We start from the raw sequence: 60,948 nt of genomic DNA on the forward strand, positions 1-60,948 counted from the left end.
CAGAATTGATAATGGTGTGTGAGAAGAGATGTGTGAATACCATACCCTAATTAAAAATTAACCAGATGAGTGTTATACACATATTATACATAGATTCTAAGCATGAGTTTTCTCTGATAAAATGCATATTATAATTATGTTTTGTGTGATCCGACCCTGTATATTTGTGTGCCTCGCATATTAATTGGGCCCCTTGGAATTAGTTCTTGATTGGTTGTAAACCTAATTATTGATTTTTTTTTTCAAAAATAAAGGGGGGATGTTTTTCCTTAGATAGGCCAGAAAATCATTATATAATTCGGCGTTTCCTTAGATAGGCCAGATGGGCCAGAAAATCATTATATAATTCGACATGGTTGAGGTCCTTGCATATGAGAGATTTTTCAATGTGTTTGGAATACGCAGCGGTGCGTCATATGTTATTATACAAGTAGGTATAAGTTTTTTTTTTTTTTTTTTTTTGTCAAAGGTAGATTTTACTCAACTAAATACGAATAGGAATGTTTACATCTTCAGCTAGAATATTAAATAAAAACTCTGGCCCATGGGCATCCCAACAGAAGGAGCCTCTCTTTAAGGTATAAGTTTCTTTTTTCAAGTGTCTCTTTATTTTTATAATAGTGTATGTACCTGTGTTTCGAGCATATTGAAAAATATCTCCTTGCATAGTCATAACTGTTTTTTTATAGAACAACATAAAGCAAAAAACAGCAAAATGCCTAGAATTCTTCCTGAACATTCACAATCTAATAAAGGAAACTCTCATCTTTGGCATTTAGGGTAATACAAATTTTGAAATGGAAATATACTGTGTTGAATGGACGCATAATATACACAGGAATGTTATCATTTTTCCAGAGATTCTCTCAGAGAGGAGGCCCAAGAGCATAAAGGAACTCCACCTGCTCTCTGAGTGCCTGCTGCCAAGCTGCTAGTCGTGCAGAGAGGGCATCCCAATCGCTCAAAGTAGCAAAATAGAGAACTCAAAGAACTTCCCAGATTGGCAATGAGAGGAGGACTTGAATTTTCAATACCTATCCAAAGTACTTTTGTTTTTCTTTCTGTATATCCCACCTGTACATTGAAAAATTATTTTCTTTCCATAACTAGAAGCCAAAGTACTTTTGTTTTTATTTTTCTTTCTACTGCATCAACCAGCACAGCACCGCACGGTCCACACCCTACGATTGTGCCATGTGTGTGAGTTTGCGTCATCACTTTATTTTGTATTATATTATACATGTATTAGCTAGGAGATAAATAGTAAATTTATTTACATCCAAATTGATTGGGGATAGATCTATCATGGAGTGCTTTAACCCACTCCCGTTATGACGGTACTAGTACCTAATAAGATTATGTTATAATCATCAAAGTTTATTGTTTAACATTACATAATAATTGTTTAGTTTGAATTTGTGTCCATCTCCAGCCAAGGATAAAATGAATCTGTTAAAAAGAAACATGGCTAAATTTTGATAAGGGGTGATTACATATAGCAAGCCCCTTGGTAGGCCCAACATGTACATCTCAAGCCAATATGAAAAGGTTTTGGAGAATGAAAAATTTAACTCTAAATTATTATTGGAGAAATTAGGTTCTCATCATTCTATTTGTTACTCTATTGATTAAAATATTATTTCTTTTCAATTTTTGATCAAGGTTCTTAAGTTTTAATAAACGTCATTAATTATTTCAAAAACAAAATATTTTGTATTTCTAAGTATATTCATTTATTGTTAGAAATATTATATAGGTATATTGATATTTATGGGTAAATTTTTAATTATATATTTTCATTTTTAGTTTGTACCCATTTTTAATTTGCAACCCTTTTTTAATTTGTACCAATTTTCTTTTTAGTTTTAATTTGTACCCATATATTAATTTCTTTTTGTGCCCATATTTTTTAATTTATTTGTACCCATTTTTAATTTTGCTAAATGTACCTATGCTAATTATATGGGTACACTATTTTTTTTTGCTATAATTTTGTGAAGAACAATATTACTCTACTTATTGATTTTTAAGTATTTACTATATTTTAAAAATATTATTTGAATTTGTTCAAATTTCATAATTTGTGGGACATTAAATGCATAAATGCATGAGTTAAACCTCTTAAATGATGTTAAATACCACAATCAAAATATTTAAACAAATAAGGTTTCAGTCTAACAATTAGGCTAATTAGGAACCGGAACCAAGTCTCCATTTAGCTCTCCATGACTAGAGATGAGCTTAAGGTTACAATATAATCGTCAAAATTTACTATATAATTGTTTACACTATAATAGTAAGGTTATAGTTAATAACACAGAATAACATTAATATTTTGATGTAATGAAGCCAACGGAAAAATAAACAATTTTATACTTGAAAGAACACAAGTTGTACGGTCCACTAGAAATATGAAAAAACCTCAAAGTTAATAGATAATACTATATCCTTGAAGTCTTGATGTCTAATGAAAGAAAATCTGCAGGTGCACCGTGCACACATACATATATGAAACAAATAAATTCATATCAAGAATGACTTTTTGTTTGGCAAAAATAATCTTAAAAACTTATTTGAACATGACCGATTTCGATTATCCAATCAGCTTGCTGGACATGAACGATTTCAATTATCAAATCAACTCGACGGACAAGAAGGATTTTGATTATCAAATCAGCTTGTGGGACTGGAAGGAGAAGGAGAACGTACATGCATGTGCGTATTCTGTAGAGAATGTGGGGTTGATCTACTGCACAATAACGTGGGATCGATCAGAACTTAAAAACAAAAGTCCACCCGTCATCATTACTGACCAAATTATTAGCCTTACGCTTTAATGAATCATTGACCAAAAATAAAAACTTGATTTTCTTTTTTTTTTTTTTAAACCAGAAGAGACAATATATTCTTGTTTTGGTGAAAGATTACTACGAAAAAATTTGATATTACATTGTAAAATTAAGGAAATTATTATTGGTATTTTAAAATTTTTATTTTACATTCTAAATTTTTTATAATTAGAAAGACAAATACATTTGTGAGGAGTGTAGAATGAAATTTAAAAGTGCTAATAATAGTTCCCACAATTAATTGATATTATAAAAAATAGCTTAATTTATTTATAAGTCCTTATAAGGGTTTTTTTTTTAGGAAAATTAATGAAAAAAGCTTAAAAATTTTGAGTTTTAACGATAAGGACAAAATAAAGGGTAAAATGAATTGTACCAGGTTTGACTTTTTAGTGTTAAAATTTGGTTTTTCGTTAAAGTGAACAGTACCGATGGCTTTTTGTTAAAACTTTTTTTTTTTTTTCCCACCAATGTGGGACTTTTGAACTTTCACATCCTTACACGCCCACTCATGCATGACGAATTTTCAAGTCAACTCGTGAATAACACATATAAGGTGACGTGAAGGGTGTGTGGCCATTTGACTTCAGAGGTTAATCCATAAACCCAATTGACAATGTAAATCCAACTTAAGTATAGGTTCTTGTAATTAAAGTTTCTTCTTTCACCAATGTCAGACTTTTTAACCTTAATACTCTCACAAACTATATTGAAAAAAAGAAAGACAATTGCATAAAGAGATAAATGATATAGAAAAAAAAATTCTTGTTTGAAAATAAAAATATGGGTAAATTACATAGTAGCCCCTCATGTTTGAGGTCTATTGCAACCCCATACAACAACTTTAAAACATTTCACTTTCATACCTCACGTACTATTTTATTTCAATATAATACATCCGTTACATTTTCCATCCATTGATCCGTTAAGTGCTGACGTGGCTGCCACATTTGTCCCACGTGGCAAAATATTTTTTTTAATTTTTTTTTTAGAAAACCTGAATTTTCTCATTTAAAAAAAAAAAAAAAACTTAAACCTATCCCATCTCCCCGCAACCCCCCCAAAACCCAGATCTCTTTTCCCCACCCTACAACCCAGATCCGTTCAGTTTTCCCCCACCCCCACCCACCTACCCAACCCACAGAGGCCTTACGCCTGCCTTCCAGACTCACCTCAGTCAGAACCCGCCACCCTCATTCGGCCCCCCTTCCCGCTCGCGCTTGACGTGCCTCATCCTTCCCTCGCCCCGCGCTCGCGACCCTCCTCACCCAGAACCCGACCCCTACCCCCGTTATCCCTTCACCCACTATTTTCTCCTCTCTGCAACTCAAAGCCTGCTTATCGGTTGACTCTAACAATGAGGTATGTATTTAATTTTGTCCTTTCAAATTTTGAATTTTTTCTGTGCTTGGTTGGTGGTGGTCTGAAAATGGAATTAGGTTTGCTAAGGGTGGGTGGGGTTGCAGATGAGAGAAGGGAGAAAGGGGGTGGGGTGAATAGAAGAAAAGGATCGGGGAACGTGGCGGTGGGGTGGGGGTTTGCTGGGTTTTTTTATGAGAGGAAAGGTGAAGAGAATGGAGGAGAAGGAGGTGGGTTGGGGGGGAAGGGTGAGGTTTCTGGGTTTGTTTGCGGGGGTGGGGAGTTGCGGGATGTGGGTTTCAGTTTAGTTTAGTTTAGTTTAGTTTTTTTTTTTTTTAAGATTCAGGTGGTTTTAAAAAAAAAATTAAAAAATTATTTTTTATGTGGCAGTCACGTTAGCATTTAATAGATTAATGGATGGAAAATCTAACGGATGTATTATATTGAAATAAAATAGTACTTGAGGTATGAAAGTGAAATGTTTTAAAGTTGTTGTATGAGGTTGTAATAGACCTTAAAACCTGAAGGGCTACTGTGTAATTTACCCAACTTAGTATTAAAAGCACTTTTGTGCAGTGTAAAAGCACCTATTTGGTTACATGGCAAACATCACATTGTTTTTATGTAAAAGCGCTACTAAACAAGTGCTACGTACAAAAAACACTAGTGAGTTCAAGCGTTTTATAGAGTTACAGTTCCAAACAAGCTCTTAATGACATCTTATCAAAGTAATATGTTGGCCACCCAATATTAGAAACCCACAAGGGTTTAGAAACAGCAAGGGCTACATAGTGTGCTATCAACCCTCAGTTTTCAACATAACTTCACTTACCCATGTATTTAACACTCTAACCCTAGCTTACACACAATCTACTTACATTGTGAATTTGTGATGAAAGAGCACAATGGATGAGCAAATTGACATATATGACGACTATGAAGAAGAAACGATAAAACTTTTGTGTGTTTAACAATTTTTAGTTACGCTTTCGAGTTTTGAAAAAACAAATATCTATGTTAACCAAAGCCGCAAAAATCTTGAATTTAGTTGTCAAGGAAGATCGCACACTGCCTGGAGGTTCGAGGGAGAGGCAAGATGGGAGATTTAGGCTTATCTTGACAGAAGTGAGAGGGCTTGAGAGAAAGCTGTCCTGCTACATGTAGAGAAGATGGGACTTTAATTTTTAAGTGTCCAAGTAAATCTGTTCATTAAATAAAACGAAGAGGGATATATTGTAAATATGTTATTAATTATGGGTGTCTAAACAAAGCTGAAAAACTGATATACTCATCCAGAAACATAATTCCCCAGACCAGAAAATTACGTATAAAGCCTCCAATCTCATTTGTTAAATTACAGATCACGAAGTCCATTTCCCAAATGAAAAATGTCCCAGCCCAAGGAAGCCGATTTCCTCAACTCTAACGACGAGGACATTTGGATCAAAGTCCCAACGGCTACTCACTACTACGTTTAACATTTAGCACGACGAACACAAATTGGTTGCGCAAAGCTTATTCCCGTCGCACAAACATCAAAGCAACGAAAACTTTGTCGCGCAAAGATCGTGAAGAAAGACTTTGTGCAACGAATAAACACATTGGTCGCAGAGAAGAAGGACCGACGATTCCGCCTTTGTTGCACCAAATTTTTAGGAACAAAGATCTTCGTCGCACAAAATGCTAGGATACGAGTAGCAGTCCTTTGGATACATATATGGGATGACTAATCTTCGTCTCTAAGAACTTTGGGTGACAACATGTTATTCTTGTGCGACGAAAACAGATTAGTCGCAAAAAATTATGCAAGACTAAGGTATTCGTCGCGTAAAAAATAAATAAATTTTTTTAAATTAATTTTTTGTTCTGGTTTTAATTTTGTAATAAAATAATAAAATTAAATTGCAATAAAAAAATATAATGAAGAGAAAAATAATTTATTTAAAATAAAAAGAAAATGTACGTACAAAGAAAAAGTTTAAAAAGTAAGGAGTATAAAACTAAGAAAATAAGGTGGAATAATCTATGGGGTCATGGCTCGCAGGCGGCTGGAAATCTTAGGGCAAGAAGGCCTTGGGGATGAGGATGGGCTCAAAGGTCGAAGGGGCGGAGTTATGGCATGCTCGGGTTGGAGGGGCTTGGACGTCGACTGGGTACGAATATCCAGGAGACGAATGCCAAACTCAATAAGGGCTTTTACGATCAGTGACATTTGGCTCTTATACGAGGTGAGCTTATTCCTAAGGTCGGCCACCTCTTCTGTCAAAGCTGTCACCTCGCCCTTTGACTACAAGGATGAAGATGCTCTAGGTTCCCGCGCGCCGGGCATTCCCTATCCCCTTACAATACGTCCTCGGCCTCCGACCGAGAGTTTGATCCAAGGTGTCTGTAAAGATCTGAAACCCTGCATCCTATGGGAATCCACGGACTTGATCAGAGTGTCGGAAAGAAGTTGGGAGGCAGATTCTTGAAGAATTGACTGCCTTTTCTCCATCATTGTCGCCTATGTAATATAACATGAACTATTAATAATAAAATTGAAATCATAACCATGATACTTGAATGCGTAAGATAGTACTTACAATTGAATAATACTTACATGAAGGGACTCGGCCAACTTATCCCCAGGTCAAACATAAACATCTGCAAGGACATTGATTTCCGAGAATTTTGAACCCCCTTGAATAGAACAAGATAAGAAAAATGTTAGTACGAAAAAAAAAATTAATATTACTGACATATTAAAAATTGAATATGAAAAGATTTATTATTGCCTACCGCCACGCCTTCATTTTATATGAGAAAGGCCTCGAACCCGAATGGTGGAGAAAAGTCTTCTTCTCCCAATTGACCTTGTTGGCTTTCGCCTTCTTCTATTATACACAAAATAAACATATTAGTTGTAATTTAAATGAAATATAAAAAAAATCAATAAATTTTAGTAAGAAACGTATAATACTTTTAGACTTAATATAAAAAACGTACCACATAGCCGGGCACCTGAAAATGACTGCAGCCACACCCAATTTTCTTCCCAGTCCTCAAACTCCTTCGGGTAACCCTCCTCAAGAGCAACTAGCGAATCTTCAAACGTCTTAAAATATTGGTGCAGGTCGCTCTTCCACTGCTTGTACCGTTCAACAAAGAGCTTGTTGACGTACGCCAACATATTGTCGTTGATGTTGTCAAAATTGTAGTTCGTCTGCAATGTAACAAATTAATTAAGTTCATTAATTAATATAAATATATAAACTTTAAAGGAAAAACAATAAAAAGTCAAGCTACTTACCAACAAATAATCGCGCACCTTCATCCTTACCTTGTCCGGCATTGCCTTCCAAGACTTCTATCGTATAGGGCAATAAGTCTTAACGACGTGACCAATGTTGTGGGCTAATGCATTATGCTGCTCCGCCGTTGGTGCAACCCGATGCCAATCGTCATATCTGATCGTGATACGTTTGTTGGTCACCTGGGTGACCTTTGCTGTCTTCAACTGGCGATAGGTTATTGGGTATTTTTCTTTGCTGAAAAAAAAATAAAAAAAGTCAAACAAACACTACAAATTATACCGAAATTTCGGAAAAACCTCCTCTAAAATTATAACATTTCCCAAACCTTGGACATTGTAATGAATAATATATGATATTCAACAACAATCATAACAATTGAATAAGCAAAATTTAGACCAAACACACAATTGCAGTATGTAACAATTTTGATTGAACTTAATATATGAAGAACTAAATTCACAAGGAAATAAAGGGAGTTATTTAACTTTACCTGGTCGTGTCAGGCGTATGGGGGCAATGGTGAGCACGCTTGGCGCTAATAGGCAGCGCCACTGAAGAGGCCGATGACGCCGACGCTTGGAGACTCGGGGACCAACCGGATCAACAGGATTAACCGACCTGGGGTCCATTTCTGCCGGAGCAGTGACATCTGAAGTAGAAGGCGAGGGAATCGAATGGGGTGCAGTCATCATCGCCTTACGACTTCTAATAAGATGCGACATATGCACAATTAGAAGAAAAAAAAATTCAATGCATATATATGTTATGATACGATAGCAGCACGAAACCCTTTTTTTGTTTTTTGTTTTTTTAATCATAAAACTGCAACAACCTTTAGAAATCTTATCTAATGCCTATATATAGGCTTCCAATAAATCAATAGAAACACACTAACTTAGGAAAACTGTTTTCAACCAAATCAGATATGCATGTTATTAGGGAGAGGACTTATCATCCTAACTTAGATGAAAAAACTCACAGGATAACAACACACGGTTTTGAGCTCGTTTGGATGTGCTTTTAAAATAACTGAAAGCGCTTTTAGAGAAAATGTTTTTGGATTCCAAAAGCACTTGAAGTGCTTTCTGCAAGAAGCACCAGTTATGTGCTTCTTTCAGGAAGCACTTTAAGTGCTTTTCTAGGATTTACTTGCATTTTTACCAAAAGCGTTTTCGGTCATTTTAAAAGCACATCCAAACGAGCTCTTTATCAACATATAAACAACTGCTAAGATAAGCAGCACAACTAGGATTCAATGCCGACTTAAAATCATGTAATTCTAATTAATATGCAAGCCCAATACTTAATAACAACCTTAAAATTAACCACCTGTTAGACACATATTTATTACAATTGTTACCCTTATATTTGCATTTATTAGTGCTTGATTCTGATTATTTGGAGTAAATTACTTTAGTTTTGTAATTTATACGGATTATGAGGTTTATTGATAAAAGTGGAATTTAACATGGTCATAATACATCCTATATGTTTTAGTCTTCATAATTACATTGGCTTTGTTGATGCATAAAATCAGCGAGGACTTTGGTACAACAGAAAGTGTCAAGTTTGTGACCTTCGCTAGATTGCTCAGGTCACTAGTGTGGATAAGTATGTAAATGGATAGAGACAGGGAAGCAAACACAAGATGTACGTGGTTCACCTAGATTGGCTACGTCCACGGAGTAGAGGAGTTCTCATTAATTGTGAAGGGTTTACATAAGTATATACGTTCAAGCTCTCCTTTAGTGAGTACTAGTGAATGATTTAGTACAAATGACCTTAGGAAATATTGTGAGAAAATGGTCTCTATTTATCGAAAAGAGTTTCTAGTTTCATTCTAACATTTACACGTGTCGTGTTGTGATTGGCTTCTGATGTTGACACGTGTCGCGATATGATTGGCTTCTGATGTCGACACGTGTCACACTATGATTGGCCTCCTGGTTGGAAGGAAACTCTTCTGGGTCCTTGACTGTATAACGTTGACCGGTGCTCAGTAGTTTCGGGATTGGTCAAGTATGGTACAAACAGTGCTCCCCTAAGTTCCCGAATGAGGGAAGCTCTTCGGTTGGATACTTGTAAGATCCAAGCCATTGAGTAATCACGAAACTTCTAAGTACCGAAGTGTGGTATCATTTTCACTTGCCTTATCTGTCTCATATGTAGATGTGGCATCTTCTCTGGAAGTACTTTTCCTCCATCCAGGGGTGGTATCTTTAACCGATGAAGATGCACAAGGTAATGTATCAATTTCACTTGAAACTTACTTGTAGTTTCGGACTTGATCAAGTGCGATACAAACCCTATAATAGGAGTCCCCCAAGTCGCCGAGCTAGGAGATTTGCCGAAGGAGGTAACAGACAAGGTAAGCAATCAGACTTCCAAGCAAGCAACCTGGATCAGAGATTCGACTTCGGCTTCCGGTTGATTGTTCTCATTCTCCTTGTGTCGTAAACAGCAACAAGGATAAGGAGAAGCAAGTGGAAAAGAGATGATATGAGATACTTTTGCTTTTGAAGAAGTAACTTTCCACATGCTTTTTCTTGAACTGGGCTGGAGGGTTTTCTGATTTCCTCCAGAGTATAAGGCCGACTCAAGAATTTGAGGGTCAAAACAAGTCCATCAAATCTAGAATACGTTCGACCCTAATGATATGAGATACTTTTGTTGTTGACAAAGTAGTGGATGTATCAGCACACGTTCTGTTACGCTTGTCTCCACATGCTTCCTTGTATCCTTTTCACTTGCCTTATCTGTTCTTTAGGCAGATGTGGTATCTTTTATGGAAGCATAAGATGTTGAAGATGTGTACTCGAGAGCAATGTCAGGTAAGTAATCAGGCAAGGGGTTCCAGGCAGTCAGTTCCTGACTGGAAGCTTGATTCCAAGTGCTGACTGATTGCTCTCTTTCTCCTTATCTTGCAGGTAAGAATAAGGCCAAAGGAAAAGATAGGGAAAAAACATGATATGGGATACTCTTGCTTTTAACCCTGATGATATGAGATACTCTTGCTCTGGTGTGGCTTGTTTGCAGAGGTATTATCGGGAGGAAAAGAAGCTGAGTATTTCGAGAGACTCTGCTGAGAGTGCCCTCTCGGATGTGAAGAAAAGTTGAGCATTTTTTTTTATTTGCAGGTCTGCCTAGCTGTGGAGGATGGAGGTCGACATATATAGGAGTCTCCCTAACAACAAGTAGTAGTGTTATTCATTTACCCTTCTTGGTCATAGCAATGTAGTGGGAGCTGCAAGCTTCACGTGTTTTAACTTTGTCAGAGCACTTTGAAAAAGGGGTCTGTGGTATCTGGAAAGCTGATGTTGCGTGTGAAGATTGCAAACAAGCTTTATCCAAGGAAGTCTGGCTCTCGAAGTTCAGAGAGCGATGCCTCTTTGGTTTTCGAACAAGCAATCTTATTGGGGATCTGGCTGTCGAGATTCAGAAAACGGTGCCTCCTCGATTTTTGAGAAAGCAATCTTGTTAGGAGTCTGACGCTTGAGATTCGGAGAGCAGTGTCTCTTCGATTTTTTGAGAAAGTAATCCTATTGGGAGTCTGGCTCTCGAGATTCGGAGGGCGGTGCCTCTTTGATTCTTGAGCACGTAATCCTATTGGGAGTCTGGCTCTCGAGATTCGGAGAGCGGTGCCTTTTCGATTTTTGAGAAAGCAATCTTGTTAGGAGTCTGACTCTTGAGATTCGAAGAGTAATGTCTCTTCGATTTTTGAGAAAGTAACCTTGTTGGGAGTCTGGCTCTCGAGATTTGGAAAGCAGTGCCTCTTCGATTTTTGAGCACGTAATCCTATTGGGAGTCTAGCTCTCGAGATTCGAAGAGCAATGCCTCTTCGATTTTTGAGCAAGCAATCTTGTTGGGAGTGTTTTCTCGAATGTGAGTAAAGGTTGGGCATTTTTGCCAGTCTACCTTGCCACGGAGCACAGAGGTTGACACACATTGGGACTTTCTAGTTATCAAGCAGTGGTGTTGTTCCTTTACCCTTGTGGGTAATAGTGTAGCTGGACCTTCAAAATTTATGTGTCTAAACTTTTTCAGAGATCTTTGGCAAAGTTATCTGTGGTACCCGAGGAGCTAATGTTGCGTGTGGAAAGTGGTGCCTCTTCGGAATCCGGATAGTGGTGCCTCTTTGATTTTTGAACCAACGGCCCTGTTACCTTTTCTTTTATAAGGGCACCAATTGTGTGCAAGAAGTACATTTAGAGAGTTATTGCTTATAGGAATTTTCCCCTTACTTCAGAGATTTATTGCACTTCATTTCTCCTTCATCATTTCTGAGAATGTCTGGCCCATCCGACCGTCATTTTGACTTGAACTTTGGTGAAGAGGCAGCCATGCCTTCTCAAGACAACATATGGCATCTATCATTCTTATCCTCTACTGATCCTCTTATCGTTGGGGACTCTGTGATGAAGAATGATATGACCGCTGCAGTGGTGGCCATGAACCTTCTTATTCCCAAAGATAACAGACTACTTTCCAAACGGTTTGATGAATTGGTTGTTAAGGATTCTCTGGCTCTCAGTGTTCAGTGTGCAGGTTCTGTGTCTAATATGGTTCAACGCCTATTTGCTCGAACTCGCCAAGTTGAATCATTGGCGGCTGAAGTGATAAGTCTCAAACAGGAGATCAGATGGCTCAAGCATGAGAATAAACAGTTGCACAATCTCGCACATGACTATGCTACAAACATGAAAAGGAAGCTTGACCAGCTGCAGGAATCTGATGGTCAGATTTTACTTGATCATCAGAAGTTTGTGGGTTTGTTCTAAAGGCATTTATTGTCTTCATCTTCTAAGGCTGTACCGCGTAATGAAGCTCCAAATGATCAACCTTCGGTGCCTCCTCCTTCTAGGGTTCTACCTAGTACTAAGGCTCCAAATAATCACCCTCCGGTGCCTCCTATTTCTGAGGCTCTGCCTACTGCTGAGACTTTTCCTAAGCAACCTTTATGAAGGCTCCCTCTTGTTTATTTATTTTGATTCATGTATATGTACATATTTGTAACTTATCGGAGATATCAATAAACATGCTTTGCTTCATTTCAATGTATTGTGTTAAATACACCAAGGCATTCTTCACTAAATTCTTTGAATTTTTCCTTTTGTTGAAGCTTGTATGTTGAAGCTTTGTGAGTGAAGCATGTAGGTTGAGGTAGTGCTCTCTTAATTTTCCGAGTGAGGAAAACTTCTCGTTTGGAGACTTGAAAAATCAAAGTCACTGGATGGTCGTGAGACTTCCGAGTATCAAGGTGCAGTAGCATATGGTAGGAGTCCCCCAAGTCTCCGATCGAGGGAGTTGACGAATGAGGCATTTACTTTCTAAGTGGTAGCCCAAAACTCCTTCTTCATATATATTTGTTAGGAAAGTTGTTAGGCCCAAAGAAGATGAGGCCTAGGCAATTTTTTTTTTCGAATTTTCGAATTTTCGAATTTTCGAATTTTTGAATTTTTGAATTTTCGAATTTCCAAAGAATATATATATATATATATATTTTAAAGCTTTGTAGGTGAAGCTTTGGTGTTGAAGCTTTGTATGTGAAGTTTTGTTGGGTACCATGAATTGATTATGCTTCATACTATCTTGATCAAGATAGTGTGAAGCTTTTGAGAATTTGTAGTTGTCCTCCATTGATGAAGCTTTTGTTGGTGAAGCTTTTGTGGTGAAGCTTTTGTGGTGGGTGAAACTTTTGTGGTGGGTGAAGCTTTTGTGGGTGAAGCTTTTGTTGGTGAAGCTTTTGTGGTGGGTGAAGCTTTTGTGGGTGAAACTTTTGTTGGTGAAGCTTTTATGAGTGAAGCTTTTATGAGTGAAGCTTTTGTAGGTGAAGCTTTTGTGTTGAAGCTTTGGAGTTGAAACTTTGTAAGTGAAGCTTTGAAGTTGAAGCTTTGGAGTTGAATCTTTTGTTGGGTACCATGAATTGATTTTGCTTCACACTATCTTGATCAAGATAGTGTGAAGCTTTTGAGAATTTGTAGTTGTCCTCCATTGATGAAGCTTTGTTGAATTTCCCAAGTGTTTTTATTTTTTTATTTATTTTTTATTTGTTTTTTTGGGAACTAGAAATTTGAAAATGTGGGAGAGACAACATATACAAATTTTGCTTCCACACTGTTGAGCAAGAGATTGTGATGCAAGCCACATCTTGTAGTAGTCGAAGGTTTGGATGAATCATATCAATTGAATTTGCTTCGAACAGTCTTGATCAAGAGTGTGTGAAGCTTTCTATGAGTTGTAGTTGCCCTTCATTGATGAAGCTTTTGTTGGCACCATAAATTGGTTTTGCTTCACACTATCTTGATCAAGAGTAAGTGAAGCTTTTAAGAATTGTGGTTGAACTCCTTTGATGAAGCTCTTGTTGGCACCATAAATTGGTTTTGCTTCACACTGTCTTGATCAAGAGTGTGAAGTTTTTGAGAATTGTGGTTGAACTCCTTTGATGAAGCTCTTGTTGGCACCATAAATTTGTTTTGTTTCACACTGTTTTGATCAAGAATGTGTGAAGCTTTCTACGAGTTGTAGTGTTTGCATTGTTACAGAGAAGAAATGTCTAAAGCAGATGCAAGAGGGCTGAATAGCTTGATCTTCGTATGCCATGCACTGAAGTTGTTGTTTGCTTGCAATAAGACTTTGTTAGTGACTATAACTCTTGTTGGGCATAAGTGCTCCCCCAGTTAAGTTGTCAAGCTTGAGGGTTTTTTATTATTTGTGAATGCTAGGAATTCACATGTACAAGTTGTACCACTCGTCTTCTGGTAGGTGGAATGAATGGTAAGTTACTTTCATCACTTGGTTGGTGGTACGAATGTGAGTTCATTCATCACATTTCATCACCTAGTTGGTGGCAAGAAGAGAAGTTCATTCTTCACCTGGTTAGTGGCATGAGTGGCAAGTTGCCAAATGATATTAGAGTACGAGTTGTACATTTCATCACCTGGTTGGTGGCATGAAAGAGAGTATGGGTTGTACATTTCATCAACTGGTTGGTGGCACAAAGATGAGTTCCTTCTTCACCTGGTTAGTGGCATGAGTGACAAGTTGCCAAATGATATTAGAGTACGGGTTGTACATTTCATCACCTGGTTGGTGGCATGAAGGAGAGTACGAGTTGTACATTTCATCACCTGGTTGGTGGCATGAGTGGCAAGTTGCCAAATGATATTAGAGTACGGGTAGTACATTTCATCACCTGGTTGGTGGCATGAAGGAGAGTACGGGTTGTACATTTCATCAACTGGTTGGTGGCATGAAGATGAGTTTCTTCTTCACCTGGTTAGTGGCATGAGTGACAAGTTACCAAATGATATTAGAGTACGGGTTGTACATTTCATCACCTGGTTGGTGACATGAAGGAGAGTACGGGTTGTACATTTTATCATCTGGTTAGTGGCATGAGTGGCAAGTTGCCAAATGATAATAGAGTACGGGTTGTACATTTCATCACCTGGTTGGTGGCATGAAGGAGAGTACGGGTTGTACATTTCATCACCTGGTTGGTGGCATGAATATGAGTTTCTTCTTCACCTGGTTAGTGGCATGAGTGGCAAGTTGCCAAATGATATTAGAGTACGGGTTGTACATTTCATCACCTGGTTGGTGGCATGAAGGAGAGTACGGGTTGTACATTTCATCACTTGGTTTGTGGCATAAAGATGAGTTCCTTCTTCACCTGGTTGGTGGCATGAATGGCAAGTTTCCGAATGATATTAAAGTACGGGTTGTACATTTCATCACCTGGTTGGTGGCATGAATGAGAGTACGGGTTGTATATTTCATCACCTGGTTGGTGGCACGAAGATGAGTTCCTTCTTCACCTGGTTGGTGGCATGAGTGGCAAGTTGCCAAATGATATTAGAGTACATGTTGTACATTTCATCACCTAGTTGGTGGCATGAAGATGAGTTCATTCTTCACATTTTATCACCTGGTTTGTGAGAATAAGGGCAAGGTGTCGAGGCACATTGTAGCAAGTGTCGAAGACATAAAGTATGTTGAACCCTTTCGAAGCACAATTGGCTTATGTATGGATGTGTTGGAATGTATGATGTTTATGTATGAATGTGTTGGAATGTATGATGTTTATGTATGAATGTGTTGGAATGTATGATGTTTATGTTGATTGATATGAGTGATGCTTATGAATGTTTTGCTTTGCATGAAGGGATCCATGCTTTTGATATGTGAACCATGTTGGTTGTAACACTTAGTATCACATACTTTGTGTCAAAGTACGAATGTTGAAGTTCTAAGTTGGAGTATAAGGGTAGGTCAGCGTAGACCAAGTGTTCCAGTGCTAAGAACGCAAAAGACTCAGAAGAAGTTGTTTGAATTCCCTCTTCTTTAAATATTTGCCGAATGTCTTGTGCGACAAAAGATCTCAAGCGGTTAAGAGTCCATACATTTGTAATGTGTATGCCTTCTTATAATAACATTTCCTTCAGTACCTAGCCCTCCACTTTGAAAGAGTGAGGCTTGGCCCCATAGTCATAATAGTCGACGGTACGTTCACCCCTGGTTGTCTTGATACGAACTTTTATCCCTCTTGTTGTAATGGGCTTGCTGAGAGTAAAAATCATTCATCTTACCAAGAGATAGATACGTTTGGTGACTTAGCGAGTAGCTAAATGAGACAGGAAATGATGCAATGGGTGTCTGAATGACTAATATTTGCTCACTTTGTAGAACTTGACTTCCACTTCCCATTTGTTGATAGGGGTTAACCATATGGCGGTTCCCTTGGTATGTCATTGCTTCGGCGGAGGCGTGGTTGTAAGCCTGTGCCATCACCTCAGAGTAAGTCTTCCAAGTGTTGGCATTGATCATCTACTTAAAGAAACAATCACGAAGGCCTGCCGTGAAGGCCTTAAGGGCAGTTTTGTCATCTACCTCAGTGCAACGAGAATACTCATAGCTGAAGCGACCGACATATTCTCGTAGTGACTCATCCGGCTTCTGGTGAATAGTGTACAAGTCATCTGCAGAATGCAAGTGATCGGTCTAGAAGATGTGTTGAGAAATAAATAGTTTCCTCAATTCCTCAAATGAGTCTACTGTCTCAGGTGGAATACGAAAATACCAGTTTAGAGCTCCGCTAGAGAGGGTGGAGGGGAAGAGAAGACATCGCTCTTCGTCAGTGTGCATCCAATATGCCATGGTGGACTCAAAGAGGTTAAGGCGTTCAATTAGGTTCTCCCTTCCAATATAGAGTTGTAAATCAAGCTTTTCTTTTGTCTTTGCTTGAAAGGGGTGTCGATGATCCTTTTTGTGAGAGGGCCAGGCCTGGGTTGGTTCCAGTCAGGTATCTCGGCCTGATGTTCGGCTTCAACTTGTTTACTTCCTCAAGGAGCTGTAGGACAAGGGGGTCATGAGTGGAGTTATGTACCACTAGAATTTTCTTTCGTAAGTCTCCATCGCCTCTTGGAAATAGGAAAGTTTGAACATGGGCGTGTGGATTTTTCTTGGACTCGTCGTACTGACTTCTAGGGCGAGTCTGTCGGAATACCTCAGAGTCCTCCGTACCTTCATGTTCCTCTGGGACTTGTCGTTCCTTCCCTAGATTAGCAGCTGGCCTGGGTCGTGGGAGGGGATCGAGTCTTTCAGAAACCCTTGGGTCATTGATCTTTGAGCATATGTGGAGGAGGGGATTCTCTCGACATTACTTTAGGAAGTCTCGGCAGTCACGATAAACGGCTTTCGATTCTTCCAACCCTTCTGCAATGAGGTGTCTTCCTCCACTTCTTCTACTTCGGGTCGAAGCATCTGGGTTGAGAGAAGTCTCATGCTGATTAATGTTTTGATGATTAGCTAGCTCCTCATCAGGGATACCCATGTCGAAGGGAGATGACCCTCCGTGTTGGGGGGCACCCAAATGATGGTTGATGTCCACAGGGGCAACGAGCTCGCGTGTTTGAGTACGACTAGTTTCGTGGAGCGTCTCAAAGAGCTTCTCATACTTCTCCTGGAGGACCTCATTCTTCATTGCTATCTTGTTGTTCTAAGCTTTTAACTCATCGACTTTAGCTTGAAGAGCAACCCTCTTTCCTTCCTTCTTTCGTTGCTTCGCACTAGGTGCAAGAGAGGTGTCATTTTATGTGTTGTGGCTTCCTTCGCTCCCCATGTTGGAAATGGATGCTTAGTCAAAAGAGAGTGTACGAATGGTGGAAACCACCTTGGCAAAGCTGAAGAAAGTGAGAATAAGTGTCGTTCCCACAGATGGCGTCAAATGTTGATGCACAAAATCAGCGAGGACTTTGGTACAACATAAAGTGTTAAGTTTGTGACCTTCGCTAGATTGCTCCGGTCACTAGTGTGGATAAGTATGTAAATGGATAGGGACAGGGAAGCAAACACAAGATGTACGTGGTTCAACCAAATTGGCTACGTCTACGGAGTAGAGAAGTTCTCATTAATTGTGAAGGGTTTACACAAGTACATAGGTTCAAGCTCTCCTTTAGTAAGTACTAGTGAATGATTTAGTACAAATGTCCTTAGGAAATATTGTGAGAGAATGATCTCTATTTATAGAAGAGAGTTTCTAGTTTCATTCTGACATTGACACGTGTCGTGTTATGATTGGTTTCTGATGTTGACACGTGTCGTGCTATGATTGGCTTCTGATGTTGACACGTGTTGCGCTGTGATTGGCCTCCTGGTTGGAGGGAAACTCTTCTGGGTCCTTGACGGTATAACGTTGACCGGTGCTCAGTAGTTTCGGGATTGGTCAAGTATGATACAAACAGGCTTCATCCATTTAATTAAATGTTATTTGATTCTTAGGTTGAAGACTAATAGGCAGGGGAGATATTTTGGAGAAAAAAAATCTCAATTTGATTTGAATTCCTATTTTTTAGGAAACTTAGAATAGGGAGGCAGTGATAAAAAGGAGGATAAGCAGTGGAACAAAGGGACTCCGACTCCTTGGTTTTCTGGCGTGAAACAAAGAAGAGCACCAGCAATTCGGTTCTTTTCAAGTTTTATTTTATGCATATTTTCCATAGGACTATGATGAATTCTTCGTTCATGGGGTTCTAAACTCTTAGCTAAGGCTAAGAGGAAGCCCTAGTTATGATTACTCTAGTTATTTGATTGTTCAATTTTTGAATTTCAGATTGATGATTAGTTTTCATTTACTAGTGGAATTGCAATTTTGATATTGGGTTCTTTGTGCTTGAACATAGCCTAGGATTTTGATATTGAAATTATTTGCATATGAATTTATTTCTGACCATGAATTGGATTCTATCAATACTTTGTGAATGAGAATCATGAACTTATATTTTGATCCGACCGTAGACGAATATTGGTTTGTGTGGCTTCCTAGAAAATTAGCTATTTGTTTGACGTGACCAAGTTGATTAGTGGTTAATTTGTTTCTCACTGTGATTAATTGGATTTCAACATGTTTGTGTATACTGGACCATGGATATAGAGACTATAGAAATAGTTGAGTTTAAGCCTGACCACGGTAAAATTCACAACTATTTGGGAAATTGTTGGCATGTGTACCTGACCACGGACATATGTACGGAAGTTGTTTTCATTAATTTGATAATTCATGAGTTGACAATTGGATACTAGGGTATGACAATTAGTGGTGGAATCAAAGCCTTAGTGTTTTCTTACATTTGTTCTCAATCATATTTCTGTTTAATCATTGTTAATTTTAATTAATCTTCTTACTTAAACTGTGTATCTCCAAAATTTTAGTTGCATGGCATACATGCAAGTTCCTTTTGCAGAAAGTTGAAGAGATAGATAAAGCTTTGTGCACGTTACTGATTCTTTCAAATTCATGTGATAGATTGACAAAGATGTACACCGCACAGATGAAGCTTAAAAGTTATATATACTCTTCGCAGGACATTAAAGTTGTTAAAATATGCATTCTTCGGCTTCAGAGAAAAATTCAAGCTCATTATTTATGCAAATATGCATTGACCTTTTCAGAGTTATGTTCAAGTCATGCTCTTCCTTGTAATTGAAAGCTTCATCAAAGTTAAGCATACTCTTTAAAAGGTCAACCTAGTAAAAAAAAAAGGCAGAAATTGATCAGTATTGTTTAAAACTATATTCAACCAGATACCCTACCAAATGCAACAATCTTGAACCTTCATAATCTATTAAATTTTAGAACACTTAAGTTATTCTTGGAATAAATAAACTCCATTTTTAGAAATTTGCACACAAAAGTGAAAAATGCTTTTGGATTTCTACATTATATCCAACTAAACAATCATATTATACATCACCTACTCCAATATATAGCTATCAAGAGAATTCAAAAGCAGAACCTCATCAGCCGTAAATACCAACAACTTAAAATCTACAATCTATAAGCAGATCCATAAAATTCAAAACCAATCGAAAAGTTTCAGCAAGTAATCAAATCACAACAGTCCATATAATGAATCGAAAAGCTTATGCAATCCCAACCCAAAAAAACCTAAATTCCCATATCAGAAACCCACATAATTCCTAAATCAATTGAAAAGCTTATGCAAAAACCCTAAATTCCTAAATCATAAACCCTAATTCATAAATTACCTAGGGATTTGCAGGATGATGGTGGTGTTCTCAACGGCGATGATGGTGTGGTGGTGGCCAGAACTCGCGATTGGAAGGACCGGATGAGAGTCAGGAGACGATGCCATGGGGGTGATGGTGGCTAGCTGATGTGATGTCGACATAGTCAAGGTCGATCACTCACCATGAGCCTCAAGGAGTCGAGTCCAGTAGGGGTGGGAAGGAGAACAAGAAAGTAGGGTGAGTCGATGGACGGAGATGGCGCCTTATCAAGGCCTGAAACGAGAGATGAGAGGAGATTCGGGGAGTGAGTGCGAGGTTTGAGTAGGGGTGGGCAAACGGGTACAGAACCGTGGGTCGGGGTGGGTCCAAAAATTATAAATACAAAACGGGACAAGGTGGGGCGGGTACAGGTAAATAATGGGGCGAAACGGTTCTAGAAATTAAAAAAAAGGGGCCCCCGGCCTGGACCGTTAATTTCCTACGTTGATTTCCTACCGTTGATTTCACTCTCTCTCTCTTATTCTTGTCCAGGACTCCCAAGACTCCATTCCATTCTCAGACCCAATTCACTCAACTCTCCCCTCTCTAGATATCTCTTCCCTCGATCTCTCCTCCTTGAATCTCCTTTCCTCTCTCGCCGCCACCATCAACATTAGACCTCTTTCTCTCTTCCTGATTCGCTTTTGTCTTTCTCGCTCTATTTGCTACCAGCATCATCAAGCCTCGATCTTTAGCGACGCTTTGTTTGACACTGATCTCTGGCGACGCTTTGTGGTGTGCCGACGACAAGGTTTTCTATGAGTTCGTGATGGAGTAGCCAATCCCGCCGTACCTGTTCGCCTTCGCCGTCGACAAAGGGTTTGGGTGGTTATTTCTGCTGGTGGCTCTGACAATGTTGAGGTATACAAGCGCCACATCAAATATCATACACGACTGGGACGAGGTCTTCAACTATTGGGAGCCTCTCCATTTCCTTCTCTACAAATCCGGTTTCCAAACTTGGGAATACATGTTCCCTTTTCAATTCTCTTTCTTTTTCCTTTATGAAAAATTGAAACTTTGTTCCTTTTTTAGGTGTTTGTTTATGGGTTTTGATTGTTTGTTATTTTCTGGGTTGTTTTTATTTTGCTTGTTATGACATTATTTGACTTTTTGGTTATTTGAAGTTTATTTGATATTAAAGATGTTAATATAATGTTATGTTTGGTTATAATTTGTAGAGAACTATTACGCTCTGGATTTAATTTATTGGGGAAGTTGGTCGTCGTCGAAAAGTTTAGTGCTTGTTAACGTACAAGATTTTGTAGAGCATTGCAGCTCATGAACTAATTGCAGCCTTCAGATGAACCAATGTGATTTACTTCGTTACGGTAATTTTCAAAAAAACAAAAACATAAAGGACCTGTGTACCCTGCCCGAATCGGCCCGTTTGAAACGGGCCGGGTTAGGTCCGGTTCTAGTGATCAAATTTGCAATACCCGACCTGGCTCGTTCCGTTTCCTTTTTAAGCGAGTCTGATACGGTCCCTCCAAATTTGGGTCCGGCCCGGCGCGGCCCGTGCCCACCTCTAGGTCTAAAAGAGTCGGAGAGATAGACTCTGCTATATGTTTTAATGCAGAGATTTGATCAACGAACTAGGTTAAATCTCATATTTTTGAACGGTGGAAACGGTTCGGGTCGGGGACCCGTTTCCTCAGCAATTAGGACTCGCCCTGCCCCACCACAATTAACGTGAAACTGCTCCGCCCCACCCCGTTTCAGATTTATAAAAATTGGACCCGCCCCGTACCTGCCCCTACCCGCGGGTCCATGCACTGTTTGCCCACCCCTATATTACATATGAGTAGGTTTGTTACTTTTTATTGTAATTTCGTTTTCGTAGAATATCTTATGTATATTAAGTATGAGTCCCACTTAACTCTATGTATTATTGAACCGCTACTTTCTGTTGCCACATGACAAACAAATAGAAAAAAGAGAAAAGGTGCAAAACCTACACAGTTTCTCACGTTACTCTTGTTTTGCATATCGATTACGATAACACAAACTAAAAAGAAAAAGGTTAACAAAAAAAAAAAAAAAAACTAAAAAGAAAAAGAGCCTAACGAAAGGGAGAGAGCTTCTGAAGCAAGAAAGAGATGTCCTTGACAGAAACTTCCAAAGTTTCCATACGCTTTGGAGTTTCCCTTGGCCATTAAGCCCTTTGCTGAGAAAATAGTTCGTGAATCTTTGTAGCTTATTTTCATGTAAAAAGACAAAAATATCCAAAAAATTATTCGTAGACGTTTAAACTTTCCTTTGCCACTTAGTATTACGGTCTAGTGATATTTCTCTTCACTTGTAATTGAAAAGTATTAAGTTCGATTTTCGTCAAAACTCAATTTGAACCACATTCCCCAATAACTATAAGCATCTAAACTTGGCGCTCATCACTTTTTTTTTCTTTTTTTTTTAAGGAAAACTAACGAAAAGGTCTTGAAATCTTTGAGTTTTAAAGATAAGGACAATATAAAGGGTAAAGTGAATAGTACTATGATTGACTTTGTAATGTAAAAATATGGTTTTTCATTAAAGTGAACAGTACCGGGAGTTTTTCGTTAAACTTCTTTTTATTTTATTCACTAGAAAGGAATATAGGATGATTTCTTTTAGGAAATAACTTTTTTTTTCCTTTCTCACACTTAATAGATATACAATAGACATGCATTCTTTGTTTTAAAGAGATAGACACGTAGTCTTTGTTTCTTCTAAAGGATTTAGTGAAGTGTTTTAAGATCCTAAAAAGCCATTTGTTGCGAAAATTAGATAACCAAAATTAACCTTATTAAGTTTTGAAGTTTAGTGCTCGCAAGTATACGAATAAAATGACAGTATAACATTTAAGCACGAATATCGTCCCACAAAGATCGAATTGATTATAAAGTCTTACTAATTAAATTGAAACAAATTATAATTGAGAAGTTTTAACAAAAACGATTGGAGATTTTGAATTAAACTGAATCAAGCTTGAAATAAAATGCATGTAAATAATAAAATGAAAACATAAGAAAAGAATACCTAGGGCATCCGAATTCATCGTAACCAATTCTACTTAATTCCCTTAATATGTTATGCTCAAGTAGTTCCCCAATATTGATAATCAATTTTCTCTAAATTATTCAATGGTCATGGCATCGCTCTGGTTGCATCAAAAGTATCATTACATGTTAACCCTCTATGACATCTAGATGAATTTAAACAAGTAAGAATACATTAAGCTCTATGGAAATTGTTCGAAAATCATACAAACCCTAATTGCATGGCATTTGCAAATAGGTGTTTATGGTATCAATTACAAGAAGCTAAACCCAAGTTAAGTATGACATCTACTCAAACTTGCATCAAATCAACTCAACTAAAACCTAGATGGTGATTAAACATCTAAATAAAAATCAAGGGCATTACGAATAGCAAAAGATACTCAATAAGGAAGAAAAACTTGATAATAACAATGCCATAAGACAACCAAGCATTCATGATCAAGCTGCATCGTAGCTCTAGCAAAGAAAAACTCAAAAGTAGCTCTTCCTCAAATCCTTCCTTGCCGCAGCCCACTTTGTAAAAATATGATGTTATTTGTTTGGTGGATTGGTGGCTTCCTAACTAAAAACAAAGGAGAATGAATCTCCTTTTAAAACCTCATGGCAAGAATTGCAAAAGTAGGTAGAAAAAAAAAAAAACAAATAAATGACCACTAATCCTAGCTCTAATGGACTTTTAAGTCCTTATTGAAGAAAATGAGAAATAAACAGAAATAATAAAAACTTGTAATTATGTCTTCTCCTCAAAGCCATTGAATACCATTCCATGTCCATTTGATTTCCAAAACCATTGTAATCTCATCTTCTTATTGTAATGCATATGTATGGGTACAATTAATTAGCCTCGTGCTCCACTAGAATTACTCTAGACACCTGAAATTTCCATTTTTTACTTCTTGTATGCATAACTTCGGTATTAAATGCCTAAAGATAAAAACAATATAAATTAGTTCCTTCAACTAGGGATGGGCAAATACCCATCGGTTATGGGTAATTGTGGTTATCTGCCTATTTAAATTTCACTGTTACGGTTATGGGTAACCGTTTAGATAAATAAACGGTTATGGGCCATAACCGTTTACCCGTGAAATTTAAATGGGCGGTTATGGGTATTAACCGCGATTATAAATGGGTAACCATTTACCCATTTATTTTATATATGTAAAATTAACACAAACCATGTTCCCTATCGGACAAAACTTAGATCAATGCTATTGACTATAGTGCATGATTTCTATAGCTAATATAATATAGTTTTCCTTAACCACTTTAAATTTCATGGTCCATTATATATATTATGTTGATATTTTACATTCTGAGTTAAATAACCCAAGAATACTGTCTTTTAACAGTTTTCGTAACCTAAGAATACTTATCAAATTTTATATTACCTTTATTGCTAATAGTTAAAAATATTGTCTGTAAACTATTATTTCAATTATTATAATGGTATAAGGACTTAAAAAAATATAATGCGGAAATGTATGATGAATATACCTATAACGGTGTTTAATTGTTAGAAAAAGAAAATTATGACAAATTTTTCTTTTTTAATTTTCAAGTTGTTAAAAAAACAAGTAGACGGGTGAAAAATGAGTAAATGGTAAAAAAGAAAGGATAAACGGGTTTAAAAATGATAAATGGGTAAACTGGTACTAAACGGTTACGGTTAAATGGGTACACGGTTATGGATATGGTTAACCGTTTATAAACAGTTATAGGTATGAGTATAACTGTTTAGACAATTACCCGGCCTCGATATCCGTTGCCCATCACCATAGTCTAAAATATCGATAATATCGACGAAATATCGAGGATATTTCGGTTTTCTCGAATCACGAATATTTCGGAACATATCCATGTACATATCGTACAAATATCGACAATATTGACGATAATATCAGAAAATATCGATGTCGATAATTTCGCTCACACTTTAGCAATATTTTATCAAAATATCGGTGTAATGTCGCTAAAATATCGAAAATATCGATGTAAAGGAAGGAAAAAAAAAGGAAAAAAAAAGAAAAAAAAGGGAAAAAAGGGAGGGAAAAAAAACACAAAGGGGATTCAAACCCCTCCCATTTTACTCCTCTAACACCGTAACCACCATATATCACTTATGTTTTAGTGATAATATGCTCAAATATTTATATTTATATAAGTGACATGTTAACAATTACATGCAAAACTATTTTAGAGATTTATCATTTGATGAATACTCTTCACAATAAACTTACTCTACACATAGAGATGATGAAGATAGTGAAAATTTTGAACCTCATAGGAACTTTATGTGGTACTAAATCACTAAAGTATCTTAGCATGCAATGTATAAAGTGTAAAATATTGTAGTAAATCATTATATATAAATAATTATGGTGTGTTTAATCTTTTTTTCATTAATTATTACATATTTTCTACACTTACAGTGTTTGCGCTGTATAATCAACTTAAATCAGTTAAATCCATCATGTAATGTATTTCCTTCTAATTATTTTTTGATGAACTAATAGATAATTGACTAAATAAACATTCTCCAAAGTTTCAATAAAAATTTCTAAGTTTTTCTTACAATTTTCATAATTTTTATTTAATTTTTATCGATATTGATAATATCCCGATATTTTCATCGAAATTTTCATATTTTTAAACTAATAATATTTCCAATGTCATCGATATTTTATATTTTATACGATGCCCATCACTAATTGCGACAGAGTGTCACGACTCACAACACACACAGAGTGACAGACAGAGCCTCGTCAACGACTCTTCGATCCGATCTCTCTCTCTCTCTCAATCTGACTAAACCCTGGCCATTGAATCTCCGATTGATCTCGTGTGCTGGTGAAAATGGCGGGAGGAGTGAACAGGAAGATATCAGCTGCGTCGGCGAGAGCTCACACCCGAAGAGCCAAGCAAAACAGCTCCTTCCAGCTTCCGGCGGGTGGGTTTTCCTTATTTTCCCCTTTTTATTTCATTTTTTTGTAGTTTTATTTAAGGGTTCCCATTATTGATTACGATTGTTCGTTGTAGCTTGTTCTGTTGTAAGTTAGTACCAATTTCTGTTTGCTTGATGAGAAAATGTTGGACCGGAATATAAAAATTCAGTTTGTTCGGAATTTTTCATAATTTTGGTTTTAATAAAGTTTGAAACTTTAGTTAAGTAAGCATTATCTGTGATTAGGTTAGCTGAGTTTTCGAGTACATTACTAGACTAATCAGAGGGTTCTGTGTTTTTTAATATGAAAATTTTGAAATTTATTAATTGTTGCATCATGTAGTGAATCTAATGACACCGTTGAGAGTTTAATATGTGTCTTCAGCTTGGGCTGTTATATGTTGGGTTAGAACTAGGATAGGTCATGATTCGATTCAATTCATTGTACCGAAAAGAAGTAATTAGTGGAAAAGTGGTGGTGTTGACTTGCATAATAACCATTTAACAAATGGATATCTTGTATGCTTCAAAATACAATTGTGTTAGCATTTTGATCATTGAGATTTTATCCAACCCGCCTAATAATGGTTTGGGTGGGTTGGTTTGCCCATTTTCTTATTTTCTTGTGTGGCAATGGGCTACAACAATGCCAATCCGAGCTTATTGGGTTGGCCAACAATTTGGAGTCCAACCCAACCAACCCTCCCGATGCCCAACCTTACAATGAGGTTGAAATAACCGCTGCTAGATATCAGATATTTGTAATAAGCAGAAAGCTGACAAGTCTTTGAAGGCATTGTGCTGATTGCATGTTCATTTTTTAATCCATGTTTAATTTCGCCATTATATATCATACTCTCAAATATGATGACCTATATGGTTTATGGAATATCAAAATACAAACTTGCTGCTTGATTCGAAAGTTACTTCGATGATCAGGGACTGGGACTCTTTATTTTGTTTCGATAGGGCATGTCTGTGACTCACAAAGAATTTCTAAGCATTCAGTACAACTGTAGAACCTTTTCTGTGATAGTTTTTACATTTTCTTTCATTTGTTGTAAACTGTCAATAAGGATTGCTCTAAATGCATCTGATGCAGAATATATATGTCTTTGGTATTAGAATTTATGCACAAAGTATGAACTTGAATAAGTTGGTGCTTTCTTTCTTTTTGCTGAAAGATTTTTTTTAGAAAGTTTCTGGAGCTATTTCTTCCAATCTTTGTATTGTGATTCAATGAACCCTAAAAAATTTCAGGGATTTTTAAGACAACACTAGTAGCGTTGGTTATTGGACTTTCGGCATGGGCATATCAGGCAATCCAACCTCCTCCATCAAAGATATGTGGCTCTCCTGATGGGCCTCCTGTTACAGGACCAAGAATAAAACTTAGGGATGGAAGGCATTTAGCCTACCAAGAGCATGGAGTCCCAAAAGATAATGCGCAGCATAAAATAGTTTATCTCCATGGTATTGATAGTTGCAGGCATGATGCTGTCATTCCCAACTTCCTGTCTCCGGTATCTATCTTATGGTTTGTTTAGCATGTCTAGTGTTTCCTGTAATATCGTTTTAACCTATGGTGAATTCACCCAGGAAACCGTGAAAGACTTGGGGATCTACGTTGTGTCTTTTGACAGACCTGGTTATGGAGAAAGTGATCCTAATCCAAAGCGAACGGTGAAGAGTATGGCTACAGATATAGAGGAGCTGGCTGATCAATTGGGTTTAGGACACAGATTTTATGTAATTGGTTTCTCCATGGGTGGACAGGTGATTTGGAGCTGCCTCAAATATATCCCTCACAGGTATAGTACTTTACGGGAATGGAAGTGAACATGTTTTGTATGTATGTTTGTGTGTTAGAAAGGAGAAATCTTTTAACTTATGCTAGGTGTGAATGGTAACAGGATCGCAGGAGCAGCACTGGTAGCTCCAGCGGTAAACTACTGGTGGACTGGTATTCCTTCAAATCTATCTAGTCAAGCTTACTCCCAACAGCTTCAGTCAGACCAGTGGGCAGTTCGTGTGTCTCACTACACTCCTTGGCTTACATACTTCTGGAACACTCAAAAATGGTTTCCTGGTTCAAGTGTTCTGGCTCGCAGTATAGATTGTCTTTCTGACCAAGACAAAGAAATCCTGCCCAAGCTTCAGAAAAGAGAACCATATGCGGTATGTACTCCATATTTTGGAATCCTTAGAATTAGATTTTATTTTTTTAAATTTAATGACACCAATTCGTAGTGTAGTTAACTAAATTGATATGCTACATATGCTGAATAGGCTTCAAAATTTCAAAATTAGTTTGATTCGTAAGGTGTCTGTGGTAGGTAGAGATCCCTGCTGGTGTTTTTAAAATTTATCTGTTTAGTTCTTGAAAATTAGTCTACTTTTTCAACAAAAGATTAGGCTAGTTTGATTATTAAAACCATTATTGTAATTTGTGTGGTCACGTTTTGAAGATTATTTTCTGTATATTCTTTTTTTTTTCTTTCCATCTTGATTTTATGCTGAGTTAAGTAAAGTTGAATCGCTCAAGCTGCGGATGTAGTTAATAGTTAATACCCTTGATCTATTTTGAAGTAAACCTACATACATCCCTGTTTTCAGCCGTTAGTTCAATAGCATGTTTTTAATTGGTAATTCCTCACCCATTATTGAATTTGAGACCTCTCGCATGCGGGCAGAGGTATTACTTGGTTAATTATGCTGGTGATACTGATTGAGTGCTGCTTATACTAAAGAATAAAGCTTTCGTGATCCCACAAATGAACTGTAAAGCCTATACTGGAGCAATTGAGATTTCTGCAAGCCTGCCTGTTATTCTTAAGAGTTGTTTAGTCCTAGCATTTCAGTGGAACTGTACAAACATGACTTTAGGTGTTTGTTACCTAGGGAAATCTAGATTTAACTTTTTCTTTCCCATCAGGGAGTAGCGATGAGAGAACTTTAAAGCTTTGCATTACGGTTACCTAGAGTTGAATCGTTTCAATAGAGCTGTGTGAACGTATGACTTGTAGGGCATCAATCTAGCACCTAGTGATTTATGATAACTTTTTCTTTTCTTTTCATCGTGGAACAATGAGAGAACTTTGAAGCTTTGTTTTCCCGTTCCCTAGAATTGAATCTCTACATTATCTGTATAGTTTTTCTTTTCACTTATGGTAGAATTGGATTTCTACCAATATGTGCATAATGACATTCTTTTTTTTCTTTTCTTTTTTTTCCAATTTGGATTCCTCAGGGACAGGTACGACAGCAAGGAGAATTTGAGTCCATTTACCGTGACATGAATGTTGGATTTGGGACCTGGGAATTCAGTCCTCTGGAACTGGAAAATCCATTCCCTAACAATGAAGCTTCTGTCCACGTGTGGCATGGAGATGAAGATCGCATGGTACCCGTTTTACTGCAACGCTACATTGCTGAACAGCTTCCATGGATCCACTATCATGAGATACCAGGTGCTGGACATTTGTTGCCACTTGCTGATGGGATGTGCGAGACCATTGTCAAGGCACTTTTAACCGACGGATAGTAAACATTTCCTCTTACGTAATGAGCTACCTCGGGGTGAACTTTTCTGTGCATTTCTCCAATACGGAGTTACTGAATTTCAGTTGGTCAGTTTGGTATGTATGATAGATCTTGTACCGGCCAACTCTGTTTATAGATTGTTGCATCATAATGCAGTTGCTTCTTAGGGATTGAATTTTGAAAGTTGGATTTGAGAAATAATTGTGTGAAACTAGGATTGTTGCTTTTCATTATGCACGTTTACCGTGATTAAAGTTCATTTACCACAGAATTTTTTTTTTCCTTTTGCTAATCTTTTCAATGAAGGACATGAAAGGAGTGCTTCTTTAGGGGAGTTGAGTAACTCAGAAGAGTGTAGAAACTACTCTTTTTATCGTCGAATCCGGAAGGAAGAAGTGGTTGTAGCTTTGAAGAAGATGAAGCAAAAAAAAGCAATAGGCCCAGACGATATACCAATCGAAGTGTGGAAACTTTTGGGAGAGACAGGTATAACATGGCTCACTGACCTTTTCAATAGGATTTTGAAAACGAAGAAGATGCTAAATGAGTGGCGAACGAGCACTTTGGTGCCTATCTACAAGAATAAGGGCGACGTACAAAATTGCATGAACTATAGGGGTATTAAGCTAATGAGTCATACAATGAAGCTCTGGGAGAGAATCATTGAGCATAGATTGAGGCAAGAGACACGAGTTTCGGACAACCAATTCGGGTTCATGCCAGGGCGCTCAACCATGGAGGCAATCTATCTCTTACGAAGATTGATGGAAAGATATAGAGATGGGAAAAAGGATTTACACATGGTCTTTATAGATTTGGAAAAAGCGTATGATAGGGTCCCAAGAGACATTCTTTGGAGGATTTTAAAGAAGAAAGGAGTACGAGTAGCATATATCCAAGCTATAAAGGATATGTATGAAGGAGCAAAGACTGCCGTAAGAACTCATGAAGGACAAACCGAAAGCTTTCCTATAACTGTAGGATTACATCAAGGCTCATCCTTAAGTCCTTACCTTTTTGCGTTGGTAATGGATGAGTTAACAGGACATATTCAAGATGATATTCCTTGGTGTATGCTTTTCGCAGACGATATAGTGTTGATAGATGAAACTCAGGAAGGGGTAAATGCAAAGCTTAACCTTTGGAGAGAAGTGTTGGAATCTAAAGGTCTTCGCCTAAGCCGATCAAAGACAGAATATATGGAGTGCAAGTTCAGTGCAAATGGAGGCCAAAATGAGTTAGGGGTGAGGATCGGAGATCAAGAAATACCAAAGAGCGACCGTTTTCGTTACCTAGGATCTATCTTGCAAAAGAACGGAGAATTAGATGGAGATCTCAACCATAGAATACAAGCTGGATGGATGAAGTGGAAGAGTGCATCCGGCGTGTTGTGTGACCGCCGTATGCCACTGAAGCTCAAGGGAAAATTTTATAGGACGGCAATAAGGCCGGCGATGCTGTATGGCACAGAATGTTGGGCGGTGAAACATCAACACGTACACAAAATGGGTGTAGCGGAGATGAGGATGCTTCGTTGGATGTGTGGGCACACGAGAAAGGATAAGATTAGGAATGAGGATATCCGGGGTAAAGTAGGAGTAGCCGAAATTGAAGGAAAGATGAGAGAAAATCGGTTACGGTGGTTTGGACATGTGCAAAGAAGGCCTACTGACGCTCCGATTAGAAGATGCGACTATGGGACAGAGGTTCAGGGCCGAAGGGGTAGAGGAAGACCTAAGAAAACTTTGGAAGAGACTCTAAGAAAAGACTTAGAGTACTTGGATCTAATGAAGGACATGACACAGGATCGAGCACAATGGCGTTCTAAGATTCATATAGCCGATCCCACTCAGTGACTTGGATTTTCCAAGTCTCCAACCGAGAAGTTTTCCTCACTCGGGAAATTAAGGGAACACTACCCCAACCTACATGCTCCACTCAGAAAGCTTCAACATACAAGCTTCAACAAAAGAAAATTCAAAGAACTTAGCGAAGAAGGCTTTGGTGTATTTAACACAATACGTTGAAATGAAGGAAAACTTATTTATTGATATCCCCGATAAGCTACAAATATGTACATATACATGAGTCAAATAAACACACAAGAGGGAGCCTTCACAAAGGTTGCTTAGGAGAAGTCTCAGCAGTCGGTAGAGCCCCAGAAAGAGAAGGCACCGGAGGGGGATCATTTGGAGCCTCAGTACTGGACAGAACCCTAGAAGGAGGAGGCATCAGAGGTTGATCATTTGGAGCTTCATTACGTGGTACAGCCCCAGAAGACGAAGGCAATAAATGTCTTTGGAACAAACCCACAAATCTCTGATGATCAAGTAAAACCTGACCATCAGTTTCCTTCATCTGGTCAAGCTTCCTCTTCATGTTTGTAGCATAGTCATGTGCGAGCCGGTGCAACTGTTTATTCTCATGCTTGAGCCCCCTAATCTCCTGTTTGAGAGTCATCACTTCAGCCGCCAATGATTCAACTTGGCGGGTTCGAGCAAATAGGCGTTGGGCCATATTAGACACAGAACTTGCACACTGAACACTGAGAGCCAGCGAATCCTTAACAGCTAACTCATCAGACCGTTTGGAAAGTAGTCTGTTATCTTTGGGAGTGAGAAGGTTCCTGGCCACCACCGCAGCGGTCATATCATTCTTCATCACGGAATCCCCAACGGTAAGAGGACCAGTAGGGGAGACGAAGGATGGGCGCCATATGTTGTCTGGAGAAGGCGGGGCTGCCTCTTCAACAAGGTTCAAGTCAAAACGACGGTCGGAGGGGCCAGACATTTTCAAAGGTGTTGAAGAGAGAAGAGGTCGGACAAATCAAGATCTTAGAAGTGCAAGAATGAAGCTTCTACCGGTGGAGATTCAAGTGTGCTTTGGAACTTAATGCCAGCCCCTATAAAAATCTGCACTCGACGGAGCTTCAGAAATCGAAGAGGCGTTTGCTTTCTCAAAAGCTGGGCTGCTTAGAGATCACGAGGGTTGATCTCAGAAATCGAAGAGGCGTTTGCTTTCTCAAAAGTTGGGCTGCTCAAAGACCACGAAGGCCGATCTCAGAAATCGAAGAGGCGCTCGCTTTCTCAAAAGCTGGGCTCCCTAGAGACCACGAGGGCCGATCTCAGAAATCGAAGAGGCACCTACTTTTCCAGCCTTGTCAGCACCTGTCACACGCACACTCAGCTTTGCGGAAATTATGGGCATTCTGTCAAAGACTTCTGGGGAAGTAGAAAACACATGAATCTTACTGTTCAATCACCCACTTCCCACACGCAACAATAGCTCATGGGTACCACAGATAACTTTGCCAAAGTTCTCTGCCAAAGTTGAGCACGTGAAGCTTGCAGCTCCCACTACATCGCTCTGACCAAGAAGGGTAAAAGAATAGCAAAGAAACAGCACTAACAAAGTTTAGACCCATAAATTTTGAAGGTCTAGCTACCATATTATTACCCACAAGGGTAAAGGAACAGTACCACTGCTGGATAATTGGAAAGTCCCTGTGTGTCAACCTCTGTGCTTCGTGGCAAGGTAGACTAGCAAACATGCCCAACCTTTACTCACATTCGAGAAAACACTCCCAATAAGATTGCTTGCTCCAAAATCGAAGAGGCACCGTCCTCCGAATCTCAAGAGCCAGACTCCCAACATGACTACTTTCTTAAAAATCGAAGAGAGGGTAAAGGAACAGTACCATTGCTGGATAATTGGAAAGTCCCTGTGTGTCAACCTCTGTGATTCGTGGCAAGGTAGACTAGCAAACATGCCCAACCTTTACTCACATTCGAGAAAACATTCCCAACAAGATTGCTTGCTCCAAAATCGAAGAGGCACCGCCCTCCGAATCTCGAGAGCCAGACTCCCAACATGGTTACTTTCTCAAAAATCGAAGAGACACTGCTCCCCGAATCTCGAGAGCCAGACCCCCAGCATGATTGCTTTCTCAAAAATCGATGAGGCATCGGTCTCCGAATCAATCGAATAGGCGCTCGCTTTCTCAAAAGATGGGCTGCTCAGAGACCACGAGGGCCGATCTCAGAATTCGAAGAGGCACCTACTTTTCTAGCCTTGTCAGCACCTGTCACACGCACACTCAGCTTTGCAGAAATTATGGGCATTCTGTCGAAGACTTCTGGTGAAGTAGAAAGCACATGAATCTTACTGTTCAATCACCCACTTCCCACACGCAACAATAGCTCATGGGTACCACAGATAACTTTGCCAAAGTTCTCTGCCAAAGTTGAGCACGTGAAGCTTGCAGCTCCCACTACATCGCTCTGACCAAGAAGGGTAAAATAATAGCAAAGAAACAGCACTAACAAAGTTTAGACACATAAATTTTGAAGGTCTAACTACCATATTATTACCCACAAGGGTAAAGGAACAGTACCACTGCTGGATAATTGGAAAGTCCCTGTGTGTCAACCTCTGTGCTTCGTGGCAAGGTAGACTAGCAAACATGCCCAACCTTTACTCACATTCGAGAAAACACTCCCAACAAGATTGCTTGCTCCAAAATCGAAGAGGCACCGTCCTTCGAATCTCGAGAGCCAGACTCCCAACATGACTACTTTCTCAAAATCGAAGAGAGGGTAAAGGAACAGTACCATTGCTGGATAATTGGAAAGTCCCTGTGTGTCAACCTTTGTGCTTCGTGGCAAGGTAGACTAGCAAACATGCCCAACCTTTACTCACATTCGAGACAACACTCCCAACAAGATTGCTTGCTCCAAAATCGAAGAGGCACCGCCTTCCGAATCTCGAGAGCCAGACTCCCAACATGATTACTTCCTCAAAAATCGAAGAGACACTGCTCTCCGAATCTCGAGAGTCAGACCCCCAGCATGATTGCTTTCTCAAAAATCGAAGAGGCATCGTTCTCCGAATCTCGAGAGCCAGATACCACAGACCACTTTTTCAAAGTGCTCTGACAGAGTTAAAACATGTGAAACTGGCAGTTCCCACTACCGTGCTATGACCAAGCAGGGTAAAGGAATAGCATTACTACTTGTTGTTAGGGAGACTCCTATATATGTCGACCTCCATCCCCAACGGACAGGCAGACCTGCAAAAATGCTCAACCCTTCATCATATCTGAGAGGGCACTCCGAACGAAGCCTTTCGAAATATTCAGCTTTCTTTCCCCCCGATAATACCTCTGCAAACAAGCTATACTAGAGCAAGAATATCTCATATCATCAGGGTTAAAAGCAAGAGTATCTCATATCATGCTTTTTCCCTGTCTTTTCTTTTGGCCTTGTTTTTACCTGCAAGACAAGGAGAAAGAGAGCAATCAGTCAGCACTTGGAATCAAGCTTCCAGCCAGGAACTGACTGCCTGGAACCCCTTACCTGATTACTTACCTGGCATTGCTCTCGAGTACTCATCTTCAACATCTTATGTTTCCAGGGAAGATTCCGCATCTGCTTGAGGAACAGATAGGGCAAGTGCGAAGGATACAAGGAAGCATGTGGAGACAAGCGTAACAGCACACGTGCCGATACATCCATTACTCTGTCAAAAGCAAAAGTATCCCATATCAGCAGGGTGGAACGTACTCTAGATTTGATGGACTTGTTTTGACCCTCAAATTCTTCAGTCGGCCTTATACTCTGGAGGAAACCAGAAAACCCTCCAGCTCAGTTCAAGAATAAGCCTGTGGAAAGTTACTTCTTCAAAAGCAAAAGTATCTCATATCATCTCTTCTCATTTTTCTTCTCTTTATCCTTCATGCTGCTGCAAGATGGGGAGAAGGTGAACAATCAGTCGGAGCTCTGATTGCTTACCTTGTCTGTCACCTCTTTCAGCAGACCTCCTAGCTCGGCGACTTGGGGGACTCCTACTACATGGTTTGTATCGCGCTTGACCAAGCCTGAAACTACAAGTAAGCTTCAAGTGAAATTGATACATTACCTTGTGCATCTCCACCAGTTAAAGATACCACCCCTGGATGGAGGAAGAGTACTTCCAGAGAAGATGCCACATCTACCTATGAGACAGATAAGGCAAGTCAAGACGACACCACACTCCGATACTTAGAAGTTTCGTGATTACGAGATCTTTCACCCACAATATTTCCTAATGTCATTTGTACTAAATCATTCACTTGTACTCACTAAAGGAGAGCTTGAACCTATGTACTTGTGTAAACCCTTCACAATTAATGAGAACTCTTCTATTCCGTGGACGTAGCTAATCTGGGTGAACCACGTACATCTTGTGTTTGCTTTCCTATCTCTATCCATTTATATACTTATCCACACTAATGACCGGAGCAATCTAGCGAAGATCACAAAAAGCGACCGTTTTCGCTACCTAGGATCTATCTTGCAAGAGAACGGAGAATTAGATAGAGATCTCAACCATAGAATACGAGCTGGATGGAAAGAGTGCATCCGGCGTGTTGTGTGACCGTCGTAGGCCACTGAAGCTCAAGGGAAAATTTTATAGGACGGCAATAAGGCCAGTGATGTTGTATGGCACAGAATGTTGGGTGGTGAAGCATCAACACGTACACAAAATGGGTGTAGCGGAGATGAGGATGCTTCGTGGGATGTGTGGGCACACGAGAAAGGATAAGATTGGGAATGAAGATATCCGAGGTAACGTAGGAGTAGCCGAAATTGTAGGAAAGATGAGATAAAATCGGCTCCGGTGATTTGGACATGTGCAAAGAAGGCCGACTGACGCTCCGGTTCGAAGATGTGACTACGGGACAGAGGTTCAGGGCCGAAGGGGTAGAGGAAGACCTAGGAAAACTTTGGAAGAGACTCTAAGAAAAGACTTAGAGTACTTGGATCTAACGGAGGACATGACACAAAACCGAGCGCAATGGCGTTCTAGGATTCATATAGCCGACCCCACTTAGTGGGAAAAGGCTTTGTTGTTGTTGTTGTTGTTGTTGTTGTTGATGCAAATGATAGCAGGGAGGTGGAAATCGAACTAGGACTTGAAGTGAAGAGGCGAAAACTCTTAGCTAATTGAACTACAAACTTCTTGCACCAAAAATTTCATTTAAGTACTGTATCGATACAAGAAACAATAAGATTGAAGTACCGTATTGATACAAGATACAATAACTAACAACGCTCCTCCACAGTTATAGGGCAAATCAACTTAGAACACAACTCAACTAAAGCAAATGCCCCTTCAATCCCACTTTCTAACTCATACTTTTTGGATCAAATCTTCTTCTCATCGTTCCGATCTGCTTAGGACTCAATCCAAATGCCTTCTCCAAGAGCTCGTCGTTTATCCTCGACCCGAAAATGGCAGAGGGGATCCTTTGACTTCCTGGGTTTTGGCTATTGAAGCTACCAAAAATTGTAGCAGGCTTCTTGCCAACATTCATTTGGAAGTGCACTAGACCCCTAGGGAACACCATGACCTCCCCTTGCTCAATAACCCTAGCAAAAACCCTATTGGTTGAATCAACGAACCCTGAATAAACACTCCCCTTCACTACGTGGGATATCTCTGTGGCTCTAGGGTGGAAATGTGGTGGATTGATTCCACCAACTTTGAGGTCAGCTCGTACGAATGACATCCCGAGCGTGTTGATCCCCGGGAAGACTGTTGGGTTCGCTGCGATGGCTGCGATACCCATGTCGCTGAAGTTTCCGGCCACCTTCATCCCAGAGAAGATGAAGTCATCGGTGGTGGCCTCGGACGAGTTCTTGCATGGGAGGATGGTGTGAAGAGGTGTTCTTATGGCACCAAATTTCGGGTTCGGTATGCAGTAGTCTTGAATCGGGTCAGGATCGGAAGCCATAACATCACATAGGAGGGCAAAAATAACAAGCAAAATTGTGATATTGGAAGACATTTTCTTGGCTATTCAACCGGATTAGAACAATATATGTACCCACATATATGTCTGTGTATATATATAGGGGTGTACATGTGAATTATGAGCTCCCTTAATGATGAGATTATATTTAATTAACAACCTTATGGATGTGGGATACAAATTACAACACAATAATCTAATTTGGTCCCCTACTGATGCCTCTCTTTTTCAGACTGGTCCCTACATTTATAATTCCAAAGTAAAGAGTTATATTGCAAGGATCATATATACATAGTATGAGAAATAAAATGTGGAGGACAACATTATGATGGATGATTACTTCTTCTTCGATGCTCTGCGCGTGACACGAGACCTGCCGGCGCCTGCATTTTGTGTATTTCATGATTTGCATGTGGCCAAGAAAAATGAATGGATTTGATAAAGCTATGTATGAATCATAAGGCAAGTTTCTTTGCTTGTGAGTGAAGGGAAGCTGACTACTATTTGCATCATGTGCCAGAACAGTAAGTAACTGCTTAGAAGGGTAGCTATTCCACCATCTGCAACAAACAATATACGGTTACTTTGTTACAAACCTCGCTACAGTATAAGATAAAAATGTTACAGTTATACACACACATATATATTATTGTAATACAACGAGATACACACACACACATGTAAAAATGTTATAGTTACACACACACACATATATATTATAGTTATACAACGATATATTTAAAGGAAAACTAATGAAAATGGCTTGAAAACTTTAAGTTTTAATGACAATGACAAAATAAATGGTAAAGTGAATAGTATCAGAATTGACTTTTTAGTGTAAAAATGTGGTTTTTCGTTAAATAGAACAGTACCAGGAGCTTTTCGTTAAATTACCCTATATTTAAACTAAGGGAGTTAAGAAATAAAATAATTACGAACTCGTTATTCTCGAAATTCAAATCTAAAATCTATCAGTTACAATGAAAAGAAATTCTTCATTTGATCCATTTGTTTTCTTTATTTCTTTGTTCTTCAAATCATTGCATGGATGAATAATAATTATTTAAACTAAAGAAAATCTAGATTAAATACCAATTTTAATAAAGATTTTAAGAAAAAAATATCAACTTTAAAGAAAACTACCAATACCTTCTCATTCTGTTTGGATTAAGCCACAAATTGTGAGCAAATACATTTATAAGCATAGGGACATTTATCTTTTTATCCCCACTGCACACGACCACATGCAACCGGTGAAAGTGCCTGAAATAGTTGCCGGTCACCGTCATATGTGACATTTTTTCATTTTCACGAATGTTTTGCTGTGTGAGTATTGTTTTTTATATATATGCACAATAACTTTATTAGAGAACATATCAGAAAATTCATTAGTTAACATGGATTTTTGAAGGTCAGTGTTGGACAGTGACATTGAGACCGAAAAAATTGATCATCAGGTCGTTAGAAAATTTGATCAACTAGTCGCAGGAAAAGTTGGCCGGTTGAAAAACGTTGTAGAATTCAGTCACAATCATGTAATATATTGAATTATAGTAGTATTTGTAGAATTGTTTTCGTTGACTTTTTTATTGGTACCTAATCTAAAAACATAATATTTTAGCTATTTTTTTTTTTTTTTGGAATTGGGATTTAAACTAAAAGATCCATTTAAATCAACCTTATAGTATATTCTATATAAATGATAGGTTATTTTTCCCGTTAAGAAGCATTTCATTAATAAAACGTGGGGTTCAATTTGACAGAAAAAGGGCAAAAGAAAAAGAAACTGGGGTTCAAACCCTATTTACAAAGGCCAATTGCCAACAAAGACCCAAGAAACAAATAAGCCTCAATTGATTCATTTGAGGTGGCTCTGGTCCATCCCATACTCGTGCCGTGCTTCAAAGAGTGTCGTTTAGTCCCACTTTTTTCATTTAACCACATCAAGCTTGCCACTCTGAGCTCTCACAAACTTATCATAAGCCTTTTTCTCAGATTTCATAGCAAGGCTAAGAACATCATCAAAAGTCTTAATATTTTTCATGGAGTGTCATCTGCCTCCAACCTTCTGGTATAGTTGCCAAAGACCTAATAACCGGCAGGTTTTACTCTTCACTAAGTTTGTTATCAATCTTCTTCATATCTTTTTTTATTATTTTCTATATCTCAATAGGTTGGATTAGAGTGTGTAAGGTATTCATCTGATATAACTCAAATCCCATGATTTTACATGTCAAGCTCCCATACGAGATACAGTAAAACCTTATATGGTCATAATGTTGGGATCAAACTAATTATAACTTTGAGGAGATTGTTACTTAATACTTTAATAGAGATGTAGCTCTTCTTTTTTTTTTTTTTGACTTAGTAATCCTTAATGAAAATTGTATAGATACAAAGAACTACTAGTGGAACACGTCAATTTTTAAGATGTTACATTAAAAAAAAGAAAGACATCTAATTTTTAAAATCTAGTGCATGTATGTATGTAGTGCACTCTCTAATTTTTCTCTATAAACAAGCTTATGAAGCTAGAAATATTAAGTACCAGCAGGCTCAAAGGTATGTATTGTATATATTAACTCTAAAATATCAAAAATTGTCTCAATCAATTATAGAGAAATATTTTAGATCATCTTAAACTTATGTTTGTGACATTGTATATTATATGCTTATTGACAATTATCAGTTATCACTATATGGAGGTGAGTTTTCTTAATACGGGATCTAGAAAAATTATAACTTAGTACAAGGTGGAGTTTATTCCTACATATAGTTGGCTCAAGTTGGAATCAGAATTTTTTGTGACTTTATTCCTATATAAAGTATCTCTATAGAGTAGTTAATTTGTCTAGCCATCATGTATTTCACATAGTGTGTAAAGAATGAACTTCCAGGGAGAGACCTTGGATGGGTTTATAAGTAAGTTGTGCAACTTCCCAGATTGTCAATTGGTTTTATAATAGAACCTCAATTTTTTTTCATGGTATCAAAACAGGTTGTCACGCGTGGGAAGCCTAATGGCCACACGTGTTCCCCATCACCCTGTTTGTTGTCTACGTGCTAGGCTTGAAAATTCGTCACACGAAAAATGACATGTTAAGGAAGAATCCCACATTAATGAAAAGAGGAATCTTACATGAACTTATAAATAAATTAGGTTACTCTCCGCATTCCAAATTCATATTATCCAACATGATGATTCGCGCTCAAAGATCTTTCATCCAAGCGTATGCATCAACCTGAGCGGAATCTGTAACATCCATAATGTTTTCTGATTGAACCAATGTCGCCCCTCCTTGTCCAAGCGATGCGGAATCTTCTTATGCCACTCAACGTAATTTATTTAATCAATTACGAATCCCGTTTTCTCTACACACACTTTAAGAAAACAATATATATATCCATCACACATTCACTGGTCCGACTACTAGTAGGTTATGAACCTTTCGAAATCACTCTAATTTTAATACGTTTGAGTTGAAATATACTTTGTGACTTTCTCTTTACAAGTCACTCGTGAATAGGTCATATCACTCCAAAAACACACAGAATTCATCCCGATCATTAACTTGAAGAATGAGAAACAACGCTGACCAATTAAGAAGATCTGGATAAGGTTCTAGACTAGCACTTCCACTCAGAAATTGGTGGGAATTTTGAAACATTGGAGTTGCTGAGGTTTCTCTCCAGGACTGGCAGGTAACAATTCTTTATCTTTTACCGTTTACTAAATATTCGTAACATTCTTTTTCCGATAGCTGTGTGACTGATGGTGTCTAGCCATTGTTTTCGAAGAAATGAACTTCGTTAAAGTCAAAATATGAATATGAAGAAATATGTATGCCTAGATACTTCATTCTATGGATCTAAATTCATAGAAGAAGCGCTGTAAAGATCAATCCGTGAGGTTTTTAAACATCTATGTACATGTCATGGGCTTATCTACAATGCTAGCTTGTTATCAGCAGCTACGATTATTCATATGCCCTTGGATTGCTGCCTGTACCCCCTTCGTTATACTTTTCTAATCTATTTTTCTTGATACCAATTTTAGATTCCACTGAGTGGACCTGATTCCATTCTTGGGCGAGCAGTCGTAGTGCACGCTGATCCTGATGATCTTGGTAAAGGTTTCTAGCCTTGTCAGCACCTGTCACACGCACACTCAGCTTTGCAGAAATTATGGGCATTCTGTCGAAGACTTCTGGTGAAGTAGAAAGCACATGAATCTTACTGTTCAATCACCCACTTCCCACACGCAACAATAACTCATGGGTACCACAAATCACTTTGCCAAAGTTCTCTGCCAAAGTTGAGCACGTGAAGCTTGCAGCTCCCACTACATCGCTCTGACCAAGAAAGGTAAAAGAATAGCAAAGAAACAGCACTAACAAAGTTTAGACACATAAATTTTGAAGGTCTAGCTACCATATTATTACCCACAAGGGTAAAGGAACAGTACCACTGCTGGATAATTGGAAAGTCCCTGTGTGTCAACCTCTGTGCTTCGTGGCAAGGTAGACTAGCAAACATGCCCAACCTTTACTCACATTCGAGAAAACAGTCCCAACAAGATTGCTTGCTCCAAAATCGAAGAGGCACCGTCCTCCGAATCTCGAGAGCCAGACTCCCAACATGACTACTTTCTCAAAATCGAAGAGAGGGTAAAGGAACAGTACCATTGCTGGATAATTGGAAAGTCCCTGTGTGTCAACCTTTGTGCTTCGTGGCAAGGTAGACTAGCAAACATGTCCAACCTTTACTCACATTCGAGACAACACTCCCAACAAGATTGCTTGCTCCAAAATCGAAGAGGCACCGCCTTCCGAATCTCGAGAGCCAGACTCCCAACATGATTACTTCCTCAAAAATCGAAGAGACACTGCTCTCCGAATCTCGAGAGTCAGACCCCCAGCATGATTGCTTTCTCAAAAATCGAAGAGGCATCGTTCTCCGAATCTCGAGAGCCAGATACCACAGACCACTTTTTCAAAGTGCTCTGACAGAGTTAAAACATGTGAAACTGGCAGCTCCCACTACCGTGCTATGACCAAGCAGGGTAAAGGAATAGCATTACTACTTGTTGTTAGGGAGACTCCTATATATGTCGACCTCCATCCCCAACGGACAGGCAGACCTGCAAAAATGCTCAACCCTTCATCATATCTGAGAGGGCACTCCGAACGAAGCCTTTCGAAATATTCAGCTTTCTTTCCCCCCGATAATACCTCTGCAAACAAGCTATACTAGAGCAAGAATATCTCATATCATCAGGGTTAAAAGCAAGAGTATCCCATATCATGCTTTTTCCCTGTTTTTTCTTTTGGCCTTGTTTTTACCTGCAAGACAAGGAGAAAGAGAGCAATCAGTCAGCACTTGGAATCAAGCTTCCAGCCAGGAACTGACTGCCTGGAACCCCTTACCTGATTACTTACCTGGCATTGCTCTCGAGTACTCATCTTCATCATCTTATGTTTCCAGGGAAGATTCCGCATCTGCTTGAGGAACAGATAGGGCAAGTGCGAAGGATACAAGGAAGCATGTGGAGACAAGCGTAACAGCACACGTGCCGATATATCCATTACTCTGTCAAAAGCAAAAGTATCCCATATCAGCAGGGTGGAACGTACTCTAGATTTGATGGACTTGTTTTGACCCTCAAATTCTTCAGTCGGCCTTATACTCTGGAGGAAACCAGAAAACCCTCCAGCTCAGTTCAAGAATAAGCCTGTGGAAAGTTACTTCTTCAAAAGCAAAAGTATCTCATATCATCTCTTCTTATTTTTCTTCTCTTTATCCTTCATGCTGCTGCAAGATGGGGAGAAGGTGAACAATCAGTCGGAGCTCTGATTGCTTACCTTGTCTGTCACCTCTTTCAGCAGACCCCCTAGCTCGGCGACTTGGGGGACTCCTACTACATGGTTTGTATCGCGCTTGACCAAGCCTGAAACTACAAGTAAGCTTCAAGTGAAATTGATACATTACCTTGTGCATCTCCACCAGTTAAAGATACCACCCCTGGATGGAGGAAGAGTACTTCCAGAGAAGATGCCACATCTACCTATGAGACAGATAAGGCAAGTCAAGACGACACCACACTCCGATACTTAGAAGTTTCGTGATTACGAGATCATTCTCCCACAATATTTCCTAATGTCATTTGTACTAAATCATTCACTCGTACTCACTAAAGGAGAGCTTGAACCTATGTACTTGTGTAAACCCTTCACAATTAATGAGAACTCTTCTATTCCGTGGACGTAGCCAATCTGGGTGAACCACGTACATCTTGTGTTTGCTTTCCTATCTCTATCCATTTATATACTTATCCACACTAATGACCGGAGCAATCTAGCGAAGATCACAAAAAGCGACCGTTTTCGTTACCTAGGATCTATCTTGCAAGAGAACGGAGAATTAGATGGAGATCTCAACCATAGAATACGAGCTGGATGGAAAGAGTGCATCCGGCGTGTTGTGTGACCGTCGTAGGCCACTGAAGCTCAAGGAAAAATTTTATAGGACGGCAATAAGGCCAGCGATGTTGTATGGCAGAGAATGTTGGGTGGTGAAGCATCAACACGTACACAAAATGGGTGTAGCGGAGATGAGGATGCTTCGTGGGATGTGTGGGCACACGAGAAAGGATAAGATTGGGAATGAGGATATCCGAGGTAAAGTAGGAGTAGCCGAAATTGTAGGAAAGATGAGAGAAAATCGGCTCTGGTGATTTGGACATGTGCAAAGAAGGCCGACTGACGCTCCAGTTCGAAGATGTGACTACGGGACAGAGGTTCAGGGCCGAAGGGGTAGAGGAAGACCTAGGAAAACTTTGGAAGAGACTCTAAGAAAAGACTTAGAGTACTTGGATCTAACGGAGGGCATGACACAAAACCGAGCGCAATGGCGTTCTAGGATTCATATAGCCGACCCCACTTAGTGGGAAAAGGCTTTGTTGTTGTTGTTGTTGTTGTTGTTGCATTGAATTAACTTTAACAAACACGCCTATGCTCAATTTCAATTTCATATTTTTCTTGACGACGTACGCTGTCACATAATTTCAGTTCTATAATTTGAAAGGACACAAACTCTAGTTTGAAAAAACACTCGGCTTATCTAATAAATGTAATCTAGATCTTTCGATAATTATCCATATTTGGGATTATATAGAATTACCTTTAACTATATTGAGAAAGAAAAGTTGGATCCCTGTTTACTTACAACAACAAAGTTTTATTCCACTAAGTGAGGTCGGCTATATAAATCCTAGAATGCTACTGCGCTTGGTTTTATGTCAAGTTTTTCGTTAGCTCCAAATACTCCATGTCTTTTCTTTAGAGTATCTTTCCAAGTCTTCTTTTGTCTTCATCTATCATTTTACTTAAGCTGGATATCTGTGTCGTAATTAATCGCATCTTAACAGAAGTATCTATATATATCTTCTTTGCAATATTTTGGATGGATTGTTCCCAAAGGTTTCTCTTTTGCAGGTTTGCAGGCTTCCAAAATTACTACAATAATTACATGAATTGTGGGTAGTAGCTGGGACGAGTAGCGTCCCAATACCTACAAAAGGATTGGACCACTCCGACTGCTGCACTGTTTCAACAAGAACAAGTATGCAAGATATAGTGAGATGCCAACCCTAAATCAGCGGTACGTACTGAACCAGAAAACATAATAAACAAACCACACATAATACTATAAGCAACATTAAATACTGAAAAAATGACTTTAAATTTGAGTGATGAAGAGAAAGAAAATTTCTAGATAAACCATATCTTTATTATATTTAAATATTTTAAATGAGCATACAAGGTTGGTTTGAGTGGGAGTGTTATTAGCATTCGTCAGATTGAATTTTAAAGATGCGAATCTCCAAGGTTATCCACATATATTTACAGGAATTTTTGTCATGCGTATTTGGAATAGGAAAAACTACAAATTGAAGAAGAGAGAAGAAACAACCAATGAGAACTAGGCTCTAATTGATCTAATTCTTAGATTTCAAGTATTGGATTTACAATACCGTGTATGCCACAAATGAGCCTGAATGATGAGAATATAAATTTCAAATCCAGTGTGTCAAATCATACACCTGAACATGTAAGATCAAATCTCTCACATTTGTCAAATTCATTATTAGATTTGATTGAATGCCCTAACTCAAACAAATAGAAAGATTTGCATCTCTCACATTTGTAAAATTCATTACTAGATTTGATTGAATGACCTAACTGAAACAAATAGAAATATTTGCTTGATTACCACTTACAATATTCATAACCAAAATGATTATGCAGCAAAAGTAAGACTGTCAAAATGTAGAAAAACCAGCAATTCATATATAAAAGGTGGTGTTATTCATACATTTCTTTGAGAAATGCTAAGAGGATTATATAAAAGGTGGTGCTATATATTTATATATTTTTATGAGAAATGTTATTGGAACTTTCTCAAAAGTGTGATTTTCATAAATTCTCTGTCACTTTACAGTTTAACATCAATTCTCTTGTTAATATTATAAAACATTGTGCCAAAAATATGAAGTGGCAAAGAGTTCCATTTTTGAAAGATTCCTCTTAGTATTTCGCATCTCTTTTTAACTTCTACACACTTCTCTCAAATTTCGATAGACGACAAATGAATTTAAAAAATCAAATACAAAAATTATAGTGAGTGAAAAATAAAAAAGGGCATGGATAGCATTGAAGAAAGTTCAAATTCCACCATATTACCAACCAACAAGATAGAAAGTAATCCAACCTCTCATAAGCTCTTTGCAAAGTTTCTTTTTCACTTGTACCATCACATCCTCACATTCAACCACATGTTTGACGAATTTTCAAGTCAAACACGTGAACAACACGAAGTGGGCGACGTGGAACATGTGTAGTCATTGAGTTTCACATGTAGTTCAACTTGCTCTGATACTATGAAGAAAGTTAAGATTTTACTGTAAAATCAATTACCAATAGTAGCCCAACCTCTTAAAAGTCCTTATAAAATTTTTCATTTTACCAATATAAGACTCTTGTACCTTTACATCCTCACACACCTTCTCATGTATAATGAATTTTCAAGTCAAAGAGAGACAGATACTATATAAAACCTTTTTATGTATGGGATGATGTGAGACATTAATTCTATTATTTTTTGGCAGAAACATTACACGTGTTGCAACATCAACAAAGACCTCTTCTCCATCAGCCACCTAGCTAACAGGTGTCAAGGTTTCTAAGCATTAATGGGTATAATTTAGGACTGGGGGCATGTTTTTTTATAGAAAAAAAAAAGCAGTGGAGACTAGAGATTGATTAGATTGACTTGTACGCCAAAAAAGTGGCCCCACACCACGCCGGAAAGATAGAGGTGTGGTCATGGAATTGCTCGATCGACTCTCTCCTCCTCAAAGTCCCTCCTGTATACGACTGCACAGCCACCCTTAGGGCGCGCGCTCTCTCTGTCTCTCTAACTAATAGCCAAAAATGAATATAAAAAATATAACCCATAAACTTGGTGCTGTTTTAGATGCTGATAGTATATATAATATACCAAAAGTTTGAAGTAGATCTGTCCAAGAGTAAATTAAACAGTGTCCTGGAGTATTGGGTTTCTGGCATTTTTGAGTTCTTAGCCTTCGTCTTCAGCTTCCTACTCAATATTTACATTCACTCAAGGTACTTTTCTTTTCATGGGTTTTAGGGTTTCAGCTTAAATAGTTTTCTTATGCAATAGTCTGCATGTTTTGTTGGCTAAAACGGTTAAGAGTCTCTCTTATGTACTCAAGTTTGAACTTTCTTTCCAGTAGTTTATATGAGTTAAACTAAATATGTTTCTTTTTTATATTTCTTGTTGTTTTGTGTGTTTGTATGCGTTTGTTGATTTTATGTGTTTGTTCTGGGTCTGTTTTTTGAAGATGAATTTGTTATCTTATTGGTTGGTTAAGTAGGGGTTGGTTAGTGATTGTAATTTTCATGCAAACTGTGTAGTTTATTGTTAATGTGAGATTGTTCAGTGTGCTCGAACCAATGTCACATACGCCATATTTCATTATACATATGATGTACTGCCTTTCAGGCATGTTGAAGAATCTCTCGTTGTTTTTTTTTTTTTTTTTTTGGACAAACGATAGATTTTTATTAGATTAAATGTTGGATTAGCCATTTATGAGGTTCGAAATGATGCCGTCATGTAGAGCTCAACACCTTTCCACCACTGAAGTAAAAGAACCCTTGCATCTCTCATTGTTAATAAGTAGATAATTAGTGCAACTTCGTTCTGGCTTTTTTATGTTCTGTTTGATGACTTTTTTGGTGTTCAATAATTGAAAGAGAAAATTGACCACTCTAAAATGAAGTGCAATAGTACTAAAACAAGAAAGATTCTCTTTGCTTTAGCTATCTACCCCGCATACATTCTATTCATGTTTCCTATTTAGGAAATGCATAATTTGATACGGACCAACCTATCTTGCATGCGTCATGTGAATATATACCTCCAATTGTTCACTAATCCCATGCTTTAATAGAACAGCACTAATTAATCCTTGGTTAATTTTGGTTGGTGTTGCCAAGCATATTTGTCCTTAAAATATAATCATAGCTAGGGGCCACAGAGATTCGTTGTGATTTTTTAAAAAGGAAAACTAATGAAAATGGCTTGAAAACTTTGAGTTTTAATGATAAAGACAAAATAAAGGGTCAAGTGAATAATACCAGGATTGACTTTTTAGTGTAAAAATATGGTTTTTCGTTAAAGTGAACAGTATCGGATGCTTTTCGTTAAAGTTCCCTTTTTAAAATACAAGCTATATTGGTTTGAGAGATTTGAACATGAAACATCTTGAGCATTGTGTATTATAAATGTTCTTAATCGCGTGGATAGAACCTCTCAAGCGTGTGCAGGGTAAATGTTCTCAATCACGTGAGCATGAGAGGTTCAGTGCAATATTCTCACTCACCTGAGCTGAAAGAGCGTAGCACATAGTTTTGTTGCTATTGCATGAATGAAATGTGTCATGTAGTTTCTGTACGAACCAATTAAATTCATTCTGAGTACTCTGCTTTGTTGATATGATTTTAAGTCAATATTTTCTTCTTTGTTTCTTAGCAAAAAGGGGACATTTAATTGGATTTATTTATTTATTGAAGGAACCGGTTAATGTCACACAGTTGTCTACACTTCAATAGACTAAAATCTTTATTCTCTGCAACACCGACAACTACTGCATAACTTTACCCTATGTGCTTCAATTTGATCGGGTTCATTACAATTTTGAAACCCATCATTCAATCAGGTGTAGATCACACAAACATGGGTGTTTCGGAGTCGGAAATCATCTCCCAAGGCAAGGTGGATTCACCTTTGTTATCGGACCAACAAGAGAAGAACCAGATATTCTCTTCATTAGGAAGACAATCATCAATCTACTCTCTCACTCTTGATGAGTTTCAGCACACCCTCTGCGAGAGTGGCAAGAATTTTGGGTCGATGAATATGGATGAGTTCCTTACAAGCATTTGGACCGCCGAAGAAAACCAAGCCATTAATTCCAATCACACCAACACTTCCACTACTAACAACAACACGAACAACATTGAGGTGCACATGCCTTTAGCCGATGCCTCTGCAGAGAAGCACATTGCGACGCAGCCCAGCTTGCCGCGACAAGGCTCACTCACACTGCCTGCGCCACTGTGTAGGAAAACGGTGGATGAAGTTTGGTCCGTGATACACAAAGGGCAGCAGGCAAAGCAGCAGAACAATCACAACGGCAACATCGACGGCGGTGTTCAGAGTTCTGAGTTTGCGCCTCGTCAGCCTACTTTTGGGGAGATGACATTGGAGGATTTTTTGGTTAAAGCAGGGGTAGTTCGGGAACAGGATTCAATGGCAGCCACAGTGGTGCCTCCTCAGCCTCAGCAGCAGCAGCAATATGGGATGTATCAGAACGGCAACCAGGCAGTGGTACCGAGTTTTGTTAATAGGCCTGTGATGGGAATGGGGGCTGCTGGTGCAGCAGGTACTAGCACTGCTACCGGTATTCCTAATTACCAAACTATACCACAAAGTGGGTCTGCGGTTGTGGGAGAGTCCTCTGCGTATGCTGCGAATGGTAAGAGGAATGGGGCTTACCCGACAGTGCCACCTCCACAGTCGGTTTGTTTTGGCGGGAGAGTGGTGAATGGTGGTGATGGATATGCAGCAGGGCAGACAATTGGGATGGGGGCTCTTGTGAGTCCGGTGTCTTCTGATGGGATGGGTACTAGTCAGGTTGAGAACTCTGGGGGTCAATTTGGTTTGGAAATGGGTGGACTAAGAGGAAGGAAGCGGGGTTTAGATGGAGCGGTTGAAAAAGTGGTAGAGAGGAGGCAGAGAAGGATGATTAAGAACAGAGAGTCTGCAGCAAGGTCTAGAGCCCGAAAACAGGTACATTATTTCATTCTTTTCTGACAATTCAGGTCCTACTACTGAATTGTTTGTTCTAATTAATTTCTGGTTATGATGATTCAGCTGCCTTGAATGGTCGAATTTAATATCCTTTTGTGATGCTATTTTAGCAAGGTAGACTATATATTCACTGAAGTGTATTGATCATCAATGGTTTAGTCATATGGTAGTAAAATGTTCCCTTTGTTTGGTTGCTCGATGAATACATGAGTTGCATTGCCCCCGTTATTCTAGATGGATTGATCAGTGATGTCAATTTGTTTTTTTTCAACTTATCCAACGTTGTCGGTTTATAGTGCAAGGCTGCTAGGAAATGATCTTCGCCAAGCTCTTAATAGAGTAGTCCAGGTAGTTAGTCTGAATGTTATTCGCAGAACAGTTCAGTAGCTGCTAGGCAAGAGTTGAACTGGTACTTTGGAATTTTGAATCATGTAAAATTATGTGGATACCCAAGTGAAAGTAAATAGTAGAATTTCTCATCACATTTTCTTAGAGGATCATGACAGTAATTTTTATTTGAGTGATATATGCTGCTTTTACAGGCATACACAGTTGAACTGGAAGCAGAACTGAATCAATTGCGAGAAGACAACTCACACCTTAAACAGGCGCTGGTAATGACATGAAAAACATTTCGATGTGTTGAAAGCTTTCCTACTCTTTTTGTTTCTTGTGGTGATATTGCTTATAATTATTGCTCCTGCTGATCGAGTTAAATGAACAGGCAGAGCTCGAGAGGAAACGAAAGCAACAGGTAATTCTTGCTTTAAAAATCTATGAGTAACAAAAAGAATGCTTTTTAGTGTTACGAGCGATCTTGATTCATAGTCTGTCCAACATATAGTGAGACTGTCGGAAACCATTTTTGATATTTTTCGTGTCTGCAACTGCATGTAAATTCCAGTGTTCTGCCACCCCATGAGTTAATTGATCACATTACGTATCCACAACTGAAATACTTTTTTACAGTATTTCGAGGAAATGAAGATGAGAGTTCAGAACAGGGCCCAGAAAGTGAAGGAGAAGCTAAGGGTGTTGAGGAGGAGTCATAGTTGTGGTTTGTGATATGCTATCTGAGAAACGGTAAATGCAGGCATATTTCAAATTTTTAGTCCGTCTTTGTACCTTTCTTTCATTTTCCGAATACGTTACTTATGCGTAACTTCCTTACTTTTGAGTAGCTTCCTATGCATAAAGAAAGAGCTTCCATGTAGGTCATTGAGGACTCGACAGAACTGAAGCGCTACCCAGGGATGTCGAAACTGCGCAAGCTCAGCTCGAAGTTGAAATGGCTACAAGGTGAAGCAAATGATAAGAATGCTCCACTGCAAGTTAAGATTATGTGACTATGAGAACATGAATGATTCAAATAGGTCAAATGTGTAAAATCCAGTTGAATATTAAATTTGAGTTATGTACTAGGCATGGTTATGCATTTATTTGTTGTAGTTTTTGTAGATTTCAACTTACCAGCTTTCGGATTGGAAGTTTTCTAGAATATAAACAAAAATGATTTAGTAATGTTAATATGCATGCTATCGATTTGAGAATTTATATGTATCAACAGCTGTACAATAATAGTACTTAAGATTGTACGAGTTCATAGGTCGATAACGGTGACTTGGCGTACAAAAGTACTTTTCAAGACTCGGTTGGTCTATTATTAATTTTTTAAACAATCGATATTATTTACACTAAGAGCAATTCCAGCGTGGGACTTTCTCCTCATGTTATTCACTATTCAATCTACCCTGCAAACAGTAACCATCTTTAATGAACAGTAATTATTTTTTGCATCTCCACCGTTGCACTTGAATAACCCTGGCAATAGGCAATAAAATATAATTTTTTTTTTTAAATAATACAGAATAATTTTTTATTTGTAATTTCGGATAAGATTTTTAATTGTTTTCGTTGCGTCACATGTCATTATCTGAAAAGACAATTATTGGTGATGGATTTTGATAAGATTTTTATCCAATGTCATCATGTCACGTGTCCTTACTTTTCAGAATCTTTGAGGATAGATTTCAATCAGATTTTTAATTATTCTCGTTGCGCCACGTGTCATTACCCGAAAAGACAATTATTGGTGATGGATTTCGATAAGATTTTTATCCAATGTCATCGTGCCACGTGTCCTTAATTTTTCAAAATCTTTGTGAATAGATTTCGATTAGATTTTTAATCGTTCTCGTTACGCCACGTGTTATTACCCGAAAAGACAATTATTGGTGATGGATTTCGATAAGATTTTTATCCAATGCCGTCGTGCCACGTGTCCTTACCTTTTCATAATCTTTGATGATAGATTTCGATTAGATTTTTAACGAATGATGGCATGCCACGTGACACTATCTACAACCTAATTTTTTCTAAATCCTCTATATAATCCATCATCCATCCTCTGAAATCTCACACATATTTTCTCAAGATCTCTATAATTATTCATAGTTTATGCTTCCTTCTTCACCAAAATCAAAATCTGTATCATTATTCATAGTTTCTGCTTCCTTCTTACAATGTCTTCTTCTTCAAGGATGATGTGGGAAATTGATCAGCAAGAGGAAGAATTGTTTAACCAATCAGAAGGAATGTTCAATGTCCAGGTGAGCCGAAATGAGATGGAAGAGGAGGAGGAGCGTAGAAGGAGAGATGACGAAGCAAGAATGGCCAGAGCCTCACATTCCCGTCGAGTCATCCAAGCTGTGGCTCAGATCTTCAGGCCCAACCATTCCCGAAACCTTGATAGAAACAGGCAACAACGAGGTGCGGAGCTGTTGGACGATTATTTTGTCCATAACAGTGCATTCCTTGATACGTACTTCAGACGTCGTTTTAGAATGGAACGACATTTGTTCAACAAAATCATGATTGTTGTTTGCAACCATGATTCTTACTTTGTGCAAGAGAAAGATGCTTTGGGTGCTATGGGTCTCATTCCAGAGCAAAAAATTACTGCTGCGATGTGGATGCTTGCGTATGGAGCATCTGCATACCAAGTGGATGAGATAGCGAAGATAGGGAATCAACCATTCTTGAGTCCCTGATGAGGTTTTGCAGAACAATCAAATTTATCTATACCGCATAGTACCTCCGGCAACCTATTCACAGGGACTTGCAAAAGCTTATGAAGAAGGCTGAGATGCGAGGTTTTCCTGGGATGATTGGGAGCATCTATTGTATGCATTAGACGTGGAAAAATTGTCCAAGTGCATGGCAAGGCGCTTATGGGGACAGAAAATGAGCAAAAAGTATCATTTTGGAGGCGGTGGCATCTTTTGATACATGGATTTGACACGTCTTTTTTGGGGTTCCGAGAGCTCATAATGACCTCAACGTCTTTGCTCAATCCCCAGTGTTCAACGATGTCCTGCAAGTAAAGGCACTAAAAGTCACATACTGCGTCAATGAACGTATGTACGACGAGCCATACTACCTAGCAGATGGCATTTACCCAAGGTGGTCACCATTTGTCAAAACAGTGCCACGTCCGCGAAGTGCAAAAGAAAAACATTTTGCAAGCTGTCAAGAGGGGTGCAGGAAGGATATGAAGCATTGTTTTGGTATCCTCCAAGCTCGCTGGACGATCATCAGGGGTGCTGCTAGATTGTTTGATGTAAAGTTGCTTCGATCCATCATGATGACATGCATCATTCTTCACAACATGATTGTGGAGGATGAGTACGATTATGATGTCGTTGATGAATATGAGCCAGACACAATGAACAATTCAAGAACACGTATATATTGTGCTCATGACGCCACCGAAGAACCCGTGCAACATGAGCCATTAGAAAGGGATGGACGTTACAATGAATTGGTCATTCAACGATATATTGCACTTCAAATGCCATATATGCACAATGCCCGGCAAAATGACTTGATAGAGCACCAGTGGGCATTGAAACAAGCTGAAGATAATTAAGTTCATTTAGTGTGTTTGTTTTTATTTGGTGTGTTTATTTAATTTTTTTTGGTGTGTTTTTTTTAGTTCATTTTTAGTTCATTTTTAATTATTTGGTGTGTTTTTTTTAGTTCATTTTTAGTGAGTTTTTAATTATTTGGTATGTTTATGTAATTTTATTTGGTGTGTTTTTGTCATTTGAATAAATATTCTCTTATAGTATAAATAACTTACCAAATTAAAGAAATTTACTCTCACTATAAATAAAGTATTAAATTCAATAAATTGAAAACAACATAAAGTACACTATTCAATAAATAATAAATTACAACCCAAAGTGATTGGAAAATTATGGGCTCTGATTACAAAAAGTACTTTATTCATCATCACTTAACCAATTTTTGGTGCTAGGATGATCTGCTCTTGTCGTGCTAGGACCATATCCTCTTGCTCTCGTTTCTCTTGCACGCCTCCTTTGCACCACATCCTCTTTCTCCGACTTCCAAAAATATTTAGAATTTGGAGACTTCCCTTCTAAAGGCGTGTTCATAATGTCACGATCTCGTTGAGCCATTCTTTCTTCTCTAAATTGTTCCCTTTCTTGCCTAAGTAGCTCTCTTTCCCTCTCATTAGATTGAAATTCTCTCTCAACAGCTGCAGCTTTTGCCTCATCTCTAGCCTTCTTAGTCTCAAATTTCGCCATTTCCCGCGCCAAAGTCAATTCACCTTGGCGAGCAAGTTCTTCCATGTACTTTGCATAATCATTCTTGGAAGCACTCACTTTTCTCTTTGAAGCCTTCTTACCTTAAGGCCTAATTGGATAACGGGTCGACCCCGACGCTTGTTCAGGGAGGGGCGTTTTGGGCACTTCTTCTGCATCATCTTCATGAACATGCGAGCCATGATTGGGTGTAGAGTGTAGATGGGTGCTGTTCATGAAAACTTCTGGACCGACAGGCACAACTCTAAATTTAGGACAATCTTTTACAATATTCCAACATTCCCTCCGGTTGAATGATTTATTTTTGCTTTTGGTTTTGGCACCATACCAAGCTTGTGCTTGAAGTTGCTACACAAAGCAGGAGAAGAAATAATTATAGTGAAAGTAGGTAAAAAATAAATAATACAAACAAATAATTATAATGAAAGTAGGTAACAAATAAATAATACAAACAAATAATTATAAATGAAAGTAGGTAATAAATAAATAATACAAACAAATAATTATAATGTAAATTTGGGTATAGTACAAACAAATAAATAATATATTGTTACATGATTCGCGTAATTTTCCCCACTTTGAAGATTAGTACTAGCTTGTGACAAGGCGTCTCTCCACGTACTAAACGATTGGCTAAGTAATTTCCAACGACTGGACATCAATTCTTTGGTTCTTTTCCCATCCATTTTCTCAAGATAATTGGTATGAATAAGACTCCACATTTCTCACAACTGCATCTCATTACCCGTAAGCGAACTATGAGTAACTTCAACCCAGCTAGTACACAACGCAACATCTTCAAGAAGCGACCAATTTGTACCTACATCAGTAGTCATTTTGTTGAAAAAAATTGGACTGAAACTTTGAGAGAAAGATGAGAATTTGATTGAAAGTAGTTGAGAAAATATGAAATTGTGGTGTAAGGTAAATGATAATGAGAAGGTATTTATAAAAAAGTAAAAACAATTCAGTTTTTTTATAATTTTTTTAATTTTTTATTGAACTAATTAATTTCTGCCGTTGGATTAAAAAAAAATTTGAATTCCAACACTCCAGATTGTGCCACGTGTCACAATGGTAACTTTTCTTAATTTTAAAACTATTTTTTCTTTTTATTTATTTATTTATAAAGCATAATAATATCAACCGTTGATCTCAGATCCAATGGTTGATATTAAATAAGATTTTTTTTATTACCGTTGCAAATCAGACGGTCCAATTTAAAGAGCCGTTGAGATCGAATGGACCGTGGGAAGCCACATGGCTTCCCAACGGTAACCTCGGCAAACTGCGACGCGAGCCCAAGCTCTCAAAAGCTGTTGGCTGACGTGCCCTCACGCGCGGATGAGTCACACACGCCTGACAGAAAAAAATATAAAATTGGGGCGACGCCAGGATGACGTCAGCCCTGGCGTCATATCCACTCGAGCTCTCGGGCTGGCAATTCCTCACAGGCCCGGAGCTCGGGCCTCCACTCTCCTTCGGGTTGCCCACGTTGGATCTTTAAGGTCGGGTTATCTGGCCCTATTTTGTCCCCCGTCCCCCGAGCACTAGCCCACGCTAGAGTTGCTCTAAGTGGGAGGGAGTGGGCTTAGCCTCACAATGGGCTAGCAATAATGTGGTTCAAATTCACCTTTAGCAAGAATTGAACTTAAGACCTTTCAGTTACAAATGAAGAGAATTATCACTAGACTGTAATAATAAATAGCTCGTTTGGTGCATTTTTTATATTCAATAAATTGATTACAATTGTCATTATTTGTTTGTGCATTTTTAATATTAAATAAATAAATTATAATTGTTAATATTTCTTGTTAGTAGAAATAAAAGATGTTTGTTATTATTTATTTGAGTAATTGGAAATTAAGATGGTGTCTTCTAGTTTTTCATCTTATCTAACTCTTGTAATATTTTTCTTGTTAATTTGTGCTTCTTATCCTATTAATTAATATGGTGTCTTCTTGCTAATTGGAAATGAACTAGAAGACACCATCTTATGTAACTCTTGTATTTTAGTCATGATCTCACTATCCGATTTCTTCTGCAAGAATTATTTTGTATTCCTCCATCTTTTTGTTTCTACTTACTAGTCAAATAAGGGTGTTCGTGTGGTGAAGTTTTGGACTATTCCTTTTGTGCAGATAGGTTTGAATCACACAATGATTCAATTGTGTTGATGTATCCTAGAGGAGACATATTGTTGTACTGGTTTCGTAGATTTCGTGAAACCGCAGTGATCGGTTGAATCTCTTAAAAGATAGTGAAATACCCGCACCTCAGTCTAAGACCATCTCCAAAGGATATGTCAATCATAAGTGGAATATTATGCAATCAAATTAAAGGTAAAAAGAAGCTCCAACTGATATATCTATCCTACATATATTTGACATATGAGTCATTGGCTGTCAAATTTAACATAATAAACAGGTGCTGCCAATTAATTCTTTAATTATTTTATTGTGTTGTTGGTCCTATTAATGTACCAATTATAAATCTTAAATTTTTTTTTTTTTCGGATCCTACAAATATCAATTATAACAAAAAAACATATGAGTTGGAGGAAAACAAAATCTGACATCCACGTCAACTATCAAATTAACATTTGACATGTATATTTTGACATCTCCATTGGAGATGCTCATCTACGTGCTTCTTAGAGGAATATCATAATTATCCCAACAAAAAGTATTTTTCAAGATTCATCTTATTTAGAAACTAGTCAAATACATCAATGACTAGCAATCACCGATCTCAACTACGGGAAATTTTTAGTTGTGACGGAAACACAAGTGGTACACCATGTATTTTAATAGGAGTGGTGGGAAATTTTATTTTTTTAAGTTAATAATTTTTTAGCACACATATCCTACCATTTGTATAGTGACACGTGGTGTACCACTTCATGTACCGATCACACTGAAAAATCTCTTCTCAACAACTAGCAATCACCGATTTTGTTTATGTAAGTATTTCTCGAGAGTCCTTCGGAGCTTGTCTCTCCTTGAGGGTGTGGATGGCATGAAGTTTAAAGAACAACTAATTATTACATTTAAGAGATTTTCAATAGCTTACTTTGGCATTTTCAAGATAAGGTACTAAAACTAATTAAATTGTATGGTCGGCCTCAAAACTAGCCATTCCTCAAATTAGATACACTAAAACGGGATGAGTTTTCAAAATACACGTAGTATCCGCGTGTAATATCCTCAATGCCATATTTATACTTCGGCATGCAAAATGTCCGGTTAGCAGGCCTTCTCGTCTTGGTGGTTAAATTTTGCGGGTTGGTGTTTGCCGGAAGATCAACGAAATAGAAAAGAATATTTTTGCACTTCGTTTAAAATTTAAATTAATTCAAAATCTGTCCCTTGGATCTCTATCAGCTATGGGTTCTAAACAATGTTGTTGCTGCTGCTGCCTCCTTTTCTTGGGTCTTTTCTTCATCGGCATCGCTGTTCTGTTCGTGTTTCGGGATAAACTAGGCCCTTCGTTAGAAGCGAGCTACAAGGTGACTGATGCCGTGTTGACGCAGTTTGGTACGGGGTCTGGAAAAACCCTCGAATACAACCTAGTTGCCAACATAACCGTCGAAAATCGTGAAAAAAATTTTGACTACAAGTATGACAAATTTGAAGCTGTTGCTATTTATGATGACAAGGATTTAAGTGCAGTTAGTTTGAGCACATTCGATGTAGCCAGCACGAAGACAAGTGCAGTGACTCCACTAGTGTTCAAGGGGCAGAAGTCTCTTAAGGGCGATGTGGCTTCAAAAATTAAGGGTGGTACGAGTTTTGATATCGTTTTGAAGATCAAAATTAAGGTTCTGTCCAGGTTTACTAAGGTAGATATTTTTAACGAGTATAAGGTGGAATGCAAGTTGAAGGTTCCTTTGGTAAATTCCAAGGGAAAATCTTCTGACAAATTTGAGAGTACCGATTGCGAAAAGGTTTGCATCTGTCTACTCCTCTTTCCATTTCTAACTTTTGAATGCTCTGACTAACAGGCTATTAACAAGAAATGTCGCAATTGGCTGGTTAACGGGTGCTAATCTAAAAATTGTAGAGAAATATGTTCTACAGATATCATGAGTATGCACCTTTCTAGTATGCAAATGACTAGAAAAGAAAAATTAGTTGTAATTGGTCCCTCACTATTACAATTTATTTTCTAAAGTCTCATGTGGTCTAATATCCTTGTAGTAAGGATGTTAGATTTCTATCCATTCATCTTGAGTTCGAAATTTTCCCCTCCTCTACTTAATGGAGTAGTTTCGAACCCTTCCCTCTCATTGGCGAAGCTAAGTACAAGCCTCCCCTAGGCTATAGCGTAGGATAGTTTTGATTCTTTAAGCTTAAAAATATTAATCTTTTGGGATGTTTTATGATTTTTAATTGTTATATTTCACTTTGCAAATGAAAATTTTGAATCTTAAGGCTGTTTTTAAGAAAAATAAGAGCTAATAAATTATAAATGTTAAATAAGCTCATCACTTTAACCAATATTATAATTTAGAGTAAATTGTACAAATGGTCCCTCAACTTTAATCAAATTGGAGCAATGGTCCCTCAACTAAAAATCCATTACCATTGGTCCCTCAACTTATCAAAATGTGTAGCTATAGTCCTTTTCATCAATTTTGTCAAAATTTTGTCAAAATAAGCTATGTTGGAATGACCATTTATATAATTAGGGTTCATTAACTCATCAAAGTGTATAATTATGGTTCTTTTTGTCAACTATGTCAAAAAATTTGTCAAAACGAGTTATATTGGAAGGACCATTGCTACAATTGGGTTAAAGTTAAAGGACCATTTCTCCACTTGAATTAAAGTTCAGGGACCAATGGTAATGGATTTTTAGTTGAGGGACCATAGCTGCACGTTTTGATAAGTTGAGGGACCAAAGGTAATGGATTTTTAGTTGAGGGACCATTGCTCCAATTTGATTAAAGTTGAGGGACCATTTGTACAATTTACTCTATAATTTAATAATAATAAATTAAAACTTCCATTTAAAAAATAGTTCCTTTTTTTTATTTACTTAAAAGTTTTGAGGCTCGAAGTCTAGAAAACATAGTACAAATTTCTTGCTTCAAACTATTACTTTTAGGTTTACTATTATATAACATTATGTAGGCAACAAAAGATTAAAAATTTAATTTCATAGTATTAATTTTAGCTTAGCCCACCCACCGAATAATTCATGGCTACGCCATTGTTCCCTCTCTCCTTAATAATAAATTAAAAATAAAAAAAAGGTTCTAAAGTCATTATATGCGCTCGTCGTTTATGAAAAGTATAGGAGAGAAATTTTCTCGAGATGATTGCATGATGACTTTTTTAGGTGTCAATTAATAGTTCCTAAAGAAAGTTTCTCTGTTGTTGCCCTTTCTCTTTAGGGTTGGCTCTAAGTTTTTGAACGTCCCTAAACTAACTAAATATGATTATTCTGTGGACTTCTAAACTTTTATTTAACCAAGTATAAGATGATTTGTGCAGGTTTCTGGAAGCACTAGTAAAGGAATAAAGATGTAATTTGTAGATTGGAGTCATCGAGGACCACGTATAAAAGGTAATGTACATGAATATACGTTTCTACGTTTCTCTTACAAAGTTCCAATTCTGTCCATATTCACACTTACATTAAATGAGAAAACCCTAATATATATTGAGGCAAGAACAGTAATTAATCAACTACTAATTTAAAAACTAAATCTAAACTGAAATTCATCCATGCATATCCCTCTATATCACATCATATGTTACTCAACTCTTAGAAATACATGACCAAAAAATAATGTAACTTAATGCCTATTTTGATGCAGATTGGGTAGAGAATTTTTTCCATCAGCATTTGAGAACTGATTTCTGGTCTTTTGTGGTTTCAATGGAAAATCCAAGTGAAAATGGCAAGATCTTCCACTAAGGTAGGATATGGAGCCCGGACACAATGTTACAACGGCAGAAATGACTTGGGTTTTCGACAATTATTTCGCAGTTTTCATGTGTTTCTTCCCAAAGTTGAAGGCTCTGATCGTGACAACGTCTTCCCTATCTTTGTGCTATATATGTACCTCTCCCTCGATCAGGCTTATGTACTTCAAGGCTCGTTGTTCTCTTCTGATAAAGAGTATAGAAATATTTTACTATTCTCTCTAAAGTTTATATTCTTAAAAACAATTATTTTTAGCTACATATGACACTTGTACATTTCGCAACATTTTATTTTATCTCATGCACTCTATTTTGTTTAACTTTACTCCTTGTATTTATACTCCGTGTCTCATTTTAACTTGTTCCGTTAAACTTCAGCACATAAACTGTTAACTTGTTGACTTGGCATGAACATTCTAGTAATTTTACATATTAATTAAAAAAATGGTAAATTACACTTTATCACCTCAGGTTTGAGGTCTATTGCAACCTCATACAACATCTTCAAAACATTTCACTTTCATACCTCATGTATTATTTTAT

At 38.0% G+C, this 60,948-nt stretch overlaps 4 protein-coding genes across 6 annotated transcripts; 3 read left to right on the forward strand and 1 right to left on the reverse strand.

The window, feature by feature from the left end:
* The first annotated feature begins 25,815 nt into the window (after positions 1–25,815).
* Positions 25,816–29,822, forward strand: LOC126593229 (uncharacterized). Its single transcript, XM_050259225.1, has 5 exons — positions 25,816–26,059; positions 27,314–27,576; positions 27,653–27,864; positions 27,967–28,231; positions 29,304–29,822. The coding sequence occupies exons 1-5, from the start codon at positions 25,966–25,968 to the stop codon at positions 29,595–29,597; spliced, it is 1,128 nt and encodes a 375-aa protein (XP_050115182.1). The 5' UTR covers positions 25,816–25,965; the 3' UTR covers positions 29,598–29,822.
* A 6,757-nt stretch (positions 29,823–36,579) lies between these two features.
* Positions 36,580–37,463, reverse strand: LOC126593233 (germin-like protein subfamily 3 member 2). The gene has a single exon (XM_050259230.1). It carries the CDS (start codon positions 37,422–37,424, stop codon positions 36,762–36,764), a length of 663 nt encoding a protein of 220 aa, XP_050115187.1. The 5' UTR covers positions 37,425–37,463; the 3' UTR covers positions 36,580–36,761.
* Positions 37,464–46,837: 9,374 nt separating this feature from the next.
* On the forward strand, positions 46,838–51,371 carry LOC126593225 (protein ABSCISIC ACID-INSENSITIVE 5-like). Of its 3 annotated transcripts, XM_050259221.1 has the most exons (6): positions 46,838–47,071; positions 48,691–49,823; positions 50,387–50,458; positions 50,569–50,598; positions 50,814–50,927; positions 51,059–51,371. In XM_050259221.1, the coding sequence occupies exons 2-5, from the start codon at positions 48,708–48,710 to the stop codon at positions 50,907–50,909; spliced, it is 1,314 nt and encodes a 437-aa protein (XP_050115178.1). In that variant the 5' UTR covers positions 46,838–47,071; positions 48,691–48,707; the 3' UTR covers positions 50,910–50,927; positions 51,059–51,371. The 3 variants fall into 3 exon arrangements, with proteins under 3 accessions (XP_050115178.1, XP_050115177.1, XP_050115176.1); XM_050259220.1 differs by lacking the exon at positions 46,838–47,071 and having other exon boundaries at positions 48,529–49,823; positions 51,026–51,371; XM_050259219.1 differs by lacking the exon at positions 46,838–47,071 and having other exon boundaries at positions 48,533–49,823.
* Positions 51,372–57,701: 6,330 nt separating this feature from the next.
* LOC126593234 (NDR1/HIN1-like protein 10) lies at positions 57,702–60,725 on the forward strand. The gene is made up of 3 exons (XM_050259231.1): positions 57,702–58,418; positions 59,971–60,043; positions 60,297–60,725. Exons 1-2 carry the CDS (start codon positions 57,858–57,860, stop codon positions 60,004–60,006), a joined length of 597 nt encoding a protein of 198 aa, XP_050115188.1. The 5' UTR covers positions 57,702–57,857; the 3' UTR covers positions 60,007–60,043; positions 60,297–60,725.
* Positions 60,726–60,948: the final 223 nt, after the last annotated feature.

This window comes from Malus sylvestris, chromosome 12 (assembly GCF_916048215.2).
Source record: "Malus sylvestris chromosome 12, drMalSylv7.2, whole genome shotgun sequence".
In the NCBI taxonomy this organism is placed as follows: Eukaryota; Viridiplantae; Streptophyta; class Magnoliopsida; order Rosales; family Rosaceae; genus Malus; species Malus sylvestris.

Bases quoted from the DNA above. Each gene is read 5' to 3' on its own strand.
- LOC126593229 (XM_050259225.1), top strand. From the start codon at position 25,966: ATGGCGGGAGGAGTGAACAGGAAGATATCAGCTGCGTCGGCGAGAGCT. The intron at 27,865-27,966 runs GTATAGTACTTT...GAATGGTAACAG, and splicing joins CTCAAATATATCCCTCACAG to GATCGCAGGAGCAGCACTGG. The intron at 28,232-29,303 runs GTATGTACTCCA...TGGATTCCTCAG, and splicing joins AGAAAAGAGAACCATATGCG to GGACAGGTACGACAGCAAGG.
- LOC126593233 (XM_050259230.1), bottom strand. From the start codon at position 37,424: ATGTCTTCCAATATCACAATTTTGCTTGTTATTTTTGCCCTCCTATGT.
- LOC126593225 (XM_050259220.1), top strand. From the start codon at position 48,636: ATGTGCTTCAATTTGATCGGGTTCATTACAATTTTGAAACCCATCATT. The intron at 50,459-50,568 runs GTAATGACATGA...TTAAATGAACAG, and splicing joins CACACCTTAAACAGGCGCTG to GCAGAGCTCGAGAGGAAACG. The intron at 50,599-50,813 runs GTAATTCTTGCT...ACTTTTTTACAG, and splicing joins AGAGGAAACGAAAGCAACAG to TATTTCGAGGAAATGAAGAT.
- LOC126593234 (XM_050259231.1), top strand. From the start codon at position 57,858: ATGGGTTCTAAACAATGTTGTTGCTGCTGCTGCCTCCTTTTCTTGGGT. The intron at 58,419-59,970 runs GTTTGCATCTGT...TGATTTGTGCAG, and splicing joins AGAGTACCGATTGCGAAAAG to GTTTCTGGAAGCACTAGTAA.